This window comes from Phyllobates terribilis, unplaced genomic scaffold (genome assembly GCF_046119375.1).
Source record: "Phyllobates terribilis strain yellow unplaced genomic scaffold, ASM4611937v1 Scaffold_5__5_contigs__length_657084704, whole genome shotgun sequence".
NCBI classification, from domain to species: domain Eukaryota; kingdom Metazoa; phylum Chordata; class Amphibia; order Anura; family Dendrobatidae; genus Phyllobates; species Phyllobates terribilis.
Window position 1 is genome coordinate 517,864,793 of NW_027362765.1, and position 72,089 is coordinate 517,936,881.

At 44.6% G+C, this 72,089-nt stretch overlaps 1 protein-coding gene across 3 annotated transcripts; it reads right to left on the reverse strand.

Annotated features, from left to right (window-relative positions):
• Positions 1–28,852: 28,852 nt before the first annotated feature.
• Positions 28,853–59,348, reverse strand: LOC141273615 (uncharacterized). Of its 3 annotated transcripts, XM_073685696.1 has the most exons (7): positions 59,104–59,348; positions 57,090–57,217; positions 51,758–51,870; positions 44,617–44,825; positions 30,717–30,752; positions 29,636–30,609; positions 28,853–29,593 (listed from the first exon to the last, which is right to left on the reverse strand). In XM_073685696.1, exons 1-7 carry the CDS (start codon positions 59,226–59,228, stop codon positions 29,316–29,318), a joined length of 1,863 nt encoding a protein of 620 aa, XP_073541797.1. In that variant the 5' UTR covers positions 59,229–59,348; the 3' UTR covers positions 28,853–29,315. The 3 variants fall into 3 exon arrangements, with proteins under 3 accessions (XP_073541797.1, XP_073541796.1, XP_073541799.1); XM_073685695.1 differs by having other exon boundaries at positions 28,853–30,609; XM_073685698.1 differs by lacking the exons at positions 57,090–57,217; positions 59,104–59,348 and adding an exon at positions 52,170–52,285 and having other exon boundaries at positions 28,853–30,609.
• Positions 59,349–72,089: the final 12,741 nt, after the last annotated feature.

The window sequence follows — 72,089 nt, forward strand, 5'->3', positions numbered from 1 at the left end:
ATGGACAGGGATTATCCCGACCACACCAAAAAGAAAACCGATCCCATATTTTTTGATAAATGGTCAGAGTCCCTTCATTATAGCTGGACTGCAAAATAGAGATTAATTTCATTGGAAGCCCTTCACCTTTAGGATAGACTCCTTAGTAATCAGGCAGCTAGATGAAGATTTTGTGGTTTCAGGTAGAATAGGGGACCTTGATGGAGAAGATCCTCTCTGAGGGTAAGAAAAATGTGATTTTTGATCAATAACCCTTTCAATAGGCAGCACCACCCTCTTTTGGGCCAGTGAGGGGCAATAAAGATTATAGTGCAGCTTCCCCTTAGAAACTTCTGGAGAGTGTTTGAGATCAGAGAAAAGGCATGTCAGATTGAACAGCAACCTGGGTTTAGAGAAAAGAAATCTGACTTTCTTGTTGTTTTTCATGTCGATCAAGTCTATTTCTGGTTGACCCCACATTTTTAACCAAGAATGAGAAAGCATCCTGATTCAAAGCGCACCTGTCAGCAGGATTGTGCTCAGTAAACTACATACACTGTCAGGTGGGCGATATTACACTGATTAAAATGATACCTTGGCTCTTGTTTAATCTTTACTTTCAGTTTGGAGATAATAACATGCTCATGCTTCGCAAAGGAACTGTGGGGGGCGCTCTATCTGGTGCTTACATATTCATCTGTATGCTCTTATGACAGCTCACTGTGCCTTTACTGACCTGCCTCCTATTTTACATAATGCATCTAGTAGTGCGGGGCAAGGTAAAATAGGAGGTAGGTCAGTGAAGGCACAGTGAGCTGTCATAAGAGCATACAGATGAATATGTAATCAGAGCACCAGATAGAGCCCACCCCACAGTCCCGCCACGGAGCACGAGCATATTATTATCTCCAAACTGAAAGTAAAGATTGATAAACAAGAATCATAGGACGGATTTCAATCAAGGTATCATTTTAATCAGTGTAACGACGCCCACCTGACAATGTATGTAGTTTACTGAGCACAATCCTGCTGACAGCTGTGCGTTAAAGACCATTCCCCTGAATCCAGTCGTTTGTGGCTTAATAGGTTTGTAACAGTATTCTCTTTTCCTTTTCAGTGAAAAGGGATGTTATTTAGTTCGACCCAGCTGAAGATACTGGCTACTACACACTGGAGTCTTATGACTCCAAGAAATTGCATCTGTAGTCACTGAAACACACTGATCTGGGTTCCACTGTATGCCTTGCTTCAGGTTTGCTGTATTTACCCACCAGTCTAGAGACTTCCTTGCCCCAGGAGACAGCCTCATCTTAGTATCTAGCATTCTCTCTGAGCCCCTTTCCAGACCTTAAAAATTTGAGATTGGAGGGGACAGGAATGAAATTGAAACCAGGCTACTGCTGGGATAGAAGTCGTAATTACCCCAATAAAATCCCTAATAGAACAGACCTTTTTTCTTCAGAAGGAGAGTATTTTTTCCTGAAAGGAAACCTTTTTTTTTTTTTTGGCTGGGAGATGTCTAGTGTCTTAAATACAGAAGAATTCACAGGAATAGTTTTCTGTGGGATGGGTTTAGGTCAGACTAAGTTCAGGATCCACCCCAAATCTTCCAGAGCTTTCATGGATGTCTCGATATTTACTTGGACGATAAGACGAAATTCTGCTATGATGAGTCAGTCATCGAGGTAGGACACTGTTTACGCCCTGTACTCAGGTAGGATACTGCTTCCTCCATCACCAAGAGTCTTGGACCCGAGGCTGTTCCATATGGTAGGGCCACAAATAGAAAATGTCAGATCTTTTTCCCCATTACAATTGCGAACCTTATATACCTCTAATATTGCAGATGACTCAGAAGGTGGAAGCAGGCGTCTTAAATCCAAGGAGGCCATGACCGCATTTTTTTTTAACTAAGGGTAATATAGTCTTTATTGTCTCCATTTTGGAACACTTGTACAAAATGGACTAGGTTAGAGTTCTTAGATTTATGGCCATACAAAACATTCTGTTTGGTTTTGGTAACTAAAAAAACAACAACAAAAAAACATGAATAGCGGCCTTCTCCTTGTTCCGAAGAGGATACTGGAACTACAACCCCAAACCAAAGTAAGTTCTGGACACCTTGCTACTTTGGAGGAAATATGAGCTTAGACGCGTTATTATTAGGGATGATCGAATGTGCTCGGTGATAATCGGATATCACTCGAGTATCTGGATGCTCGGATGTGATCGTTATTCAGCAAACATTGGGCAGTGCTCGTATTCAAACTCAAATCCTGTGAGTCACTAATGCCATAGCCATCTTGGTAGTGGCATTACTGTGATTGGCTGGCCGTCTGACATCATCAGAGATTATAAAGGGATAGGTGCCGCCCGGCTCGGCACACGAACGCCATTGCACAGCTCTGTGACAGTTCGTATTGGAGGGAGAGAGTGCTTGTCCAGGCGTGTGTGTGCACAGTATAATGAATCAGAGTCCTGTACTGTTGATACTGGTGCTGAAGCAGAACCATCATACTAACCGCCCTTGTCAGGGCTAATCCTTTGCTTTGCTGTTTGTATCACATACATTCTGCATTTAGTGTAGGGAGGAAGAGGGAGTTGCAAGAGTAGGGAGAGTGACAAAATACAGTCTGTAGACATGGATTAGGGCTGTGCAGTCCGTTGGCAAATATATAGCTGCAGCTTTTTTGATGGGGGCTGAAAAAATGTAATATATTTTGATCCATCCATTATTACGTGCTTTGACGTCCTTTTTTGTTTTATATAATACTCACAAAAATCGTTTAAACATTTTCTTGAGTTAAATTTCTCACCCATACACTATTCCACAGTGTGGAGTACATTTCTGTGATATATAAAAGTGAGAAAAAGCGTTTAAAAATTTTGTAGGGTTACATTTCTCAGCCATACAGTATTGCGTGGTCTGGGAACATTTCTGTGATCTCTGAAACTGAGAAAAAGCGTTTAAAAATTTTGTAGGGTTACATTTGTCAGCCATTCAGTATTACGTGGTCTGGGTACATTTTTGTGATTTAGAACACAACAAAAAAGTGTTAATTTTTTACTGTATTCAATTAGTCATCCATACAGTAACGTGCTTAGTGGGTGACAAAGATGGCAGAAGCATGCGAGACTCCCGAGGGAATGACCGGAGGAATATCGGAGCCAGAAAAAGCTGGCGCAACAACAGAGGTGGCAGTAGCCTGTGGTCCTGATCTGGCCCACCAAGGCCTGAACCCAGGCCCGCATCCCTTACCGCTGGGGTTCTTGCAAACTGCAGAAGGGAGAGCCAGGATCCAGGAACTGGTGAGCGGACTGCGGGGGCTAGGCTGGTCGAAGAGACAAGTTGGCGAGCCAGGACCAGGTCTGGACGAATGTTGTCAGGCCCACTAGCCGTAAGGTACCGAGAGTTGGCATTCTGGGGGGTGGAAGTTACTTACAACAGTCAGCAGAGGAGGGAGTCCATTGAAGAGTTTGGGACCCGTCATCACATCTCGTTCAACCATCAGGCAGTAGAGACGGAACACTTGCCTCGAAGGCTGCTAAAGCTGAAGGCTGGAACTAGGGTCACGTTCCTCAAAATGGAGGGGCAATATAGCTGGTATGCACAGGGTGCGATTCCAGAAGGAAGGGAGCAGGATGAACCTTCTTGAGGAATGAATAGGCCTGGGAGAGGCTCCTTGAGACAGCTCAAGACAGAGCTACTGCCACTTCCGAGAGATCAAACTGTCCTTGGGGTTCCTCGCCTATGAGGGAGCAGCCGATGGTGCAGGTGGCATGGGGCTGTTACCCATGTCTGTATGTCAGGGTTCTGGCACTACCTGAAGCCGGGTCACTTACAGCCCAGGCACCTGGGAATCAAGCTTCATGAAGCAGATGGAGGCAGTCCCCCCAGCCTCACGAGGAAGAAGAAGAAGAAACAGACACCTGAAGAGGATTATTGTATTACCCTGCTTATTTTTTTACTGACTTTGTACTTTGTGCAAAGCCTTTGAGTGTAGGAGTCCATAAAGTACACTTTCAAAATATTTATGTTCAAAAATTTTTTATGGATTCAATTAGTCATCCATACAGCTTAATGCGATTATTGTTACATTACGCTGTGTGGTAATGCAACTCACTAAGCTGCTCTCAGAAGTACGTGGCTGGTTTATTATTTCATAAACCCGAAAACAAAATGGTAACACAAAACGGCCCTTTTTGACATAAGTGAAAAATCAACAGCACCTAGAAAGTCCTTTCCACTGCGGCTCCGGCCTTATGGAAAACAACACACTTCAGCTCACACTTGAGCACCCGACTGGAGACTTCCTTGTCTCCAAACACACAACAGAGAAAAAAAAACCTCAGTATCTGAACATTTAACTTCCCCAAACACACCCTTGAGGTAGAGATATGGTGAGTGGCCATCCGGCCCATCTCTTACAACCACTCAAAAAAAAACCCAACCCTATCATGGCTGATTAACCCCTCAGCACAAAACATGCTGGAGAGAAACTTCTGGGTTTCACATCATGGAAGATGGCAATCTTCGTTATACATATCTCCCCTCAAATACCTTTCTAGTGACCCTGTCACATAACCCCCCCCCCCCTTTTCCCAAAGCCGGGGGTGCTGCCACTTTTGGAAAAGAGCAGAAACGGAAGCAGATAGTCTCCAGTCTCGACCGTCCTTCTCAATGACCTTCTTGAGCATGGCCTTTAATACACTGCTCAAAAAAATAAAGGGAACACAGACAACAGAATACAACTCAAAGTAAATCAAACTTCTGTGAAATCAAACTGTCCACTTAGGAAGCAACACTGATTGACAATCAATTTCACATGCTGTTGTGCAAATGGAATAGACAATAGATGGAAATTATTGGCAATTATCAAGACACACTCAATAAAGGAGTGGTTCTACAGGTGGGGACCACAGACCACATCTCAGTACCAATGCTTTCTGGCTGCTGTTTTGGTCACTTTTGAATGTTGGTTGTGCTTTCACACTCGTGGTAGCATGAGACGGACTCTACAACCCACAGAAGTTGCTCAGGTAGTGCAGCTCATCCAGGATGGCACATCAATGCGAGCTGTGGCAAGAAGGTTTGCTGTGTCTGTCAGTGTAGTGTCCAGAGGCTGGAGGCGCTACCAGGAGACAGACAGTACACCAGGAGATGTGGAGGGGGCCGTAGGAGGGCAACAACCCAGCAGCAGGACCGCTACATACGCCTTTGTGCAAGGAGGAACAGGAGGAGCAGTGCCAGAGCCCTGCAAAATGACCTCCAGCAGGCCACAAATGTGCATGTGTCTGCACAAACGGTTAGAAACCAACTCCATGAGTGTGGTATGAGGGCCCAACGTCCACAGATGGGGGTTGTGCTCACAGTCCAACAATGTGCATTTGCCACAGAACACCAGGATTGGCAAAGTCGCCACTGGCACCCTATGCTCTTCACAGATGAAAGCAGGTTCACACTGAGCACATGTGACAGACGTGACAGAGTCTGGAGACGCCGTGGAGAGCGATCTGCTGCCTGCAACATCCTTCAGCATGACCGGTTTGGCAGTGGGTCAGTAATGGTGTGGGGTGACATGTCTTTGGAGGGCCGCACAGCCCTCCATGTGCTCGCCAGAGACAGCCTGACTGCTATCAGGCACCAAGATGAGATCCTCAGACCCCTTGTGAGACCATATGCTGGTGCGGTTGGCCCTGGGTTCCTCCTAATGCAGGACAATGCCAGACCTCATGTGGCTGGAGTGTGTCAGCAGTTCCTGCAAGATGAAGGCATTGAAGTTATGGACTGGCCCGCCCGTTCCCCAGACCTGTATCCGATTGAGCACATCTGGGACATCATGTCTCGCTCTATCCACCAAGATGGACCACAGACTGTCCAGGTTGGCGGATACTTTAGTCCAGGTCTGGGAGGAGATCCCACAGGAGACCATCTGCAACCTCATCAGGAGCATGCCCAGGCGTTGTAGGGAGGTCATACAGGCACGTGGAGGCCACAAATAATACTGAGCCTCATTTTGACTTGTTTTAAGGACATTACATCAAAGTTGGATCAGCCTGTAGTGTTTTTCCACTTTAATTTTGGGGGTGACTCCAAATCCAAGCCTACATTGGTTAATAAATTTGATTTCCATTGATGATTTTTGTGTGATTTTGTTGTCAGCACATTCAACTTTGTACAGAACAAAATATTCAATGAGAATATTTCATTCATTCAGATCTAGGATGTGTTATTTGAGTGTTCCCTTTATTTTTTTGAGCAGTGTATATTATTGAAACGCTCCACTAGGCCGTCTGTCTGTGGATAGTAGACTGAATTTCGCAGCTGGTCAATCTGGAGGACCTTACACAGCTCCTTCGGCACCTTGATCATGAAGGGGATTCCCTGGTCCATCAAGATCTCCTTTGGCAGGGCCGTCCAGGCAAAAATATGAACAAGTTAGCGGGCGAAACTTTTGGATGAAGAGTTCGTTTGTGGTACCGCTTCTGCGTACCGGATCTCATAGTCCATGTCCACTAGGATGTATTGATGCCCCTGTGCCAATTTCACTAAGGGACCTACTAGGTGCACAGCAATTCTCTTAAATGGGACCTCCATCACAAGTAACAGGACTAGGGGACTGCAGAAGTGAGAAGAGGGAACGGTTATCTGGCAGGTGGGGCAAGACCTACAATAATTTAGGATCTCCCTGTAACATCCGGGCCAATAGAACCTTTGCATTATCCTCTCTGGAGTTTTTTTTACACCCAAATGTCGCCCTAAAGCATGTGAAAGGGCCACGTCAAAAACTCTCCACCGGTAGGGTTCTGGAACCAACAGATGCTCCACTATCTCACCTCCCCTCAGTTTGGTTACCCGATACAATAACTCCCTATTAACGGCAAAGTGTGGGTATCTGGTGTCTGCCCTGGCTCTTGAGGAAGCCCTTGACAGACGGTAACATTGCTAAACGCCCCCATTTAAGGTACCTAACTTGAGCAGTCCCAAAGTTCTCTCAGGACAATTCCAATTGAGGGAGGATGGGCTCCTCAGTCACCGTGTCTTCCTCCTGACAGACAAGGACACACAGGGGAAAATCCTCCATCTTTGTTTTCGATAGAGTTTCTGCTCAAGGGATGTGGCTTTTGTCCGAGACACTCTATACGACCCTTTTTTGCCACAAATCCCAAAACAAGGAAAAGTATCACCCCAGTATGACCAGATGTATCAAGTCCTTGACTACCCCGACCTCATGGGACTGGGCACCGTGATCTGTTCTCTCGGTTACTCTGGCCACAGGGTAGTCCTTGGCGTCTCTGTGTATACAGCAATCGTCCACGGATTTGTCAGGGATCAACTGGTGAGGAAGTGTAACACTAATCAGGATTTTTTTTACAACAAAGATATTTTGTCACAGTTTGCTTTAGGAACAATCTTTTCAGTATAGAAGTTTAATTTCTTGCAAACTGTGTATTCTTGAACCCATATCTGTGGGAGTAATGTGCCTTTAAGCCGCTGTGCATACTTGGCAACCCTGCCTGTGGGGGTACTGTGGGCCATTGTCTGGGTGTGCAATTTATCAGCTTCTGTGGGATAAATGTGGAAACATGCTCTGTGTGTGAAATTTTTTATTACCTTCTGTGGGGGTACTGTACCCAAATGTCTCTGTGTACTCTGTAGCCGTGTCTGTAAGAGTAGTGTGGCGAAATAATAAATTTTGCTCTAGCTTTGTGGCTGGGCCTAAAGCCCACTAAAAGATTTAACTACTCATTCCAATTACAGAGCCTCTAAATTGTCATGTATGGCTATTTTGTCTTGCAAGATCAGCTGCTGACTTTCTTTTAAGAAGTGGTTAATTTGCTTGACTGAAGCCTTTCTTGGATGTTAAAACCTGATTCTCAGTTACACGTGTGCACTCTGCAACCCTGCCTGTGGGTGGTTTGAGATTGGATTTGCTGAGTGTGCGTCCAGTTCCTTCACTTTGTGATCCACCAGGTCCCCTCTTAATCATGGCCCCAGTTAGAATAGACAAGAAAATATAAACAGAGTATAATTCCATGTACTATCTGAAGTATTCGCATGTGGTTGCCTCCTTTGAACACTAATTTTTTCAAGGGAAATACTTTGGGTCCCCAAGACCCTAAGGCAAGAGCATTGGAAGACTTCCCAGGACAAAGGGGCTGGGAGTGGCAGTAGCAAGCTTCATGGCAGACCGCCAGCTGTATCCAGAATCAAACTACAGGCTTTTTTTTTTTTTTATCTGCGGCTGCTTGGACGCTACGGAAGGTGAAATTTTGGAGCTATGGGGGAAATGTGTCAACAACATGCTATGTGGTTGAAATTTTTAACTTGACTGCCGAAAGCAAGCTTCGCTGCGGACTGCCAGCTCGACCCAAGATCATACTTACAGCTTTTCATTGGCAGCATTTGTAACATGCGCTACTGGAGCAGACATTTTTGAGCTGTGGGGGTACTGTGCCCCATTGTCTAGATGTGACATTTTTAATCAGCTTTCTCAGGGAAAGTTAAACATGCTGTGTGGGTGAAATTTATTATCAGCTTCTGCGAGTGAAATGTGTCAACAACATACTACAGGTGCATCTCACTAAATTAGAATATCATCAAAAAGTTTATTTATTTCAGTTCTTCAATACAAAAAGTGAAACTGATATATTATATAGAGTCATTACAAACAGAGTGATCTATTTCAAGTGTTTATTTCTGTTAATATTGAGGATTATGGCTTACAGCCAATGAAAACACAAAAGTCATTATCTCAGTAAATTAAAATAATTAACAAAAAACACCTGCAAAGGCTTTCTAAGTGTTTAAAAAGGTCCCTTAGTCTGTTTCAGTAGGCTCCACAATCATGGGGAAGACTGCTGACTTGACAGATGTCCAGAAGGCAGTCATTGACACATTCCACAAGGTCCCAGAGTTCCAATTTTCATTTGGAAATCAAGGTCCCACAGTCTGTTAGAAGGGTGGAGAGGCCACAATCCAAGCTGCTTGAGGTCTAGTGTGAAGTTTCCACAATCAGTGATGGTTTGGGGAGCCATGTCATCTGCTGGTGTAGGTCCACTGTGTTTTATCAAGACCAAAGTCACAGCAGCCGTCTACCAGGAAATTTTAGAGCACTTCATGCTTCCCTCTGCCGACAAGCTTTTTGGAGATGGAAATTTCATTCTCCAGCAGGACTTGGCACCTGTCCACACTGCCAAAAGTACCAATACCTAGTTTAAAAACAACAGTATCACTGTGCTTGATTGGCCAGCAAACTCGCCTGACCTTAACCCCATAGAGAATCTATGGGGTATTGTCAAGAGGAAGATGAGAGACACCAGACCCAACAATGCAGACGAGCTGAAGGCTCCTATCAAAGCAACCTGGGCTTCCATAACACCTCAGCAGTGCCACAGGCTGATCACCTCCATACCACGCCGCATTAATGCAGTAATTGATGCAAAAGGAGCCCCGACCAAGTATTGAGTGCATTTACTGAACATACATTTCAGTAGGCCAGCATTTCGGATTTTCAAAACATTTTTCAAGCTGTTGTTATAAAGAATTCTAATTTACTGAGATAATGACTTTTGTGTTTTCATTGGCTGTAAGCCATAATCATCAACATTAACAGAAATAAACAGTTGAAATAGATCACTCTGTTTGTAATGACTCTATATACTATACGAGTTTCACTTTTTGTACTGAAGAACTGAAATAAATTAACTTCTTGATGATATTCTAATTTAGTGAGATGCACCTGTATGTGGGTGAAATTTGCAAGCTGCTAATTAGGGGTATTATGGCCCATGCTCAGTGGGTGAAATTTTTAACTGGATTGGAAGTAGCAAGCCTCAGTCTCTGTTAAAAATTTTATTATTCATTTACTTCCTATTTCACCATGATTGCTATGGTGAAAAAAAACAATTTAAGTAATTTTTCCTATCCACATTTGTTTGCAGGACAATTGTCCTGCTCGTACCCCCATTTAGCTTCCTTTTTCAGCCCCCACAGCCCTGACTATGACCATTTTACAGCACCAAAGTTTCTGTCTTCATTGATTTGTATTGGGTTAGGTTCCGAGTAGTGTTGAGCGAACATGCTCGACACTGCTCGGTATTCGCCCGAGCATCACGCTACTCGGGATGTTCGGCGAGCACCGAGCATTTCCGGGTTACTCGGGCGGGAGCTCGGGTCTCCGCCCTGCATGTTTGGCGCTCTTTACAGAGCCAATGAACATGCAGGGATTGCCAGCCAGTCACTGTAATACCGCAGCCATGTTGGTTGTGGGCATTACATTGATTGGCTGGCCGCACAGCGTCACCTCGAGTATTTAAAACCGGGCGCCGCCATCTTGGACACAGACGGCTGGGATCAGACAGTGTAGGGACAGCGCTGCTGATTTAGGGAGAGATATATACTGCAAAATAGTTAGTGTAGGGTCTGTAAAGGCTGCCAGATCAAACAAACAGTCCTTCTCAGGACTAATATCCATCCCAGATATCAGGCAGGCAGGCTGTATAGGAGACGCAGTGGTTATACCAGCAAACGCTGCATTACAGTCCTGTGTGCTCCTGTTGCTGAAATTGCTGGACTTAGCTCCAGGTCTCGGGGGCCAGGAAAAATCCTTTTCTTTTTTTCATCTAAATCCTCTTTTTCTTTTTCCTCCTTCACACTGTACAAATACTTGTCTTATTAACCTTTTGGTGTCCCCCCCCCCCCCCCCCCAAAAAAAAAAAAAAAAAAAAAGTGTGTCTGTGACAGTTCAGACACAAATATATCTGTTGAAAATAGTCTGGCGTAGGCCAGAGAAACAGAAGTGTGGTTTTGCAGTTCCACGGTTCAAACCTCTGTATTATCCACTTTTGGGCCATTTGTATAAAAAAAAAAACAGTTTGAGTGTGTCGCTCACTGTTCAGCCGCAAATAGATATATTTAAAAAAGTCTGGTATACACCAGTAAATTATAACTGTGGTTTTGCCGTTCCACGGTAAAAAATCTCTATTAGCCAGCTTTTGGTATTTTTTCCGTAAAGAAAAACAGTAATAGTTTCTCCCTGATTGTTCAGATTGTTTAAAAGAGTCGGGTGTAGGCCAGAGAAATAGAACTGTGGTTGTCCTCTTCCACGGTTCTAATCTACTTTTTATTACCCTTTTTCCATTGATAGTGCGAGTGTAAGCTATTTTACTTCCTTTACAATGGGCAAGGCGCGTGGCAAGGGACGTGGAACTGGAAGTTCTGGTGATGGTACGTGCAGAGGACGGGGCCGTGGCCAAGGTGAAAATGTGCCACAACCAACAGCCACATCTTCTCGCTCCCACTTCTTGACCGAATTACTAGGGAAGCACAGAACAACACCAGTATTGCGAACTGATCAGTGTGAACAGGTTATTAATTGGATAGCAGATAATACTTCCAGTTACCTGGGCACCACCACCTCCGGTCTGTCTTCCACACGGTCAAATCTTAGTAGCCGTGAGTCTCGACTGCATACTCCTCCTCACCCTGATGCTCCTTCCTCCCACCATGCCGAGTGTCATCAGACAGCAACTGATCCCACACTTGGACACTCTGAAGAGCTGTTCACTGGTCCATTTCCAGATTTGTGCCCCTCGCCTGCTCCACTTGAAGTGGTGGAAGAGGAGATCCCATGTAGCGATGCCCAAATATTTGAACAACCACGGCCACAGGAAGTCGACGCTGGCAATTTGTCACAAGAGGTGGACGATGACGAGACACAATTGCCAGGAAGTGAGGAGGAGGATCATGGTGCGCAAGTGGAAGAGGAGGAGGTGGTGGATGATCTAGTAACTGACCCAACGTGGCAGGAGGACACGCAGAGCGAGGCCAGCAGCACACAGGGTGAGGGAGGCAGAGTACCCCAACAGGCAGGAAGAAGCAGTGTGGTGGCCGCACACAGAAGGCAGGCAACAGTTCCCCGTAACACCAACACGAGGGACGTTGGCAGTACAACCTGTAGGTCTTCCAGAGTCTGGAATTTTTTTAAAGACTCTGCTGATAACCCCAAAAAGACCATTTGTACCACCTGCCATGCCAGCATCAGCAGGGGTGACAAAACTACCAGCCTGACCACCACCAGCATGATCAGGCACATGGCAGCAAAGCACCCGACTTTGTGGGGCGAACCCCAGGGTCCACGACCAGTGTCAGCGGGTGTCACCACTGCTTCTTCCGCTGTTGTGCGTGCAATAGAACCCCCTGTTGTGTGTGCAAGGCAATCCCCTGTCCATACTGCATGCAAAGATGCCCCCTCCTCTCAGTCTTCATTTCTTATGGCAGTTTCTCAAGAAACAGCATAAACGTCTACGTCCCACCGCAGCGTTCAATTGTCCATATCCCAGACCTTTGAACGAAAGCGGAAATTCGCAGCTAATGCCCCACAGGCCACAGTCCTAAATTCGCTCATTTCACGACTGCTTGCGTTGGAAATGCTGCCTTTTAGGCTGGTGGAGACGGAATCCTTCCGCAACCTTATGGCGGTGGCCATCCCTCAGTACTCGGTCCCCAGCTGACACAATTTTGCCCGGTGTGCCATCCCCGCACTACACAAGCACGTGTCCCAAAACATCGGCCGTGCTCTCAACAACGCAGTTACTGGGAGAGTCCACCTGACAACGGACACGTGGACAAGTGCTTGTGGCCAGGGACGGTACATCTCCCTGACGGCACACTGGGTAAACATAGAGGAAGCCGGGACCCAGTCGGACATTGGGACGGAACACATCCTCCCCACACCGAGGATTGCAGGCCCTATGTCAGTCAGAGTTGCCCCCACAGTGTACAGCTCCTGCGCATCCTCCTCCTCCTCATGTTCAGCCTCCATCTCAGATATCACCACATCAGTTACAAGCTGGAAGCACTGCAGTACTGCCTCCGCCAAGTGGCAACAGGCTGTGCTGAAACTCATAAGCTTAGGTGAGAAACCTCACACTGCTTGTGAGTTGTGGACAGCGGTGAAAGAGCAGGCAGATCTGTGGCTGAGACCGCTGAACCTACATCCAGGCATGGTCGTGTGTGACAATGGCCGTAACCTGGTGGCGGCTCTGAGGTGAGATCACACACGTACCATGCCTGGCTCATGTGCTTAACCTCGTGGTTCAACGGTTTCTTAAATCGTACCCCGAGTTGCCAGATCTGCTCGTCAAAGTACGCCGCCTGTCAGCTCATTTTCGCAAGTCGGCTACAGCCTCCGCCGCCCTTGCTGTGCAGCAGCAGCGTTTGCAGCTTCCGTCACACCGACTGGTGTGTGATGTCCCCACACGTTGGAACTCTACCCTCCACATGTTGCAAAGGATTTGTGAGCAGAAGAGAGCAGTTGTGGAGTACCAGCTGCAACAAGGCCGTCGATATTCAGGTCAGACTCCACACATAAGACCTCAGGAGTGGACCTGGATGTCTGACATATGTACCAACTTGACAAACTTTGAGAAGTCCACCAAGATGGTGAGTGGCGATGACACCATCATTAGCGTCAGCATTCCACTTGTCTGTCTTTTGCAACGCTCTCTGCAGAGAATTAAAGAGGAGGCATTGCAGCCAGAGTATGATGACATGGATCAAGAAGCCGAAGCGGTCGATTACACACAGCCCAGCCTCATCTCATCCCAACGTGCATTGGGGGACAATGAGGGAGAGGAGGAGGAGGAGGAAGAACAGGAGCTTGTATCATGCGCTGTAGACGGTAGTACCTGTACAATTGTCATACCGTCGGTTCAGCGTGGGTGGCCTGAGGATAGGGGGGAGGGGGAGGAGGAGGAGGAGGAGAGCATGGTCAGTCGTCATCTTGGTGAGGACACGGAAGTCTTGCCCGTTACCAGTCTGGCACCCATGGCTGACTTTGTTACGCTGCCTTAACCGTGACCCTCGCGTTGTCAAAATGTTGGGTGACAGTCATTACTGGTTGGTGACACTTTTAGACCCCCGCTACAAGGAGAACTTTCACTTTTATTCCTGAGGTGGAGAGGTCTACAAAAATGGGGCAGTACAAGAAGGCCCTTGCTGCAGAACTGTTAAAAAAAAATTCCCATCTGAACACGCTAGCGGCAGAGGTCACAGTTCGCTGCCTAACCAAGGCGTACATGCGAGAGACGCAACTCCAATCCAGCAGGGGAACACTGTCAACGTTCTGGGACAGTTTTCTCAGACCCTCCCTTCGGACAGACCCTGAGGAGCGGGGTACTCTCACAAGGAGTGGAAAGCTTCAAAAGATGGTGAGGGAGTACCTTGCCGACCGTACCAGCGTCCTCCGTGATTCCTCTGTGCCTTTTAATTATTGGGTATCCAAGCTGGACACTTGGAATGAACTCGCTCTGTACGCCTTGGAGGTCCTGGCCTGCCATGCCGCTAGCGTGTTGTCGGAGCGTGTTTTTAGTGCCGCTGGGGGAATTATAACTGATAAGCGCACTCGCCTGTCAACTGACAATGCTGACAAGCTGACCCTTATCAAAAGGAACTAGGGCTGGATTGGGCCAGACTTCTCATCACCACCAAATGACAGCAGAGTAACATAAAGTCAAATCCACCGTGTTATTTCGGGAGGTGTATTCACATGCACCGCTTCACACCCACACATGGGTATACGCTTCCTCATTTCGGCTGTTTTATGTTCTTATCCTCAGCCTCCACCACCACTATACCACCAGGGTGACCGTGGTCCGGGTAAACATTATTGAAAGTTCCTCCGTCCTTATTTTTGTCAGCTTTTGCTTGGAAGGCATAAGCAAGGACTGTGGGAGACCCACTCCCCAATAATGGGAATAAAACCGTCTTGTTAAGCTACTGCGACCTCCACCACTTTTCCAAGGGGCATTAAAACAGTCTTGTTAAGCTACTGTGACCTCCACGTCTCTTCCGAGGGGCATTAAAACCATCTTGATAAGCTACTGGGACCATCACGTCTCTTCCGAGGGGCATTAAAACAGTCTTGTTAAGCTACTGGGACCTCCACCACTTTTCCGAGGGGCATTAAAACCGTCTTGTTAAGCTACTGTGACCTCCACGTCTCTTCCGAGGGGCATTAAAACCATCTTGTTAAGCTACTGTGACCTCCACCACTTTTCCAAGGGGCATTAAAACCGTCTTGTTAAGTTACTGTGACCTCCACGTCTCTTCAAAGGGGCATTAAAAGCGTCTTCTTAAACCACTCTGAACTCCACAGCTCGTCCAAGGGGCATTGAAATGTTGTTTTTAATTACCTCTAACCTCCACGACTCTTCCAGCGGGCATTGCATTTCCTCCTAATTTTAGTCAGCTTTTGCTTTTCAATGCAAAGGCGAAAACTAAGGGAGACCCACTCCCCAATAATGGGTAGAGGGTTTTTAGTACGCTGTAATCCACGTCTGTTTCAAGGGGCAGTGCAGTTCCTCATAATTTTTGGAAAGCCTTCCATTCACTGCTTAGGCCAACAGTGTACAGGAGACACAGTTGCTATAAACGGAAAAAACGGTTTAGTTAAGGCCCTCTGACCTCCATGTCATTTCCAAGGGGCATTGGAGTGCCTCGAAATTTTTGGTAGGCAATGAACTCACTGTATGCCCTATAACTGTGTAGCCGAACCGCTCCTTTTGTTACAGAAACATATCCTACAAGATATATGTGGCTGACTGGCCTGATATTGATGTGAATGGTCCCTGTTCCTCCTGCTCTTTCTCCTTTGCCACCACCTCATCCATCATTTATCACCTGAAGCTTTGTTTGACGGGAGTCATAGAACTGGGATAGTAGCAGGAAAACATCCAGCAATCCTCGGAGGAGGTAGGATATGCGCCAAAACGCTGACCACCTCAGGCCTAGCCGCTACTACATACATGCGCTTGCATTACAACAAAACAAAGCAGATGCTAACTTCTATCATCATCATCATGCTCCTCACCTTGGCACTCTCAACTCCACTGATGGAGAAGCCAGGGCCCACCGGGGGAGTCTGCTTCTCTGGTGGGCTCGTCCAATTATGCCCTAAAGCAGGCCAGGCTAAGAAAAGTGTGTGGGAAGGTGACAGGAGAAATAGGGGCGGCTGGGGACCGTTTATGGACACCCGGCCGCCCCCTGGTGGCTGGGGACCGAGTATGGACACCCGGCCGCCCCCTGGTGGCTGGGAACAGAGTGTGGACACCCGGCCGCTGGGGACTGAGTATGGATACCAAGCCGCCAACGCAGCCATGACGTGGTGGCCAGATTCCGCCTCCACATGCCTAAAAGGCCCAATTTAAAGTGCAAGCAAGCAGTATGGTATTGCAGCCTGGGGGTGGGTGGGTGGCAGGCTGCATACTTGCGCTTGCATTGCAAGGAATGGGAGAGGTACAATTGAACACTGCCCTGAGACAAGGACTTGAACGGGGATAGTTGCAAGTCTGCAACGACAGGTGCAGGGTGGGAGGCATCTTCGCATGTACCATGAACCGGGGTTTGGCATGCACACACTACAGCGGAATAGGCTGTCCTTCCCACTAAATGCACTGGGCAGGGCACAGGTAATGTTTTAGTATGCGCGCTTAATCTTATGTATAAGGCGCACCGGGATAAATAGGGGCGGCTGGGGACCAAGTAAGGATACCTCGCTGCCTAAGCACCCATGAGGTAGTGGCCAGCTTCGGCCTCCTCCAAACTAAAAGGCCCCATTTCAAGTGCAAGCTAGCAGTATGGTATTGCAGCCTGGGGGTGGGTGGCAGGCTGCACACTTACGCTTGCATTCCAAGAAAACAAAGCAGATGCTAACTTCTATCATCATCATCATGCTCCTCACCTTGGCACTCAATTCCTCTGATGGAGAAGCCAGGGCCCACCGGAGGAGTCTCTGGTTGTCTGGTGGGCTCGTCCAATGCTGCCCTAAAGCAAGCCAGGCTAAGAAAAGTGTGGGGAAGGTTCCCGGGACAAATAGTGGCAGCTGGGTACTGAGTATGGAGACCTCGCCGTCGACGCAGCCATGAGGTAGTGGCCAGCTTCGGCCTCCTCCAAACTGAAAGGCCCCATTTCAAGTGCAAGCTAGCAGTATGGTATTGCAGCCTGGGGGTGGGTGGGTGGCAGGCTGCACACTTACGCTTGCATTCCAAGAAAACAAAGCAGATGCTAACTTCTATCATCATCATCATGCTCCTCACCTTGGCACTCTCAACTCCCCTGATGGAGAAGCCAGGGCCCACCGGAGGAGTCTGGTTCTCTGGTGGGCTCGTCCAATGCTGCCCTAAAGCAGGCCAGGCTAAGAAAAGTGTGTGGGAAGGTGACAGGAGAAATAGGGGCGGCTGGGGACCGTTTATGGACACCCGGCCGCCCCTAGGCGGCTGGTGACCGTGTGTGGACACCCGGCCGCGGGGCGGCTGGGGACCGAGTATGAACACCCGGCCGCCCCCTGGCGGCTGGGGACCGAGCGTGGACACCCGGCCGCCCCCTGGCAGCTGGGGACCGAGCGTGGACACCCGGCCGCCCCCTGGCGGCTGGGGACCAAGCGTGGACACCCGGCCGCCGGGCGACTGGGGACTGAGTATGGATACCTCGCTGCCGAAGCAGCCATGAGGTAGTGGCCAGCTTCGGCCTCCTCCAAACTAAAAGGCCCCATTTCAAGTGCAAGCTAGCAGTATAGTATTGCAGCCTGCGGGTGGGTGGGTGGTTGGCTGTATATTTGCGCTTGCATTGCAAGGAATGGGGGAGGTACAATTGAACACTGCCCTGGGACAAGGACTTGCACGGGGATAGTTGCAAGTCTGCATCTTCTGATGCGGCAAGGATCACTTCTGATGGGCACACTTTTAGGCAGTGACCTGGGTGTCAGAGATGCTTCCAGGGGTCTTTCCCATGCTGTTCCCATGTCTTTTCAGCACTGTATGCATGTGTCACACAGCACATGGCCAGATAAGGTTGTAAAATGTTAAAATGACATTTCCCGGTGAATGCATTTGTCACAGTTGAAAGCAATACAAAAGTGCAAAAACGCATAAAAAATGCTACTTGTGAACATAGCCCAAGGTGTGGAGGAGTATTTTTTTGGGGGGTTATTTATTTTACATTATACACAAGTCTTTACCCTGGAAAGGAACTTCCTTAACATATTTCACAGGAAAGCAGTTTGTTTTGTTTTTGAACGTTTTATTGTGAGCCCTTAATAGTGGCTTAATACCTCTGACCACGTTGTTGACAGCAGTGACCTGGGGGTCAGAAATGCTTCCTGGGGCGATCCCCATGTCATTTGAGCACTGTCACTATCGTTTTGGGCACTTGTTAGGCATTTAAAAGACTGCCGGGGGTGCCGCCGCAAAAATGCTCGGGTCTCCCATAGACTAACATTGGACTCGTTGCTCGGGTCGAGCACCCGAGTATCACAGCGAGCTCGGCCTGAGCTTCAAGCACCCGAGCATTTTAGTGCTCGCTCAACACTAGTTCCGAGGTCAAGTTCGGACCTGAACCCAACTTTTTACTGTATTTTTGGCCAACCCCAACATCCACGTGTTCGCTCATCTCTACTTGTGATATATATTGTCGAACTTGGTTCGTGTGAAATTTTGTTGGTTTGAAATAAAAAAAAAAAACTAAATTGGCCTGGAACAAGTGTAGAAATTTGGTTGTTAAAAAAGTGACTATTGTCACATATTCTTCAAAAATTTGGTTTGTGTCATATTTCGTTGCTTTTTAAAGAAAATAATAAAAATCGGCCGCCAGTTTCTCTTGTTGTGGTGTTCCCGTCTTCTACCAGCACGTCCAGTAACCTCAACCATGCCTTTACCAAACGCACTTACTGGCATGGTCTACTTAATGACCAACACGTGGACAAGAGCTTGTGGCCAGGGACACATTTCCCAGACTGCACACTGGGTGAACATTGTGGAGGCTGGGGCCGAGTCACGACACGTGCTCCCGAAGTCAAGGATTGCTGGTCCTACTTCTTTCAGGGTTTCCTACACCAGTTCCTGCACCCCTCCTTCTCCGATGTGCTATCTCAGTGCATGTCATCCTTATCAGCCGGAAGCTCTGCAGCACTGCTTCAGCAAAGCGGCAACAGGCTCTGCTGAAGTGCGGTTTGGCTCCTAGACAAATTATCATCGCGGCAGTTACTTAAAGGAACAACAGGAGAGAGCTGTGTTTTTTGCCGCTGAACCTCCAATCAGGCATGGAATGTGTGATAATGGGCGTAACCTGGTGGCAGCTGTAAAGCTTGGCAACTTCACACGTACTATACTTGGCACATGTGCGCAACTTGGTTGTTCAGCATTTTTTTGAAAACCTACCCAGTAGTGTTCAGCGAATGTGCTCGGATCACGTGTTATCTAAGCATGCTCTGTCTTATCTGAGTATTTTCAGCGTTCACGGCTAATATGCCTGCCTCCCTGTGGCAGCATGTTTTCCGGCGGTAGACAGATGCCACACGTGGGGATTGAATTTGTGTTAGCCAATCCCCGCATGTGTGGGGTCTGTCTACTGTCGTAAAACATGCAGCCCCTGGGAGGCAAACATATTAGCCGAGTACGCTGAAAATACTCAGATAAGACCGAGCATGCTCAGATAACATGTTATCTGAGCACGTTCGTTCAACACTACTACCCAGTTTTGCCAGAGCTTATGGTCAAGGTACACAGCACCAGTGCCTGTTTACGCAAGTCAGCTACAGCTGCCTCTGCTCTGGCAGTGCTGCAGCAGCGCATGCAAGTGCCAGCTCACCAACTGGTGTGTGACATAACTAGGAGCTGGAACTCCACACTGCCCTTGCTGGCAAGGCTTTGTGAGCAGCTGAGGCCAGTGGTGGAATACCAGCTCCAACACGCCCCTCGGTATTCTGGTCAGCCTGCACACAACTGAAGAGTGGGCATGGATGTCTGACATTTGTGTGGTTCTCCAAGACTTTGAGGACTCCACAACGATGGTGAGCGGCGATGACACAAACCTCAGTGCAACAATCTCGCTTTTGTGCTTATTTAAACAGTCGCTGGTGACAAACATGAAGCTTTGCATGCGGACCAGGTGGAGCTGGGGAAAGACTCTAGCCAGGGAGATAATGCCCAGCCTCATCTTATCTGCTCAGCGCAGATTATTAACCAATGAGGAGGTGGAAGCTGAGGAGAAACAGGACATGGCTGATACCATCTTTTGCGCTAGTACCCACACCAGCTTCGTCCTGTCTCCCCAAAGTGTACAGGCTGAGGATGTGAATGAGGAGGAAGAGAGGGAGGAGATGGAGAGTCATCGTCATGGTGGAGACAGGGAATTGTGGGCTGTAGGGAGCTTGCCACATATGGCCAACTTTATGTACCGCTGCCTTTTCCTCAGGTTACATTCATTTTGGACAAAAAAAAAGGTACTGGTTGTTCACCCTGCTTGACCCAAGCTACAAAAACTTTGCATCTCTTCTTCCTGAGGCATATAGATAGGTCTTCTAAAATGGTTCTATACCAGAAGGCCATTGTGGAAAATATGTTGAAAAAATTTCCATCAGACGCTAGTGGCAGAGGGCAAGCTTTCTTGCCCAACCACAGAGGAGAGGTGAGAGAGACACACACCAGGTACAGCAGAGGCAGGGGTATACTGTCAAAGGCCTGGGCCAATCTAATAAACCCTCCCAGCGCCCATGCCCTCATGACCGGGTATTTTTGACAAGGAAGGAAAAGTTGTAAAAGTAGGTCTAAAAATACCTGGCCGACCAATCCAGCGTACTCCCTAACTCCTTTTCGACCTTCAGCTATTGGGTCTCAAAGCTGGACAATTGCCATGAGCTGTCCTTTTGTTCCTTGGAGTTGTTGTGCTGCCCTGCCGCTAGCGTCTTGTCTGAACGGATTTTTGGTGCCATAACAGACAGGTGCTTTTGCCCGTTATCAGAGTGATCCTGTCAGCACTTTCTGTTAACAATGAACAAAGCATGGCTTAGACTCGACTTTTACACACCACTAGATGACAGCAGCACATTAATAACACTTTGTTATATTTGAATGAGGCTCGCCAGTTGTTGCCTTCCAGGGTCTCTGGAGGACCCTACATATATATTTTTCCCCTGGCTTTGCACCTTGTGCAAAGCCTTTGAGTGTAGAATTACCACAACTACACTGTTTACAATATCTGAATGAGGCACAACAGTTGGCACCTTCAAGTGTGTATGGATGACCCTCCTAATTTTTGGCAGGATTTGCACTTAGTGCATAGCCTTTAAGTCTAGGAGTACCACTACATGACAAGTTGAGCAGAACGTGTATGAGGCCCTCTTTTACATCTAATACAGGGTGTATTGGAGTCCCTCTGAATCCCTAATTTTTGGCAGTACTTGCTTCCTTCATGAATTACACTGAAATGTCCTATTTTTCCATAAAAATTCAATTTTAGTTTAATTAAATATTTTTTAAAATCCTTTTTAAATTTTGCCTTTTATATGTTATTATACGGGAAATTATTAATTAACTTTTTTCCTGTCAACTGCAAATTCTTGATTTGGAATGTTTCGTCAGTCCTTAAAGTGGAGTATTGTTCTCAGCAGAGGTCTGTGAATCAGATGCTTCCAAGAGTCTTCGCCATGCTGTTCTCCTTCCATTCAACACTTTTCCCATACATTTGAGCATTTTCACTGCCCCCAGACCTCCTTGTAGGGTCTGCCAGAAAAATGCTATAATTTCCCCTTGACTCCCATTATTACAAGTATGTATGCGGATGTTATGCGATTCAATGCGCAGATGTTACCCGGGTCTGGAGAAGAGGAGACTCTCCTCCAGACCCGGGTACCATAGTACCTGTAGTTAAAAAAAAAGAATTAAAATAAATAAAAACAAACAAAAAAAAACATACTTTCCTTCTGATGGCTGCCTGTCTGCTCCCGGCAGCGCTGCTGGCTCTTCGGCTGCTCGCGGTGGTGTAAAAGTATTGCATTTGCAGCATCGTAACTTGGTCACACAACATAAATCCATGCCGGTTGCATGGCTTTATATAGTGTGACCAAGTTGTCAAGCACTTTCCAAGTGATGCTAAAATCGCTTGCAAAGCACTTGACAACCCGCATGCGAAATCGCATGTTCAAAACGCTTCACAAACGCTTCTACCTGGCAGAAAAAACACATGTAAAATCCGCATGGATTTTTTCTGCCAGGGAGATGCAAAAACGCTCCGTTTCCCCCCTCCCTCTTTACAATAGTTACCAATCAGGTTAAGACTGGATTTATACACAAACTTTGTATTACAACATCTGTAAAAGTCCAATCTTAACCTGATTGGTAACCATTGTAAAAAAAAAAAAAAAAAGGGGGGAGAGTGGTGGGGGAATAGAATTACACTTACAGGTAATTTGGTTTTTAAGACCCTCCAGCACAGCACCACAGGAGGTTGTGTTTCCTGTCCCTAATTAGGATGGGTAGGCAAAGAGGTTATATAGCCCCTCCTACCTTCTAGCTTCTGTTTTTCTAAAGGACCAAACAGGTATGAATGCTTCACATATTTAACACCAAGGAATAATCATAACGATCAAAAAGGACAGGAAACTAGAGAGTCTTAGAATTACACTTACCGGTTATTCGGTTTCTATTTTCTCCAATCCCCTCCATGACAGCACCACAGGAGAAATACCAAGGAATAACGCTATGGAGGGACGATTGCCTGAAGGACTTTCCTTCCAAAGGCTAAATCCCCATTTGAGATCAAATCTAGCCTATAATGCTTTGAGAAAGTATGCCCCAAGAACCATGTGGCAGCTCTGCAGATCAGCACGATGGAGGCACTAGCACTCTCGACCCAGGAGACAGACATGGCTCTGATAGAATGAGCTTTCAGCGACTCTGGAGGATAGATTCTGGCTCTTGATTCACATATTGCTTTCTTAATCCAGTTTGCTAAAGCATTTTTCAAGATCTTCTTCCCTTTATTGGGTCTACAGTATTGCACAAAAGATTTTGAGCTTTTCTCCAGGCCTGTTTGTTGTAAGTAGTAGAGAATAGTTCTCCAGCCTCCAAATCATGAAATTCTTCTCCTCTATTTGTCAGATTTTGACAAAAGCAAGGGATGATTATCTGTTGAGACATATGAAAGCCTGTTGTCACTCTAAGAATGATGGGTCTACGTGGAGCACCACCCTATCTTCTAGGATCTTTAGATAGAGAGGGCCTGGATCTCACTAAAGCCCAAGTCTCACATAGCGATATCGCTAGCGAGATCGTGTCACAGTTTTGGTGACTCACCAGCGATGTCGCTATGTGTGACACTTTGCAGCGATCAGGCCCCTGCTGTGAGGTCGCTGATCGCTGCAAAGTGTCCTGGACCATTTTTTGGTCGTTGGCCTCCCGCTGGCCAGCACATATCGCTGTGTGTGACCAGCGGGACCAACGATCAGGCTGGTATCCATGGTAAACATCGGGTTACTAGGGGCACACGCGCACTTAGTAACCCGCTGTTTACCATGGATACCACTCTGCTACGGTGCGCGGAGGCTACCGGTTACCTTAGCAGAGTCGTATCCATGATAAACATCGGGTTACTAAGTGCGAAATGCCCCTAGAAACCCGATGTTCATCATGGATACGACTCTGCTAAGGTGAACGGTAGCCTCCCGCGCACCGTAGCAGAGTGGTATCCATGGTAAACATCGGGTTACTAGGGGCACGCGCCCACTTAGTAACCCGCTGTTTACCATGGTTACGAGCCTGCTCCTGCTTCAGCAGCTGGCTGGTAACCGGAGCAGGACATCGTGGAAAGATTCTTTCCACGATATCGCTGCTCCCCTGATCGTTGGTGAGCCTGCCTGTTTGACAGCTCACCAGCGATGTTATTAGCGATGCAGCAACGATCCCTGACAGGTCGTAACGTTGTTGGGATCGCTGCTGCATCGCTTAGTGTGACGGGGCCTTTACTCTCCTAGCTCTTATGGCAAATAGGAATGCAGCTTTCCATGATAGGTTATCTATATGTACCAAGGACAATGGTTTGAAGGGAAGCATGGTTAAACCCCTTGAGCACAATATTCAAAGATTCCATTGGATCTTCTTGGGTGTATTCAAGAGGCTGCTCTCAAATTTCCTTAGCCAGCGATGATTGTTTGTCAAAAGGTTTAAAACCTAGTACCCTCAAAGTCCAGGTGTAAGCCTTAGAGGGGTATTCCCACCTCCAAAATCATATCCCAATATGTAGTAGGTACAATAATAATATTAGCAAATAACTATACTACATTTCTAACTGGAGGTATTTTCTATTATTGCACCTACTACATATTGGGATAGGATCTTGGAGGTGGGAATACCCCTCTAAGGCTTACACCTGGACTTTGAGGGTACTAGGTTTTAAACCCTTTGACAAACCATCCTGCAAGAAATCCAATATTTTGGCAATGTCCGGATGAAATGGATCCAGAGGAAGAGACCCATACCATAAGCTGAAGGTTTTCCATATTTTAGCACAGATGGCATTTGTAATCTGCTTCCTGCTCTTCTGAAGGGTATGAATTACCCCTTCTTGGAGGGCTCTAGCTTTTAGGATTGAGGCTTCAGAAGCCAAGCAGCCAGACATAGGTTCTGGGGGGACGGTCGGATGATCGATCCACGACCTGCTGCATCAAGGTCCGATCTGACGAAGGACCAGTGGACCCTCTAGCTGCAGGCTGTTTAGCGTCCCAAACATCCCCTTTTTGGCCATACTTGTGCTATGAGGATATAGTCTTGAGCCTTTCTGCTCTGAGTTTTTGCAATGTTCTTGGCAAGGGGATTGGAGGAAATGCATAAGCTAGGCTCGATCTCCCAATGATGCAAACGCATCTACTCTCGCTGAAGCGTCTTTTGGATCCAGGGAAAAGTATGGATTTACTTTTGCGTTTGTGATTTGCAAACAGATCTTTGGGTAGCCCCATCTTCTTGCAATCTGAAAAATATCTGTATTCAGACTCCATTCGCCAGGATCTACTGTACATCTGCTCGTGTGTTGTTGGAGCCTCTTAAGTGAATGCTGACAAGGACAGGAGGTGATGTTCTACCCAGGAAAATATTCACACGGAGGTTTTCTGCATATTCTTGTATCTTGTGCTCCCTTGATGTCTCTGGTGGGCCATTGTAGTCCTGTTGTCCAAATAAACTCTTGAGGCAACTCCTTTGAAGCAGAGGTTGCAGTCTTGAGGACCTCCTCTACCACTTTCAACTATCTGACGTTTGAGGACTGACTGGATCTCTCTTGTGGCCAGATTCACTGGAAAGCCACTTGGGAGATTACAGCTCCCCAACCTCTCTTGCTGGTGTCAGTCCTCACCACTGTCAGAGGATGCTGAATACTTAAGTGTTCCTTTTGCCAAATCTCATAAATCTCCAATAAGTTGGATGTATGGGAACATTTAGTACATATTCTGTAGATAGAATATCACCATGACAAAATCTTTGTCAGTGGGACCGTGGATCTTCTAGATTCCATTTAGAATTTTCTGTATAACATGGTGGTTCAGAAGTTTTAAGTTTAAGATAATCCTGTAAGCAAAAAAGGAGCATGGACCGCACCTCCAAAAATCATACATTTGATCTACTGCCTCTCGGCAAAAATAAATATAACTGAACATGAGGTTCTTAGTTTAACATTCTAATCAGACTGTATGAAGCCCACTGCCACGTCACGTCACACCTCGTAGTGGGTCCTAACATTTCCTACCCCAATGCTCCTTTCTTGTGGTGTTGGTGCAGTGTGTCGGCCATTGTTGCTGTGGTTTTGTGCTTGTGGGGCGGCGTGGCCTGGAGTCATGGGGACTCCGTCTTGCAGCATGGGTGCTGTGAGGCACCAGGCTGCCCGCCCTGCTGGTGCATTGTCGCTGTGGCAGTGGTTGGCGCACGGCTCCACTCCCGTTTATGGAGGAAATGTCAGGACCCACTACGAGGTTTGCCCTGACGTCGCAGTGGGCTTCATACAGTCTGATCAGAATGTTAAACTAAGAACCTCATTTTCAGTTATATACATTTTTGCCGAAGAGGCATTAGATCAAATGTATGATTTTTGGAGGTACAGTCCATGCTCCCCCTTTTTTTTTTTTTGCATAATCCTGTAAGCCCCTGTTGGTTTTCTTTTAGAAATAAATGCGAATAGTGGCCCAAGCCCCATTCCATTACTGGAACTAACGAGATCACTCCTGACTCTTCAAGGTCTTGAAGCCCCGATATCAGGATCTCTTGGCTTTGGGATGATTTTTAGCCTCTGGGGAGCATAGGTTGAAAACTCGATTTTTGCCCCTACTCCAATGGAATCCATAATACTTTGGTCTGATGAGTTTTTTTTTGCTACATAGAGAAAATTCAAGATTCTGCCTCCAACACGCCTGGCGTCATTGCCTTTGTCGCTGGTTCTGGAAAATATTCTTTCCTCTTTCTCCTTTAGGATAACTCCAGCATCTTGATTTATCCTACCCTACTAAGCAGTTTCTCTGTATGTGGTCATGAATAGGGAATACCAACTGACTTTTTGATTTTAACCCTCCAAACATCTCATCTTGAACGGTTCGCGTGGCCTTCTCTTCCGCTACCTCCATTCTATTCCTCACAGCCCATAATGGTTCCTCCATATCATCTGAGGAAAGCCATCTCCCTACGCTAAATTTTAATTCGAGCTTAAAGAAGTTGTGCACTACTTTAGATTAATCCCCCAATATATCCCCCCTAAGCCTTTTTGTAAATACCTTCCATTGCAGATGCCTGTGAGCTGCGCCATCGGTGGCCGCTCACAGGCATCACGTGACCTCGCGCTGACGTCACGACAAGCGAGGCGTGACTCAGCGCTGGGGTCCCTGCAGTGGCTGCTGGGTTGTGGGCGGGGTTACCCTTGTCACACCCAGCATCCACTGCACACTTTCCCAACAAATGGGGAGAGGCAGAGCGCACGGTGGATGCTGGGTGTCACGCGGGGGGGGGGGGGGGGTAACCCTGCCCACAGTCTGGCATCCACCTGGAACCAGGAAGAAACCCCCCCCTCCCCCCCGGCTGCTGCCAGCACTTGTCGTGACATCAGCGGATGTCAGTCGGCTGCAGCTGGGAGTCATGTGATGCCTGTGAGCGGCCAGTGATAATGCCTGTGAGCTGCGATATCTGCAACGGAAGGTATTTACAAAAAGGCTTAGGGGTCCCGAGGGGTGGGGTGGGGGTAATTAAAGTAGTAGACAACCCCTTTAACTCTTCTTCCAGCCACTCGTCAGAGATGGAAATGTCTGCCTCAGTCAGAATTAACCCCTTAATTACCACCAATACGACTTAAAACTGACCTGTGATATAAGACTAGCATCATCTGACGGGTCACAATCCTGCAGCTATCAGCTGTACACTATCGCTGACAACTTGCTGCATCAGCCACAATCAGTGTTGGCACAGACCATGGCTGTTTAACCCCTTAAATACTGCTGTCAATAGTGACTACAGCAATAATCCAAAAGAAATTGTGGGTAGCAGCATTCTACAGATTGGACGCACGTCTCCAGTTACCAAGGAACCCACTTGGAGATCAAAGGAGGAGAGCAAAAATAGACAGCGTCCACTCCAGGGTGATAGTCAAATCAGGCTGTCTTTTATTCCGCCATAGATAACACAACGTTTCGACTCAAAGTCTTTATCAAGTGTACAGAATATCCAACATGGTGGCCTTATATAGTGTGATTTACAAAAAGGAACCAATCACCATACAGGGCCTAACTAGCAATCAAACTAACCTACTGTATATATAATATTAAACAGTATTGCATATCAAATAATTCCATATTATAGTGCATTGATACATAGTGATAAAAATACTATACAAAACAGATTGATATGTTCATAACAAATCAAACCACCAATCCCTGAAATGCATCATATCTATGGTTACCATCCACCAACCACCTGAATGCAGATCATGAATATTTAACCTGTCAGAATAAAAATATACTTCACCTGACAAAGTCAGACCAGGTTAAGCAATCCATGTCTGGTATCCCATCACCCTCATTATCTAACATCCTATAGCGTACTTGTTATGAACATATCAATATGTAGGGTGTTTTTATCTCTTATGTATCAATGCACTATAATATGGAATTATTTGATATGCAATACTCTAATGTTTAATATTTTTTTATATATGTTTATTGATTGTGAGTTAGGCCCTGTAAGGTGATTGGTTCCTTTTTGGAAACCACACTATATAAGGTCACCATGTTGGATATTTTGTACACTTGATAAAGACTGAGTCGAAACGTTGTGTTATCTATGGCGGAATAAGAGACAACCTGGGAGCTTTCGGTACTTCCTGCATGCACGTCACACGTAGGGAAGAAGGAAGAATAAGGCTGAGGAGGACCCCAGCCTGACACCACTCAGCATTGCCCTGGATCGTAGGAGAGTGGCGAGGTCCCGCTCCAGAAGTATGCGGAAGCCGTCCGAGGAGAAAGACAACGCAATCGACCTCTGCAGCCCAGCTTAGCAATAGGTAAATTCCAAGGTGACTGCCTGCCGGCTACGGCACCTACAGGAAACCTCTTCATGCCCTTAGGGACAGGAAAAACACAGAGGATGGAATGTGGGGAGGGGCTATTTAACCTCTGTTTCCTGTCCCTAATTAGGATGGGGAGGCAACCTACTGTGGTGCTGTCATGGAGGGGATTGGAGAAAAAAAACTGTATATTTGGCACCACTAATCATGTTGACCCAGAAAATAATTTTGGCGGGTCATTTTTACGCAGCAATTAACATTGTTAAAATAACAGTGAAGGAGGGAAAAAAAGGCAATTCCACCATTTCACCGCATTTAGAATGTAAATTTTCTTTATATGGAAAAATGAATGGTATCAAATACTACAACTTGTCCAGCAAAAAACAAGCCCTCATACATCTGTCAAAAATGTAAACTTAAAAATGAAAATTAGCTGCGACTTTAGAGGGTTTAGGGATTCATTTTTGGAAAGATGTATTTCTAACTACTCAATAAAGGCACTGGTACTTTCTGAAGCAAAAATATTCTTTATTCAATTTGAAAGAAAACCAGGTAGGAATTCACCAATATGAAGATAGAAACCAGAGGAGAATAATTGGCAAAGAAACAAACAAACAAAAAAATTGAAATAAAAAAAGCAACATGTTATTTAATAAAAAAAATAAAAATAATTATAAGATTACGCAACACCGCAAGATTTTAGGGTGCTATCCTCCGATATCTATAACCTGGTTTCCAGACATCTCACCAAGTATCTAACTCATGAAGCATACAAAATATTTCACCAAATAAGATCATGCATCAAATCTGCATTTTGTTCTGAAGATGAAATATAGGAGAGATGCTTACAGCTCAGGAGATATATTAAAAATGTTTTACTATCCAAAATAAATTAAAAAAAACAAAAAAAAAAAACCAAACACATTAGGAACAGAGTGCAACTCTTAAAACAAAAAAAATGTAAAAAATTTCATGGCTCTGCGGGGGAGGCAGGGGAAGGTGGTCTAGACTGTTTGGGAGGAGAGGTTGCTGATGGAGCTTCTTCTTGAATCTCCCCTGTGGGAGCATTTTCAACAGGAGGGGATGCAGTTTCAACGGCAGAGGGAGAATTTTCAACAGGAGGGGATGCAGTTTCAACAGCAGGGGGGGAATTTTCAATAGGAGTGGCAGCAGTTTCAACAGCAGGGGGAGAATTTTCAATAGGAGTGGCAGCAGTTTCATTAGTATGGGGAGAATTTTCAACAGCAGGCTGTGCAGTTTCAACAGCAGGCTGTGCAGTTTCAACAGCAGGCTGTGCAGTTTCAACAGCAGGCTGTGCAGTTTCAACAGCAGGCTGTGCAGTTTCAACAGCAGGCTGTGCAGTTTCAACAGCAGGTTGAGATGGTGGAGCCAGATTTCCAGAGATTCCATGTCTAGCGCCTTCTTCATTACAAACGATCTCACCTTCCTCAATTTCCTGATCAGACTCTGTAGTAAATGCTACAGTGTCCTCTTTTTTGCTTTTGTTAGGAGAGTCTGCACTTCTGCTCCGGTCTCCACGGCTACGTTTAGGATTTTCCTCCTGGCTTTGACTACGGCTCTTTCTACCATTTCTTCTTTCTTTACTGCGACTCCTGTTTCTGCTATTATCTCTTTTTCTTTTCCTTTCTTCTCTGCTACGACTTCTGCTTCTCTCTTTGCTGCCACTTCTCACTCTTTCATTACTCCGACTCTTGCTTCTGCTCCGACTTCTGTCCCTTTTCTTTCTATCTCTGGACCTACTTCGCTCTCTCCTTCCCTTACTTCGGCTTCTGTGCCTATCCTTTCTTCGCTTACTATCCCTTCTTTCCCTGCTATGGCTTCTCTCTCTTTCCTTGCTCAGACTTCTTCCCTTTTCCGCAGGCTCCTTTACTGGACTTCTTTCCTGACTCCCATCCTTTTCTCTCCCCTTACTAGGGCTTCTTTCATTACTTCTGCTGTCCCTCACCTTGCTACGGCTCCTGCTTGCTCTCTCCCTGCTTCGGCTCTTTTGTTCTGCACTTCGGCTTCTGCTCTCTCTATTTTTCCGTGATTTACTAAGACTCCTGCTTCTTCCTTTACTATAGCTGCGGCTTCTCCTTCCTCTCCTATTCTTGCTTACACTTCTGCTACGACTTTTGCTCCTGCTTCTGTCTTTACTGCGACTTCTGCTGTCCCTCCTTCCCCTGCTAACACTTCTGCTCTCTCTCCTGTCTCTGCTGCGACTTCTGCTCCTTCGATCCCGTCGTTTACTTCTGCTTCGAGATCTGTACGTTTTGGAAGATAAAAAAAAAAAAAAAAATGCAGGATAAACACAGATCTACTTTTTTTCTTTTAAAGATAAGGAAAAAAGTAAATTGTAACCGTCATGTACCTTGATCTAGAACGGCTGCTCCTCAATGATCGAGACCTGAAATTTTAAATTTGAAACATTTAAATTCCAATATTACAGATCTCGTGATGAGCATTACCCTATATTGAATGAGGTAACGCACCACATTAATTTCAAATTTATACATAGGTTAAATGTAGAAAATACATTTTTCATTTTGTGCTTGTCACAGTCTCACATCTGCAAAAATTGAGTAATCAGAAGAACTTATGAGCCCAATGAACCAGTGCCAACATATGCTTGCTTAAAGAGAACCTGTCACCTTGAGAAACACTATTTGCGTGCAGATATATTGTTAATCTGCAGGTGAACAGATATTAAACCCGGTGTAGGCGACTCACTGGAGCAGCGGTTAAAAAGAGTTAAAATGAAGCTTTATTCTCCCTGCAGCTGCTGCTTCCAGTCATCAGGGTGGTAGAGGGAGCTGTTAGGCTGTGTGCACACGCTGCAGATTTGGTGTGTTTTTTTTCTGAGCGGATGTGTGACAAAACCTGATGCCAGCAAAGTGAATGAGATTGAAGAGTCATGCACACGTTGAGTATTTTTGACTTACAGATTTGGTGCAGAAAATAACCTGCAGCATGTCAATTCTCTGCGTTTTTCACCCACTGAATGCACTGAAAAAAAAGCAGGAAAAAAACCGTGGCAAAAATGCAAAGTTTTTTTAAGGCTGCGTATTCCTGCCAAGAGATGCAGAAATTTCTGCAAATACTCAACATGTGCGCATAGCCTTACAGTCACTGCTCACTACAGTGTGTGCTATAATCGCTCTCCAGCACTAACAGCCCGCTCTGCAGTGTGTGGATAACCCAGGGCTGTGGAGTCTGTGTCCATTTTGGTGGAGTCAGTATCAAATAGACGACTTCTAAAATATATAATAAATTGGGTACAGTAGTACAATGCAGGATGTGCTGTTAACTTTCCCAAATTTTTATGAAAAAGTTATGAAATGTCCTATAAATGTCTTCTATTCCTGATCTAATGATCTCAGCTTTTAGTCGAGAGGAATCTGTGCTGCACTTTATGTACACGCTCAGTAGTGAGGCAGTGCTGTGGAGTCCGGAGTCACGGAAAATGAGGAGTTGGAGGTTTGGCTAACAGGACTCCACAGCCCTGAAGACAACTTTAAAAAAAAAAAAACCCAGACCCTACACTTTTAGACCACAGGTTAAACAGAGCTGAATTCAAGATTCTTTAATTGACACTGTTCATACAAGTTATGTTTTGAAGTATGATCCCTTTGAGATTCCAACTTGCATTTTGGTAGAGATGTGGCTTGGAGCATAGGAGGCACATGTAAATTTTTTGAAAAGGTTATATCATATTGATTGTTTGGAAATGCTTTTCAAAATCTTGCCTTTGAGTCCGCATGGGTAAAATATTAACAAAGATACTCTTGTGACATATTGGGTGAAATGGTGCTCGTCCTGTTTATTTTGGTTCTGGCCTGAGTTATGAGGAGAAACGTAAAGGCATGCAACACAGAAGTGCATATTTTTTCAAAACTTAAGAATAATTTTAAGAAAACTAAAAGGATATAGAAAATTTTCTGCACATTTTGCATTATCACTATTACCCAGGGCTGTGGAGTCTGAGTTGTGAAGTCTGTGTCCATTTTGGTGGAGTCTGTATAAAATGGACCGACTTTGAAAATATATAATAAATTGGGTACAGTAGTTTAATGCAGTTTATGGGGAATATTTTTCATAAAGAATTTGGGAAAGTTACGAAATGTCCTATAAATGTCTGTTCTATTCCTGATCTAAGGGTCTAGACCAGTGTTTCCCAAACTCCAGTCCTCACGGACCCCACAGGTCATGTTTTCAGGATTTCCATAGAATTGCACAGGTGAGAGAATTCCTGATGCAATACTAAGGAGATCCTGAGAACATGACATGTGGGGTCTGTGAGGACTTGAGTTTGGGAAACACTGGTCTAGACTTTTAGCTGAGATGAATCTGTGCTGCAGTTTATGTACATGATGAGTAGTGAAGCTCCTCCTCTACAGATAAGGGGAAAAAAAAAACTCCACACAGGGAAGGAATGCCTGCACTCATCTCAGAACTGCTAAAGTGAACAGGAAAGCAGGATTAATAAAAAAGAATAGGTTCTTGCTATTATAACTGATATCTTCAAACATAAGTACAATTAAACTGATGAATGAGAATAATGAAGGTGAAGAACATTTCAGATTCAATATGTTGGAGATGGAAGGCCACAGTCCTGTTCCCATAACGGAGGAACCAACAGATTACTACAGAAGAACATCAAAATGATTCTTTACAATTAGATGATCTTGTTGAAGCTGCTTCACACCTCTCTCCTATTCATCACATGCGCTGTGTTGTGCACATGCTGCAGCTTTCAATTAGAGATAGTCTGCAAGAGGGACATGCTGCAATTCTGATTACCAAAGTGAGGAAATTGGCTATTGCTGCCAGAGCCCCTAAAATTGATTCCATCTTGAAGAGACGTGCTGGAAAAGGGGAAATTGTGGAATTACAAAATTTACTTGTTCTCAAAGAAGAGTTCAATCATTCATTAAAACTGTCTGTGCATGTGGCAATTCCTTTATACCCTGAAATTGTTAGAGATGTTGCCCATGTGGTTACTTTTGCCACCAACCCAAGTTAGTGTAGAGAGGTTGTTCTCAAGCCTTAAAATAATTAGGTCAGATTTGAGGTCATCTATGAAGGAGGATCTGATGAAGGCGATACTATTTCTCAGAACAAATGCATAGACTGCACAAATGTTATTCAGTACGTTTTTGTTGGAAAACGTTTCCCCCCCACTTACTGCATAATAAATTGTAAATATGCAAAAGTTTTTGTTCTAAAGTTGTATTCCTATAAATATATTGTTTTATCTAAACAGCTTGAATATTGGATCATAATAAATTAAAAGCCTTATGTTACCATTTTACTACAGTAAATTTATCACTTAAACATGAGCCATGTATGAGGGAGTCTGTGTCATGGAAATTGAGGGTTCGGAGGTTTGGCTTACCGACTCCACAGCCCTGCTATCAAAGAACAACATCTCAAAAGAATTAAAAACAGAGGAAAATTGCATTGGTTCACTTGAAATGGAATGACCCAGAGAATCCTTTGCAAGCAATGGCTGCCTGAAGTCTGGAAGCCATGGATGTTTGTGATGCTTTGTCAGGCCTGCACTGTAGCTGACTGGTTGTTGTTTGTGGGGCTTTCTGCTTTAAGTTTTGTCTTAAGCATGTAAAATGCTGCTCAATGGGGGTTGACATCTGTGATTGACTCGGCCATTGCAGAATATTCTCCTGCTTTGCTTTAAACTCCTGGGCTGCTTTTGCAGTATGTTTTGGCTCATTGGACGGGCATTTCACGGTACAGGTGGAAAATGAACCTTGCTGCATTTGGTTGAATCCGAACAGAAAGTATAGCCCAGTGCACTTCAGAATTCATCCAGCTGGTCGGTTCAGGCAGCAGTATGCGCCCTGCCTCGGCCAATGTGGGGTCACTGGAAGCGCCACAATGGGTCAAGTGGGACTTTCACATTTGTTTGCGGGTACAGGTGAGCAGCATCCAAGGCGGAGATGGCCTGCTCTGGTGTGGCTCATCGGGTGCTGGCACGTTCTGGTCCAGGGGCCTGCCTCTGATGCGCAGAAGGCAGGACAGATGAGGAGGCGTGTTGGATGATGCAGCCATGGCGTGCCTAGATGACATGCGAGCCAGGGGGCGTGACGGGAAGCGCACGGGAGCCTTACGACCAGGAACTTCTGGGGGCACCGGAGAGGCGGGCAATAGCGCAGTGTCTGCATTTAAGTGACGGCAGGAGCATAGATAGGCGCTTCCTTGCTCTTTGTCCCCTCCAGGATAATGGATGTCACTGAGCAGCAGCCTGATGGGAAGCCCCAGAAGCAGGCGGTACAGCGCCAACCCTGTAGTAGTACTAGCAGCGGCCGTGTGTCGATGAGAGACGGAGTTATAATAATCTTTTATTTTTATAAATTCTGCAGGCAGCAGATTCAGTCAGAGGAGCTCCAGCAAAGTGGATGAGTCTTCAGCTTCCCGAGATGGTCTTTTGGCTAAGATGTGTCTCCCTCTAAATCCAGTACCATTTGATTGCCTCACACTGGTAAGTGATCATCGTGAAAGTTCACTTGGTGATGTAGCCCTTTTTTTCTTGTTATTTATTGCCAGGGAAAGAAGTGCACAGCAAAGTCCAAGCACAAGGAGTGTGCACACTTGGGAAATCTACTGACTGACTCCTACCAAAAAATGTTGGTAGGAGTCAGACTTTGCCAGTCTTTTATAAAGCAGACAGTAGCTGAGGAGACTCCTCACTTTGCCACCGATTTAACCCCTTTACAACCAAAGGTGGTTTGCACGTTAATGACCGGGCCCATTTTTACAATTCTGGCAACTGTCACTTTATGAAGTAATTACTCTGGAACACTTCAACGGATCCCCCTGATTCTGAGAATGTTTTTTCGTGACATATTGTACTTCATGATTGTGGTAAAATTTCTTCGATATCACTTGCGTTTATTTGTGGGGAAAAAAAAACAGAAATTTGGCGAAAATTTTGCAATTTTCAAAATTTGAATTTTTATGCCTTTAAATCAGAGAGATATGTCACACAAAATATTTAATAAATAAAATTTCCCACATGTCTACTTTACATCAGCACAATTTTGGAACCCAATTTTTTTTTTATTATTGGGGAGCTACAAGGGTTAAAAGTTGACCAGCGATTTCTCATTTTTCCAACAAAATTTACAAAACCATTTTTTTTTTTTTTTTTTTTTTTTTTTTTTTTTAGGGACCACATCATATTTGAAGTCACTTTGAGGGGTCTTTATGACAGAAAATATCCAAAAAGTGACACCATTCTAAAAACTGCACCCCTCAAGGTGCTCAAAACCACATTCAAGAACTTTATTAACCCTTCAGGTGCTTCACAGGAATTTTTGGAATGTGGAAGAAAAAAAAATAACAATTAACTTTAACAAAAATGTTACTTTAGACACAATTTTTTATTTTCGCAGGGGTAACAGGAACAAATGGACCCCAAAATTTATTGTACAATTTCCCATGAGCACGCAGATACAGGGGAAAAACCACTGTTTGGGCGCAAGGCAGGGTTCGGAAGGGAAGGAGCGCCATTTGACTTTTTGAATGTAAAATTTGTTTGAATAATTAGCGGACGCCATGTTGCATTTGGGGAGCCCCTGATGTGCCCACAAGTGACACCATTTTGGAAACTAGACCCCTCAGGGAACTTATCTAGATGTGTGGTGAGCACTTTGAACCCCCAGGTGCTTCACAGAAGCCGTAAAAATAAAATTTTCACATTTTTCCCACAAAAATGTTTTTCAGCCCCCACTTTTGCATTTTCATAAGGGTAATAGGAGAAATTGCACCATGCAGATTGTTGTGCAATTTCTCCTGAGTAAGCAGATACCCCATATGTGGGGAAAAACCACTGTTTGGGCGCACGGAAGGGAAGGAGCGCCATTTGACTTTTTGATTGTAAAATTTACTTGAATAATTAGCAGATGTGCCCCTGATGTGGGGGGTTTCCACTGTTTAGGCACAAGTGACAATTTTGGAAACTAGACCCCTCAGGGAGCTTATCTAGATGTGTGGTGAGCACTTTGAACCCCCAAGTCCTTTACAGAAGTTTATAACATGGAGCCGTGAAAAAAAAAAAAAAAAAAAAAAAAATCAAACTTTTTCCACAAAAATGATGTTTTAGCCCCAATTTTTTTTATTTTTACAAGGGTAAGGAGAAAATGGACCCCAAAAACTGTTGTACAATTTCTCCTGAGTACACCAATACCCCATATGTGGGGAAAATACAGTGTTTGGGCGCACGGCAGAGTTCAGAAGGGAAGGAGCACTGACTTTTTGAACGCAAAATCGGCTGGAATCGAGAGCGGACGCCATGTCGCGTTTGGAAAACCCCTGATGTGCCTAAATAGTGGAAACCCCCCACAAGTGACCCCATTTTGGAAACTACACCCTCAAGGATTTTATCAAGGGGTATAGTGGAACATTTTGAACCCAGAGGTATGACACAGAATTTGATAACATTAGGTCATCATATTGAATAAGTTGTCATTAGTCTTGAGCGCAAGTGCTCGCTACTTAAGTACCCAATGCACCACGTGTCAAGGGTGCTCAAGTGACATGCTCGAGTCCCCACCCCGCATGTTTCACGGTTATTAGACACCCAAAAAAAAAAAAACATGCGGGGATCGCTCGTGCATGGCAGGCAATCCCCGCAAGGTTTTATTGGCAACGAAGCATATGGGGCGGATACTCGAGCATGTCACTCGAGCACCCACGATACTCAATGCATACCCAAGCACCCGATGCAAACTCAAATAACGAGCACTTGGGCTCAACACTAGTTGCCATATCAATTTTTTTTATTTTTTTACTTTTGAAAAAACAAAACACAACCCTAACCCCAGCGTTTATTTTTTACGCCGTTACTAGTGCGACTACAGAGATAAGAGAATCATATCGGGTTTTTATGATTGACAGCTGTCACACACTAAAAGACGCATTTTTTTTTTGTAAAATCTAGTTTTTGCATCGCCATATTTTGAGAGCTATAATTTGGCCGACAGTCATGTGACGGCTTGTTTTTTGGCGGGATGAGCTGACGCTTTTATTGGTGCCATTTTCAGGCATGTGACATTTTTTTTGATCGCTTTCTATTCCGATTTTTGGGAGGCAGAATAAACAAAAACCAACAATTCAGGAATTGTGTTTTTTTTTTTACATTTTTTTTATTCTTCGGGTCAGCACGTTTACAGCTGTACCACATTTATATCGTTTTTCTATGTTTTGGCGCTTTTACACTATAAAAGCCATTTTATAGAAAAAATTATTTTTTGCATCGCTTTATTCTGAGAGCTATAACTTTTTGATTTTTCGGATGATGGAGCTGTATGGTGGCTTGCTTTTTGCGGGACAAGATGACGTTTTCAGCGGTACCATTTTTATTTATATTCGTCTTTTTGATCGCGTGTTATTCCATTTTTTGTTTGGCAGTAAGATGATACAGCATTGTTTTTTTGCTTCGCTTTTTATTTTTACCGTGTTCACTGAAGGGGTTAACTAGTGGGACAATTTTATAGGTCAGGTCGTTCCGGAAGCAGCGATACCAAATGTGTACTTTTGTTTGTTTTTTTCTTCATAATATTTATTGATGGGTACATTATATTTTTATTTTTGGTGGATTTTATTTAATTTTTCTTTTTTTTTCACTCTGACAGTTTTTTTATTTTTATACTTTGTCCCACTATGGAACTTTCACTTTTTTTATTCTGATTGCCTGCATAGCACAGGAATGCAGCACCATTCCTGTGCCATGCAGGCTGTCAGCGCTGCACAGGGAGAAGATAGTTTGGTCATGCACTGCGCATAACTTCTTCCTGCTGTCTGGTGACCCGGATGTTATGACGACATCGGGTCGTCATGGCAACATCTGGGAAGCCACGGCAGACAGCGCTGGAGGCCGGAAGAGGAGGTGAGTATTACGATCACCTCCCCTTAGCCACTGCAATGCTGCGATCGACTTCGATCGCAGCATTGCGGGGGTTAATGTACCGGGAGCGGTGCGGGACCGGTCCCTGCACATAGCACCGGGTGTCAGCTATGACAATCAGCTGACACCCGGCGGCGATTGCGCCCGCACAGCCTGTGTGCGCGCGCGATCGCCATGACGTATTAATACGGGTCAGGCTCTTAAAGCCCAGGGCACAGACACGTATTAATACGTCATGGGCTTTAAAGGGGTTAAGATCAATCAAGGTGGAAGTTAAGAGTCCCTAAAATCCCTTTCCCAGGAAGAGCTTCAGAGGGGAAGAAAGGTAAAAAGGGCTAGCCAGCAGTCCCCAGGGTCAGCAGTGTCTAGCATTTCAAATAATCACAACTCCTCCGATTCCTCCTCCTCAGATGGTAACGCTGGCCGTCTGTTTCCCTATAGAGGAGATAGACAAACTTATAAGGACGAGTAGGACCACAATGGGGATTGTCGACGCCAAACCAGAGAAATTGGTTTAGGACATTGTTTGGAGGCTTGGACCAAAAAAGGCATAGGTCATTTCCTTTGAATGAAAAAATCTGCGCCATAATTCAGAGGGAATGGTAAAGGCCCGAAAAGAGAGGCTCCCTTCCCCCATCATTTAAGGGGAGATATCCCTTTGATGAGCCTTCCTCGTTAACCTGGGACAAAGCCCCAAAACTTGATGCAGCCATGGCAAAAGCTTCTAGACTAACCTCACTCCCTTTGAGGATAAGGGAAATTCGAAGGACCACCTCGATAAAAAAAAGCAGACACTTTCCTTAGAGATACCTCGGAGACGTCGGCTGGAGCCCTGAAGCCGACAGGGGCTGCTACATGTACAACCAGATGCTTAATGATCTGGTTGGATTGTCTGGAAACCCACTTGAAAGGCATAACGTCAAGAGAATATCTTGGCCACTGTCCAGCTTATGCAAGGACCTTTATCTCACGCTTCAGCTGCTTCAGTTCGTTTAGCGGCAAGATTGGCAGCCCTTTCGAACGTGGCCCATAGGTCTTTATGGTTAAAATGCTGGCCACGAGATATTAAGGTTAGAACAAAGCGTGTGCCATTACGTGTGAGGAGGAATACATGTTTGTCCCAGCTTTGGATGAACTTTTGGAGAAGGCTGGCGACGCTAAAAAGGTATTTCCTAACTTGTCCATCCCAGCCTACAAGTGATCCTTCCGTAAAAAAGGTTCGCCCGAAGGAAGCCCTCCAGAGAACAAGACATGGAAAGACTGGAGAAGAAAAGGTGGAAGGTTTGTGTTCCGAATCTCCTCCCAGGATTCCAAAAAGCCAGGCCAAGATGGGGGGAGCTTTCATCCTTCTTCCCTGCCTGGGAAAAAATATAAATCGGGAAGCAGATTCTCGGCCTGATCATATCCGGTCTAAAAATGGAGTTCCACTCAATTCCTCAAGGAAGGTTCGTGGTAATGCTCTCTCGGTCTTAGAGCAATGGGCCCTAGAGGCCGAAGTCTAAGAGCTGGTACAAAAGGCTCGGGTGGTTCTTTTAGGACAATACATTTGAAGGGACTTTAATTAAATTCCTGAGAATCCTTCCATTCAAAATGGAAACTAAAGTCAGCAATAAAGTTACACTTCCCAGATTGCATCACGGCAGTTTTAGATTTGAAGGATGCGCACTACCATGTCCCCATACATATAGAACACCAACAGTACCTCAGAGTTGCGGTAGCCATTGGGGGGGGGGGGGGTGTGTAGTCAAATATTTCCAATTTAGAGCCCTCCCATTTGGCCTCGCTATTGCTCCTTGGGTCTTCAAAGTGATTGCAGAAGTGATGGCCCATCTCAGGGAGAAGAATGTATTGGATTATCCCATATTTGGATGACTTTCTGGTGGTAGGCAATTCCGCCCAGTATTGCACTAGTCAGCTAGAGGGGATTATGGCCATCTCAGAACGCTAAGGCTGGCTACTGAACCTTAAGTCAAAAATGCAGGAAGTTTTGGGGCTTCTGCTGGACTCAGGTGCAGGAGTGTCATCTCCCAGGCGATAAAATAGAAAAGATCTGAGTCCAGGTGTTAAGGGCCCTGAAATTCCCCACCATGTCCCTTCTAGGTTCTCTAAATGTGTGCATTCTGGCAGTCCTGTGGGCTCAGTTCCATTCTAGAGCCTTGCAGTGGGATGTGTTAAGAAATTACATTTCCCTTAAAGGACACCTGGAAGGGAAGAGGACGCTATCCCCGATGTCAATGCAATCCCTTTGGTGGCTGAATGTCGCTAATCTGTCCAGGGGGGTTTTCTGGGTGAATATAGTCAAAGGGGTGGTCACCACGGATACGTAATTCAGGGAGTTGAAGGAAAACCTATCTTGTCTCCTGTCTAAACTTGAACAAATTGCTTGCAGTTGAGTTGGCAGCAAGAAGACTCCTTGTATCCCTACAGGGTCATCATGTCAGCATCCTCTCTGACAATCAGGTGACAGTGGCCTACATAAGCACCAGGGGGGAGCCTGATCCAGACCCTAAATGGAGGGGACAGATCGCTTATTCCAACCAGAAGGTCATCTCCTGTCTGAAGACTCTTCACATAAGAGGAACAGAGAACAGAGTGGACTTTCTAAGCCGCAATCAACTAAGGCAAGGAGAGTGGGAGCTATATCCGTTCATCTTCAACCAAATGGTCAGATGTGGGGCCGTCCGGTAGAAAGTTTCTGTTCTTTGAATCCCAGAGAAGGTCTTCCCCAGGGGGTAGATGCCTTTTTCGTTCCATGGAAATTCAACCTGGCATACGTTTTTTCTCAAACAGCCCTGATCCTGTTGGTAGTAAGGAAGATCTGGGAAGACAAAGTGAGGGTTATCTTAATCACTCCCTTTTGGACCAGAAGTCCATGGTTCTTCTGGATGAGTACAATGTGTCACCGACCCGTGGGTCATCCCAGAGGTTCCAAATCTCCTCTCTCAGGGGCCAATCCACCATCCACAAGTAGCCAACCTCTATTTGATAGAGTGGAATTTGAGAGGGTGTTGATAAAAGAAAGGTTTCTCTTCCAAACTTGTCTCCACCTTACTTCAAAGTAGGAAGGTATCCACAACAAGGATTTATGTTAGAACACGTAGAAAAATTCTAACCTCTTTGGGATCAAAGATAGAGGATGGGGGTTCCAGTGAGTCGTATTCTAGAGTTTCTGCAGGAAGGACTCAAACTATGCCTATCCACCATCACCCTCAAAGTCCAGGTCTCCGCTCTGCGGGCCCTGTGTAACTGATCTAGCACGAAAGTATTGGGTGTCTAGATTTTTGTTAGGGCTTTATCTAGATCCAGACCCATCTTAAGAGAAATAGTGCCATTGGATTTAAATCTAGTCTTAACAGCCATGACAGGGTTACAATTTGAGCCCATTGAATCAGCATCTGTTAAAGTTCTGTCTCGTAAAACAGCCCTTCTGGTAGCCTTAACATCTGCCTGAAGGGCCAGTGACACTCAGGCAGTTTCCAGAGTTCCACCATTTACGCAGGATTCTGGACGACAGGGTAATTTGGAAGCCTCATCCATCCTACCTACAGTAGTGTCCCGGTTTCATAGGTTACTGGAAATAGTTTGTTCTTTCTTTTTGCTGTAGCCCAAAAAATCAGAAGGAAGAGAAACTTCATACGCTAGAAGTAGTCTTAAGTACCTGTCTGTTACCGACTCCTGGAGGAAAGATAGTTCTTTGTTTCCTTCCAGGGTCCCAGGAATGTGCTTTAGGCCACGGCCCCACTATCACTATTTGGTCAGTATTTTTTCCTCAGGAGTGTGAGCTAAAACCAGGTGAGAAACAGAGAAAATGTATAATAGAAACAAGTGCACCAATTCTGCATTTATCACCCACTCCTGAGAAAAAATACTGACCAAATACTGATAGTGGGGCCGTGGCCTATGGCTTCAAAATTATTGTACAAATGGCAAAGCGGTTACAGAGGGTCTGAATGCTCACTCCACAAGGGCCGTGGCTGCCTCATGTGCGAAGAGATCAGACGTCTCAATTAAACAGATTTCTAAGGCGGCAACCTGGTCTTTTCATTCCCCTTTCTATAAGCATTATATATTGGATATGGGTTCCTCTTCCAACCTCACCTTTGGGAAAAGGGTGCTCAAGGCTGTGGTCCCTCCCTGAATTCTTATTTTTCCCTGCAATTCTCTCGTGGTGCTGTCATGGGTGATCGATAAAGTCTTCGTTACTTACTGGTAACAGGGTTTTTCAGAACCTATGACAGCACTCTTATATTCCCTCCCATAACGTGTGGGTAAGCACTTCTATTGCTATAGTTATAAGTTCACATTTTAAAAGTTGTGATATGTGGTGCTGGTAAAATTTTGTATTATTGCAATAACCATTGGAAGTCCTCTCATGCACTGTAATCCAACTGATGCGTGGGAGAGGTGCCGCCTTTTTAGCCTGTAGGGTTTCCTGCCCCTGAAGGGCGGATCCCCTCTCTCGTGGTGCCGTCATGGGTCCTGAAAAATCCTTTTACCGGTAAGGAAGACTTTTTTTTGGCAAAGTCAAATGTAGCCTATTTTTCAGGCTGATTAATGGTTTGCATTTGGTGTTGGATCCTCTTTGCTCTCATTAAGTCTTCTCTTTATGGTGGCTTTAGATACTCCAACACCTACTTTCTGGAGTGTTTTTCACTTGGGTGGATGTTGTGAACGGGTTTTTCTTCACCATGGAAAGGATTCTGCGATCATTCACCACTGTTGTCTTCCGTAGACGTCCAGGCCTTTTTGAGTTCCCAAACTCACCAGTTTTTTTTTTGTAGAATGTACCAAACTGTTGATTTGGCCACTAACATTTCTGCCATCTTTCTGATGGATTATTTCTTTTTTTCAGCCTAATGGTGGTTTCTTTCTCTTCCATTAAGATCTCATTTGACCGCATGTTGTGGGTTCACAGCAACAGCTTCCAAATGCTACATCTAGAATCAGCTCCAGACCTTTTACCTGCTTAATTGATAAACAAGGGAATAGCCCATTACAGATTTTGATATAATTGTCCAATTACTTTTGGTCCCTTAAAATAGAGGCAACTACATATTAAGAGCTGTAATTCCTAAATCCATACTCCAATTAGGATGGGCATACCCTCAAATTATGAGTTTGCAATTTAAGCCCATATTGATCATATAACTGTAACTTGAATATGTTTTGATAAAAAGACAAAACGCCAAAAACTCAGGCCCAGAAATATTTGGACAGTGACCTAACACAAGAAGTTTTTTCTTGACATATTCACCAGCTCCCAGTCTCTTTTCCAATGTCTTTTGTATGACAGATCTTGCATCATTTTTGTTTGAAAAATTCCAGCAAACGCAAACCCAGCAGTTTCAAACACACAGTCCACCGGAATGCCCGAGGGCATAACAATCATAGTCACAGGGAGTGCAACAGATCTGGTAGGAAGGGGGACCGCCTAGGCTTTTTTTGGCTGAATATTCAGTTGGAGTATATAGATATGCAAGCAACCGGCCAATCAGAGGCTGGCAGCTGACATTGGTGTGTCCATTGTAGACAGCGCAAAACATCACTAATGCGCAGCACAGTTCCCCTGCGCTGGCTATGGAGGATGAAAATGAGGACGTTAATAATCACATTTTTAAATGAGTAGAGCAGCAGGATGGGGGACATAATTTAAGGATGGGGGCAGAATGGTAGACATTACAGGATGGTGCCCAGGATTGAGGACATTATTACAGGATGGGGGCTTGAATGCGGAATACACATTAGATTATGGGGGCCACAATTACTGTAGGGGGCCAATAGTGTTGCATAGGGCAAATTAGGAGACAAAAAAATGCAAAATTATTGAAAGTCAATTTAAAAAATTACTTTCAGCAAGGTGGACAATTTCTTTAACCTGTCGTGATACATACAACCACCCACAAGAGGAATCAATTGAAGCAGTTTTGCATTGCAACTTATTGACCAGTTTTTATAGGTGAAACATGTGACCAATAACTGTATATCAAACAGTTTTCACTCTGTGGTATTGTTTCGGGGGGAGGTGGGACATCATGTGACACCAAGGCCTTGATTCATTAAGACTGGTGTTTTGCATATCAGTCTTAATAAAGAGGCCACACCACTTAAGTGCACCTGACCATGGTTGTGCACTTTCGCCAGGAATATTACGGTACTGCAGTCAGGTATGAGGTACATGGTGTAAAATTACAAAAAAAGGGTACAGTATTGTTGTGCAGAAATTAGACAACATTTCAAGGTTTTTAACATCAGAAATGTGGCACAAGCACTTTGCTGAAACCAGTGCATGTGGGCACCCAGTCTCATTTATCTTAGGACCCATTAGTACTTGAACAAAATGGTTTACCTTGAGCGGCTGCGAGAAGACGATCGCTTGGTCCAAGAGTCGGCCCTATCCTCCACAAGACGGATCTTTCGGCCATTCACCTCTTTGCCATCCAGTCTTTCTAATGCTTTCTTCATGTCCGAGTAGGAGCGGAACTCTATGACTCCTTCATTAGGTCGTCTGTGATGAGCATCAGCAAAAGTGACTTCACCCGCCTGCCGCATGAAGTCCTTAAAATAAAACAGTCAGTTGTATTCAATGTAAAACTAAAGGGAATAAAGATGCTGCAGACATATGTAACTGTATGGCTTGTAAGGGTGAAGATATCCGTTATAACTGTCTGAACAGATTTTTGGTCTATGCTGTTATGCTTGAAAGCAAGTGGGACTGTTTTTTTTCATTACAGTGAATAAAACCTATACAGGTCTATGCAACTGATAAAAAGTGTTGTCCCAACTTGGCATGCTACCACTTATTTAGAATTGATAATTTGATGGCCTTTGGGGGCCCAGCAACGGGGAAGTCCACTTGTCCCAAAAACAGTATCCAGTTTGAACAAAAGGATTTCCACACAAGAACAGCACCGCTCCAATCATAGTAGCAATTGTAAGAATTTTAAAGAAGTTGTACAATACTAAACAACCTTCAGTAACAGCTGCACGGTGCAAAATATTTTTAAAAAATGGTATACTTTCATTCTGGATCAGCGCCGTTCATTCTAATGTTAAGTGCTGCGTTTCCTGGCAGTCACAAGATAGATTCAGACGAGACAGTGCTGTGATCAGAGGAACGGCGCCAGTCCAGAAGGTAAATATATGTTTTTACTATTCTTACGATGCACAGCGGAGCTGTTAAAGGGGATATCCGGGACCATCACTGCCTGTCATTTTGACTGACAGATGGTTCAGTCTAACACAGTAGGGAGACGGCTGTTAATCAACATGACGGCATTAAAGATCAGTTGACAGAGCGGAAAAGAAGGAGTCTCTGTAGATGTTAAGTCAAAGAAAGCAAGGGAATAGTCATCCGTGACAACTGAGCCGGGAGAGACGGTCAGCACAGGCAGGTAAGTAAGCAACTAGCTGCTGATAGGTACCATATATATATATATATATATATATATATATATATATATATATATATATATATATATATATATATATATATATATATATATATATATATATATATATATATATATATATATATATATATATATATATATATATATATATATATATATATAAAAAAAGCACCTGTCAAATGAAAAACGCTATGCAGATATGGGGTTAATCTGCAGGTTAATAGAGTACCTGCCAGCGCCCACACAGAGCCCAGCTGTCGAGAGGAAATTAATTTTATTCCTCCAGGCAGTGTTCAGGTTTCAGTCACCACTAGGTTTATAGAGAGTGGTGGCTGTAACCGCACCCCATTCACTAACTGACAGCCGACCCTAATGCAGCGCCGCTGTCAGTCAGTGAAGGGGGTGCGGTTACAGACGCTACTCTATATACAGAGCGGTGACTGAACCCACGACGGCACCACTTCCGTGAGTGAAACCAGAATGCTGCTGGGAGGAAAAGACGTAGTTACTTACCGGTAACGGAATTTCTCAGAGCCCATAACGGCACCACAGAGAGAGGGGATCCGCCCTTCAAGGACAGAAAACCTACAAATAAAAAAGGGCGGTACCTCTCTCCCGCACCAGTTGTTTACAGAGCACGAGAGGATCCCCAGATTAGTAACACAAAATGTAACATTTTTAAAGGAGCTCAGCAGAAACACCATGTGACTACATATAAGTATCAAATAAGTGTGCACACGCACACGTGAAGGGAGGGAATGTACGGGTGCCGTCATGGGCTCTGAGAAATCCCGTTACCGGTAAGTAACTACGTGTCTCTCTCCTTCCCCCATGACGGCACCAAAGAGAGAATTGCAGAGAAGTATCATTAGGGAGGGACCACCGCTTCCAGAACCCTTCTACCAAAAGTCAGGTCTGATGAAGAGGTTAGTTCCAGCTTGTGGTGTTTAAAGAATGTAGAAGGAGAAGACCAGGTTGCAGCTCTACATATCTGTTTTATCGAGGCACCGGCTTTTTCCACCCAGGAGGCAGCTACTGCCCTTGTCAAGTGAGCTTTTAGATTTTCCGGGGTGGTTTCCCCACTTGACGAATATGCCAGGGAGGTGGCGTCTCTTATCCATCTTGCCAGTGTGCCCTTGGAAGCTCTTTGTCCCTTCCGAGGTCCCTGGAAACACACAAAGAGCCCTATCCTTTCTACACTCTCGTGTGGCCTCTAAATATTGGATAATGCACCTTCTGACATCTAAAGTGTGTAGGTCTCCCTCCTTAGGATTAGGGCAAAAGAAAGGAAAGGTGACCTCCTGAGATCTATGAAAATGTGACCCCATTTTAGGTAGGTAGGCTGGGTCAGTCCTGAGGGTAACCATATCTTCCAGGATTCGCGTGAAGTGGGGCCCTGCCGATAAAGCTTGTATGTCGCTAACTTTTCGTGCCGACGTGAGAGATACTAAGAGCGCCGTCTTAAAGGATAAGGTTTTTAGAGACAAATCCGTCAAAGGTTCGAAGGGAGGTTTGGTTAGGGCTGTAAGGACTAAAATTTAAGTCCCAAGGAGGAGTATTTCGAGAGGGGATGGGCCTAGATCTGGCTGATGCTTTGATGAATCTAGATATCCACCTATTTCTGGCTAGGTTGCAATTGTATACGGCTCCTAATGCCGCCACTTGAACTTTCAGTGTGCTCGTGGCCAGACCCGTTCCAACCCCCTTTGTAAAAACTCTAAAATGTAAGTAACTTATAACCCTTGTAACTTAGAACCTGAATATGAAAGGAATTTCCTCCAGTTTTTCCCATAAAGTCTGGTAGTTACAGGTTTTCTACTTTGTAGTAGCGTGGAGATCAAATTCAGAGAAAGCCCTTTATGCCTTAAGAGCGACCTTTCAAAATCCAGGCTGTCATGTGTAAGTTTGCTACCTGGGGATAGAGGACCAGTACCTGGGAAAGGAGATCCGGAAGAACCCAGGGGTAGGAGGTGGACATTATCCTCAGACAGGAAAACCAGGGCCTCTTTGGCCAGAAGGGGGCTATCAAGATTTACATTAGCCCTGTTTTCCCTCAGAACTGCTGGAATCTGGGCAATCGGGGGAAAGGCATAAGCTAGATGGTGGTTCCATGGGATTGTAAAGGCATCTAGTGCAGCTGGGTTCCCCTTGGGGTTTATTGAGCAGAATGTGTCTACTTTTTTGTTCTGACAGTTGGCAAATAGGTCTATGGAAGGATGTCCCCACATTTCCATGATTTGGTTGAACACTAACTGATTCAGCTCCCACTCGCCTTGTCTCAACTGGGTCCGACTCAGGAAGTCCACTGTGAGATTTTCTGTTCCTTTTATGGAGTGGAGACAGAGACCCCAAATTGTTCTCGGCAAACAGGAAGATGGATTTTGTTACTTGCAATAGAGAATGGGACCAGGTCCCCGGTGGTGATTTAAATACACCACTACAACCCGGTTGCCCAAGAACACTCTTACATGGTGGCCCTGCAGAGTGTTTAGAAATTCTGAAAAGGCGAATTTTACCACCAGAAGCTCCTTCATGTTGGAGGATAAGGCTTTTAAGTTTTCTGTCCAGACCCCCTCAGCTACTTGGTCGTTTAAGTGAGCCCCCCCCCCACCCCCTGGGGCTTGCATCTGTGGTCAGAACCCGAGAGCCTGAGACCATCCACGGAACGCCTTGGGTTAGATTGTCTACCTTCACCCACCATTCTAGGGAAAGCAAGGTTTTCGACGACAAATATAGCTGACCATGTAAGTGCCCTTTTAGAGATTTTTCTGCCCCCAGGACTTCCCATTGTAAGTGCCTGGTATGCATTTGGGCCCATTGGATGCCTGGGATACAGGCAGTCATGGAGCCTAGGAGGGACATTGCTTTCCGCAGAGTCAGAGGGGTGGTCCCTTACTTGAGATATCCGAGCTATCATTTTCTGAATTTTTTCTACCGGGAGACAGCACTCCCGATTTCTCGAATCTATTAAAATGCCTAGATATTCTTGTACCTCGTCCGTCTCCGTCTTGGACTTTTTTAGGTTCAAAAGCCAGCCTTGTCAAGGAATCCATGACCCTTGCAATGATGGAAAGAACTGCCTATTATCAGAAAATCATCCAGGTACGGGGTAATCAGAATGTTTTGCTCCCTCAGGTGAGCCATTACCCAGGCCACTGTCTTGGTGAAAACTCGTGGGGCTATGGCTGGACCAAATGGGAGGGTCGTGTACTGGTAGTGTTCGACTATCCCCTCTATAGTTATTCCTACCCTTAGGAATTTGATAATAGGCATCCTTTAGATCCAGGACAGCCAAAAAACTGTCTTGAAACTGATGACTATTGATTCCATCTTAAAGGTTTGAACCTTCACAAATTGGTTCAATTTTTTCAGGTTTATGATTGTCCTGAAACTCCCATCTGGCTATTTCTTCAGGAACAGAGGGGAGTAGAATCCTTTTACCTTTCTCCTGGGCAGGGACTTCTTGAAGGACTGCTCTCCTTGTTAGGCCTAGAATTTCTTGTTCCAGCGCTAACTGTTCTACATCTGATGACCTCTTGGGGGTTATGACAACGTTCGGTCAGGGAATGGAACTAAAATTTTATTAGGGCTAAAATCCAAGAGCTGTTGGATATCTTTTCCCAGGCTGGGAAGAAATGTAAAAGTCTCCCCCCCACCTGGGGACAACCCTCATTGGGTGGGTTTTCTATTGTCACTGGGGGGTCTGTTAAACATAAGCCCTTTAGTTTTTTTCTTTCTATCCTCGTACCTATCCTGGTCTTTGGGGGGGGGGGGGGGGGGGAGGTGGTTCTGCAGATGAATTTCCTGCTCTGAAAGGGCTTCCTGTAAGAAGTACTAGAGAGGACAGGGAAACGTTTTTTTTTGTTATGCCCGGCCTTGTCGAGGAGATAGAGTGTGGGTCCAAATAGGAATTCACCCTCACAGGGAATGGAACACAGCTTCAATTTTGTTTGGGGGTCTCCCGGCCAGCATTTAAGCCAGAGGGCCCATCTGGCTGCGTTAGAGAAGCGTGCCGCACTGGCTGCCAGTCTAACAGAGTCAGCTGAAGCATCAGCCAGGAAAGCTGCTGCGCCTTTCAATACAGGGATGGAGCTTAATATATTGTCCCTGGATGTTTTGCTTTTTAGCTGTGTCTCCATTTGGTCTAGCCAGACCATTAATAATCTGGCCGTACAAGTGGGTTTCAACCCTCCCCTCTGCGGTCTTGAAGCCCCTTTTAGGAAGGAATCTGCTTTTTTGTGCATTGGATCCTTCAGTACCCACATGTCCTCAAACAGCAGGGAAAATTTCCTAGAGGCTTTAGCGATTGCCACATCTAATTTTGGAGCTTTTTACCAAAATAAACATACTGGGTCCTCAAAGGGGTACTTCCTCTTAGGGGACAAGAGGCCCTTTCTTTCCGTTTTTTTTTTCCACTTTTTTAATCAGGGAGTGGACTTTGTCTTTGAGAGGGAAAGATCTTCTTTTCGTTTCTTCCAGGCCACTGAACATCATGTCCTGGACAGATTTCTTGGGATCAGGATCTACCAACCCCATAGTGGACCTGACTGCTTTAATTAAATTATCCTTTCCTTCTATGGGGAAACAGCTGCATCCACCTCCATCTCCAGAGGAAGATGAGAAGGACGAATCTGAATCTACCCCCTCCTCGTCTGGACTGCTAGACCCCGATACCGGGGACAGGTTCCTGGCTTTTCCCTCTCCTCTGAATGGATTTAAAGGTATTTTCTACCTGGGATTTAATCAAAGTTCTAAGCTCTGACGCGAACATAGGGGTCTCCTCGCAGATTGCCTGTTCAATACAAGAGCTGAAGTCTTTTCTCCAATGTGGTGGGTAACTTCTGCGCAAAGTGCACAGGTCCTGTGTTTGGACTTGCACGTACTCTTCCTTCCCTGATGAGATAAGAAAAAGAGGGGGGACCCTAATTACAACGTGAACTTTCACGAAGATCACTTACCACCTTGGTGGAAGAGGGAGTACTGGATTAGGAGGGGAAACCACTCCTGTAGATGGGCTTTTCCTCGGGATTGACGCCACACTAGAGTCCTTGCTGCGCTGGGATGACCTGACAGAACGCCCGCTTCCGCTGTTACCGTGTTAGTCATGAAGGGAAGTTGGTAATGAAGGGAAGGGTCTTCCTGTCGTCCTGCCTCTTTCCCACGCTTCTTTCCTTGCACCTGCTGCAGCGAGTGGGGGTGCAGGGACTGGGACTGCACCTACTGTAGCTCCTGCTCGCTCATAACTAGTGCCAGAGTGCATTACGAAGCACTTTCCCAATGCTCCCTCCTGGTATTTAAACCCCTGGGGGACCCCTCCCCCCTCCGGCTGTGTCGGTCCTTGATTGTTTAAATCAGCATGCCGTACCTTTGTGTGTCACGCACCCCCATAGGGATCGTGTGCGCACACCTCTCCCATCGTACAGGCGTGTCTTATCATATGGAGACGCTCCCCTCGATGCTGTGAGGGGGACACTGTACGGAGCGCAGGAGCACGCTGTGACTATGTCTACCATAGTGCAGACGGACCCAGAAGCCCCATGCCTACTCACCACCCTGGGCACGCCATCACCACGGCGGGTTTGCAGCTGATGCTGCCTCCTTCAATCTTTGTGCCGCATCTCCCCGCCACCCTTGGGGCCCACTGACCTCAGCAGTGGCGCTTTAGGCAACCGCGCTAGCCGGGGCAGGGAACCCCCGCTGCCTGAGCCAGTCTGGCCGGACCTGGTATCTCATCATGATCGCTCATTTGGAATTCTTCAGGTATGTCTCTTCTTGGATCACTGTAGGTCCCGTCAAGGACAGGAAACCAACTGATGTGGTAGAGTGGTTTCCTGTCCTTGAAGGGCGGATCACCTCTCTCCATGGTGCCATCATGGGGAAGGAGAAAAAGTCAATTTCCTCCTGGCAGCGGGGCTCTAAGTGTGGGCACCGGGAAGGTTCAGAACGTCATTAACCTGCAGATTAACCCCATATCTGCAGGTGAAGTGTTTGTTCATGCAACAGGTTCCTTTAAGTCATTGCTCCTCATTAAACAAGCTTGCAGCTTAAAGTCTAGTATTCTGTCACAAATAAGCCTACCTTTAAGTCTTGCCAGCTGCACCTTGTAGAAAGGTTCTCCACTCTCAGACGATACATTGTACGAACTGGCGGTCCAAACTTGTCACTACCACTTTTACGGTAGCCATAGCCACCTGGGACACAGGGACAGAAGAGAGATCAGAAGTGCAGCAATGATTGAGTCTAGCAGAAATGCACACTCCTGTCCCATCTATACACTAAGAAAAACAAGCAGGTATGCAATAACCGATAGCTGGCCACACTAACTTACAATTTTCTCTCCCTCAGTTTTGATGCATCTCATCCTTTAAAGACAGTATCACCATAGTACCCTGCCCAATTACTTGCTTTGCCTAGCACCTGTTTATACAAACTACCCTCCCCTATACAAGATTTCATAAAAAAAAGCACATGCACCCCAAAATTCACTTACCTTACAAGTAAAGGGCTCCCCTTTGCCGCCCTCGCTCATCAGCCTCGGCCCCCCGCCGACTGGTAAACCCAACGCGCTCACCCACGTACGCGCCCCCCCGTGGCACCTCCTCGGATCTCACGAGAAGAAGAGAGAGGCGGGGGAAGGAAGCGGCTGCATAGTCAATATTACTTGGAGACAGACCCAAAGTCAGCCCCATGCTAGCCTCTGCATAATCTCCCAATGGCAGTCCTTACAATGGTCACTGATTCATTCGCCACACAGCCGAGACCATGTTAAAATGCATTCGGCAATAGTTAGGTAGAACAGCAATGTGTCAGACAAAAAGGAAGGGGGGTTGTGAGGAACCAAAAGTTATAAATAAAATCCAAAAAAGGGGAAGAGGACTACCTGAAAGCCACTTTCCCAATGCACAAATTGTTTTGGTGTAACAAATTTAAGAGTGCTATACTAAATTTACTTTTTGTGTGTGTTATTTCTTAAAGTTAGAAAAAAATGCAAATACTCACCTCGGCCTGTACGTGCCATAAACGTATAGAAATCTACCAGGTTAAAGCCAACCTGCAAGGCTGCGAATGGAGTACACAAGCTAGGCATTACTTATCTGTGGTACCACTGAAGCTATAGCAGGAGGCTTTGGATTCAGAAGGCTGCTCCCGTTAGAAAGGTCAGTAACTTTTTAGCAAAATTTCCCTATAAACATGCAAGTTCAGAAAGAACAAGTGTGCATGTTTTCTGCAATAGGAGAAAGACAAATAGAACACTGGCAGATCCAATCACATCCACAGATATAGCAGATACCAGAGATGCCAAAGTCTACCATGCCGTAACTTTGATTCCTGTGATGGCAGACACAGGGGAATCATTATGTGGCCACGATAAATTTTACTTAAAGAAGTTGTCCACTACTAAGACAACTCCTTGTCACACCCCGCACTTTGCCCTGATAAAGAATAATAATAAAAAAAAGCCTATACTCCTCCCCTCTCGTATGCTGGTGCCGTTCCTGCAATGTCAGCACTCGGTCTACCATCCTGTTATGACACATGACCCCGGCACCCAATCAGCGCTGGCATCACTGTCTCCACCTCCTGTCGAACTGAACATAAAGCAGAAGTCAGATCAGCTGCAGCCCGGACTTCCTCTTCATGTTCGATTTGTCCAAAGGAGGAGACAGACGCCAGCGCTGATTGTGAGCGAGGGTCACAACAACTGTTTAAGAGCCCCGGGACCGCGACTGCTGACACCGATAGAACGGCACCGGCACAGGAGGGGAGTATAAGCTTTTTTAATTTTATCAGGGCCACATATTTTAGATCAATAAGGGGTTGTCCAAGTAGTAGTCAACCCCTATAAGTCCCACTGACAATCATCTGGTCCTTCAAGGGTCAGGTACACAGCGGATTTTCCAGACAGAAAACGTGCTGCTTATTAGAGTATGAGAACTGTGAATGAGATTTTCAGCACAGATGTCACCCTTCACAATGCAGATGATAAAGTATGGGGTAAATTCACAGCACCATTAAAGGGGTTGCCCACTACTGGGAAAACCCTTTCTTGAAGAATTGTTTGGCCCTGATAAAAAAAAAACAACAACCCTATACTCACCTCCAGTGCTGGCGCCATTCCAGCGGTGTCAGCACTCGCGGTCCTGGGGCTGTGATGCGGTGGAATGACACGTGACCCCGGTGCCCAATAAGCACTGGCGTCACTGTCCTTGCCTACGTAGAGATTGAACATGAAGAGGAAGTCAGGGATCAGCTTTAGCCCGGACTTCCTTTTCATGCTCAGTCTGTACGTAGACGGGGACAGTGACTCTGATTGGGCGCTAGTGTCACAACAACAGCACATGAGCCCTGAGACCACAGAAACAGTGCCGGCACGGGAGGAGAGTATAGGCTTTTTTTATTTTATTAGAGCCAAACAATTACAGGTGCATTTCACTAAATTAGAATATCAAAAAGTTAATTTATTTCAGTTCATTACAAAAAGTGAAACTCATTATATAGAGTCATTACAAACAGTGATCTATTTCAAGTGTCTATTTCTATTAATAATTATGGCTTACAGCCAATGAAAACACAAAAGTCATTATCAGTAACTTAGAATAATTAACAAAAAACACCTGCAAAGGCTTCCTAAGCGTTTAAAAATGTCCCTTTGTCTGTTTCAGTAGGCTCCACAATCATGGGGAAGCTTCTGACTTGACAGATGTCCAGAAGGCAGTCATTGACACACTCCACAAGGTCCCAGAGTTCCAATTTTCATTTGGAAATCAAGGTCCCAGAGTCTGGAGGAAGAATGGAGAGGCCACAATCCAAGCTGCTTGAGGTCTAGTGTGAAGTTTCCACAATCAGTGATGGTTTGGGGAGCCATGTCATCTGCTGGTGTAGGTCCACTGTGTTTTATCAAGACCATAGTCAGCGCAGCCATCTACCAGGAAATTTTAGAGCACTTCATGCTTCCTCTGCCGACAAGCTTTTTGGAGATGGAAATTTCATTCTCCAGCAGGACTTGGCACCTGTCCACACTGCCAAAAGTACCAATACCTGGTTTACAAACAACAGTATCACTGTGCTTGACTGGCCAACAAACTCGCCTGACCTTAACCCCATAGAGAATCTATGGGGTATTGGCAAGAGGAAGATGAGAGACACCAGACCCAACAATGCAGACGAGCTGAAGGCTGCTATCAAAGCAACCTGGGCTTCCATAACACCTCAGCAGTGCCACAGGCTGATCGCCTCCATGCCACGCCGCATTGATGCAGTAATTGATGCAAAAAGAGCCCCGACCAAGTATTGAGTGCATTTACTGAACATACATTTCAGGAGGCCAACATTTCGGATTTTCAAAACATTTTTCAAGCTGTTATAAAGTATTCTAATTTACTGAGATAATGACTTTTGTGTTTTCATTGGCTGTAAGTCATAATCATCAACATTAACAGAAATAAATCACTATGTTTGTAATGACTACATAATATATGAGTTTCACTTTTTGTATTGAAGAACTGAAATAAATTAAGTTTTTGATGATATTCTAATTTAGTGAGATGCACCTGTAGTTCAAGAAGGGGTTGTCCTAGTAGTGGACAACCCCATTTAATTGCACATTTTTGTGCTGTGAAAAATTCACGGCATCTCTGTCTGGCATGGAAGTACAGTAAAATCATAATATGGAGAAGTTTAAGGGGGAGCCTGTCACGTGAAAAAAAAATGCTATTAACCTGCAGATATGGGGTTAATCTGCAGGTTAATAGCATGCTGAACCTGCCTGGGGCCAGCACTTAGAGCCCTGCTGCTGGGAGGAAATTAAAGGGGTATTCCCATCAGTAGAATGTAAGCCCACAAGGTCAGAGTCCTCTTCCCTCTGTACCAGTCTATCATTGTTAGTTTTGTTTACTGTAAGTGATCTGTATTTGGTATGTAACCCCTCCTTATGTACCGCACCATGTAATCAATGGCGTTACATAAATAATAATCAAGACCCTATCCCAATATGTACTAGGTGTAATAATATTAGCAAAAAAGTCCAATTAGAAATGTAGTATAGTTCTTCTGATTCACTATGTTGCTTACCCCATGTGCAGAGCATTCCAGTAGCTTAGGTATCCATGGTTACGACCACTCATATAGTGACAGTTAGTTGTCATTAGGTATTCATGGTTATGACAACTGTCACTATATGAGTGGGCTACTGGAATGCCCTGCACATGGGGTAAGCGACATAGCGATTCAGAAGAACTATATTACATTTCTAATTGGAGGTATTGGTTATTATTACACCTACTACATATTGGGATAGGAATCTGGAAACGGGAATACCCCTTTAACTTTATTCCTCTTTATAGTGTTCGGGTTTCAGTCACAGGGGAGCAGCAGCACGGGTTCAGTCTCTGATCTGCGCATAGAGAGCGGTGGCAGTAACCGTGCCCCGACACTGACTGGCAGCAGCTCATCATTAGGGCCAGCTGTCAGTCAGTACGGGGACATTGTTACAGTAGCCGCTTTCTATATATAGTGGTGACTGAAGCTGCGCCGGCGCCACACCTGTGACTGAAACCTGAATGGTACCGGGATGAATAAAGGTCATATCCTCAAGGCAGCAGGGGCGAAAGTGCCAGCGCTGGGAAGGGTCAGAACGATAGTAATCGGCAGGTTAAAAGCATTTGTTCACCTAACCGGTTCTCTTTCATTTTTGTTAGGCAGTTCACTCTTCGGGTACTTACACATGTTGGAGGAAAAAAAACAAAAAACTGTTGTTGACAAATGGGAAATACTGCACCAAATCTGACGCATGTGAATTCAGCCCTAAATAATTACTAGAGATTCAAAGAGGAAGCTAGAGCACTTAGATAAGCAGCAGCTCTTTGTCAGAAAACTTGCTTATTCAGCTACATAATGAGAAGGATTTTTTTTTTTTAAATGCATTCCCCTATAAAGGAGCATCCTCCGCTGTGCCCCAGGGAGGAGAGAAGCAGATATATATAAGTAATGTCAAAATTTACAGTGGGTACAAATTAAAGAAGGGTATCGAAGGAGATTCACACCTACTGCAACTAAAATTGGAATTTACAAACTTAAGGTATTTGTCAGGGCACAAGTCCTCCTAAACTAAAGTATCCATTACATGCCTTATATAGTGCACATGGGTACTGTTGTATACACCACGGGGACCCCATGCATGCTGTATGCACATACCATTATGCGGATAACTTTTTAACTTATATTAGAAATGCATGGAGAGGGTCAGGCTAATTGGTGACTAGCCTCTATCCTTAAGAGTAGGTGCAGTAGTACCGACTATCACTAAGGAGAGCAGCTAACATTATAGGTCAAATAAAACCTGAAAATTCCTATTTAAGTTAATATATCAAAAGATCTCCCAAAACGAAGGTGGCATTATTGGTATACTTACTGCGCAGATCTCTCCTTGGTGCGCGAGCATGTTCCACAATGACGCGCTCACCACATAGGTCTCTTCCGTTCATTTCATACACAGCGTCATCAGCATCACGAAGGTCTTCAAATTCCACAAATCCATATCTAAAAGGGAAATAACACTGCACAGTTTACATTCAGCACACACCTCAAATGAAGTAGAGCAAACCTGCACAACAACCATCTTTAACAGGGAAGAGAACAACGTATCTACAAGATGGCCAGGGGTTAGTGGGTGAAACTGGGGGTGTATTCACAAAACAGTTTTTGCAGTGACAATGTGCAAGAAGACTTTTAGGAATAAACATTAAGTATGGTGCATCACATCTCCATGGCTGGATTCCACCGAAGTCTATGGGTTGTGTAGTCTTAAAGAGGATGTTGGGTCTTCTGCTACAAGTCTTTAGTCACTATACATGACTGCAGACGCCTGAATGGTTACAGTGCAGCCCACATGCTGTCAGGATTCTCCGGTGAGAGCAGGCAGTCACGTGGCAGAAGTATGAGATTTACATACAGTCATACCTTCTGTGTGTGCAGCCTCATTCAGTTCACTTGAATTGCATGAGGCCTACCATGTCTAGATAGTATGACCACACGTATGAAAAGCACATATTTGCAGTCAAGTGACCACCGGCCCTCACCTGCAACACTGGAGAATCCTGATATCCTGCGGTGTTTGTGCTGTAAGGATTCAGAAGTCAGCCCTCCAGTGACTGAGACTGAGGAGTGGAGCAAACTACTACTTCATTCGGAAGACAGACAATAGACATGATCTACAGGGATCAAGAGTCCTCTTAAAGGGATTGTATCATCATAAAATTACCTATTTAACCACTTCACGACATCCAATGTACACGAACGAGGCTGCAGGAGGGGTGTTCCCGCAAATCGCCGTACATGTATGGCTTCATTAGGCGGCTCACTCCCGAGCGCCAGTGCGATCAAAAGCAGATGTCAGCGTTATATAGGGCTGACGTGCAGCAAAACCCAGGATCAGTGCTAGCGTTTAACCCCTCTGATGTCACTGTCAATAGCGACCGGCATCGCAGAGGGAGAGAGCTCCCTCTCCGCTCCGTACAACGCGACTGCCTTGTGCCAACGGTCTCCATAGTGAACCCAAGCCGAAAGATGGCCACGGGGCCACCCAGGAACGGTGGCCTGAAGGTCCTGCCCAGAGCAGGAGCCGACATGTCTCCTCCCTGAGTGTGATGCAGTGATCTAATGCCCTGCAATGCAAAAGCACTGCAGAGTATTAGATGAGGGATCAGGGCAGGGAAAGTTGATGTCCCATCCTGTCACAAAGTCAAAGAAAACATTTTTTAAAAAATGTAAAAATAAATCACAAAACAAAGGCTGCGTGCCCACTATGCGATTTTCAAGCCTTTTTGCCGTGAAATTTCCGCAGCGAAAATGTTTAAAAAAACGCTTGGTAATACGTGCCCCATGGTCCACAATTATAACCCGCATGTGCTGTGCACATGCTGCAGAAACTTCCGCTGCGGATTATTGCTTAAAAACATGCAGCACATCCATTAATTTTGCGGACACGCACAGTAATTGCCGCCATTGACTTGCATGGAATCGCATAATATAAGCATGACTATATGTGCCCCGCACAGCTCGCCGCCGGCAGACTCCGCTCGCCTCCGGGGAGCAGTCCCCCACACAGCTCGCCGCCGGCAGACTCCGCTCGCCTCCGGGGAGCAGTCCCCCGCACAGCTCGCCGCCGGCAGACTCCGCTCATCTTCGGGAGCAGTCCCCCGCACAGCTCGCTGCCGGCAGACTCCGCTCATCTTCGGGAGCAGTCCCCCGCACAGCTCGCTGCCGGCAGACTCCGCTCATCTCCCGGCCATGGCCGCGCTCACTGATGCCGGAGGTCACTATCCGCTGCCCTCCTAAGCGCCGTGGGTTCCCCGTAGTGTACAGTGATCCGTGTCTGCACCACACACTGGAGCCAGCGCCGTGTACACCGCCCGCCAATCACTCACCCGTTCTTCAGATCCACCTCCACGATCTTCCCGAAGCCCTTGAAGAAGCGCTCCACATCCCTCTCCCGGGCGCGATGGCTGAGCCGTCCAATGTAGATTCGAGGCATCACCGAGGACCGTGACATGCTGCCTCGCAACACCCAGGGTCAGACACGCGCTCACTGCTCCCCCACCGAGGTAACGGCCAAAGCGCGGGATCCAAACCGGAAGTGAAAAGGAGGCCAGACGACGCAAATGCTACGCGATGACGTACGTCCGGGGGCGGGGCGTAAGAACGCGTGATTAGGAAGCTGAATAGGAAGCTTTGGGAGAGTGAGGCGTGTGTAGTGTAGGCCGTTATCTCCCAGCATGCTTTGTGGCACGGAATGGCCGCGGGCGTGTAATATGCCATGTTCTATAGTATTACCCGGCCACGTAGGGATGTATGTGAGGGAGCCATGTTGTACTGCACATGCTGTAACTATGGAGCTCTGGTCACATTACTGACTTATACTTGTAGCTATAGTCACCTTATTAATATGGCCTTCACTTGGAAAAATGTCCTGTTATGAGGGTACTGAGGGCACTGTGAGGCCCCCAGCCTACTGACCCTGCTGGCTATGATTGTACATTTAATGGAGCCTCTGACACCAGTGTGTACAGAGCATTAAAGGGAATGTGTCATCAGCTAAGGACTTGGCAATGGGCTTTTCCATATCACAATTTGTATTAAAAATCGAAATTTTGCAATTTTCACACCAGCCACTAGGGCTATTTTATACCCGTTGTTTCAGGAAACAACATATGTACAGAGCCAGAATGGTCATCACCTGTGGTAGTTTGTAGTGAAACATCTAATAAGCCTGTGTACAAGTCATTGTGAAGGAAGAGTAGATGCACTCCGTGTGGGTAGAAAGGTGCTCAAATAGGATACCACTCCTTACTCAGTAGAACAAAATCTGGCACTCGTGTGCAGAAAAAGTAGATTATTGAAAGAGAAAAGAGCAGTGGCGCTGGTAGGTAGTCTAATAGGCCTGCAGAAAATTGGGACAATAGCCACTACTTCTCCAAAGATACCAAGGGTTGATACCATTAAAGCATAAATATAAAAATCTAAATAATTTGCGCTGGGCTAAAAGACAGAGTTTTAATGGAGGGATTAGCTTGCGTTAGACTGATAAGTAAATAAGAGATTTGGAATAAAAGAATATAAATTTATTTAAGGTTTAAAAGTGCAATGATAAAACAACGGGGGGTGGGTGGTGGGTTGTTCTCAACGGCAGTCTGATAATGGAATCGAAGTCCTGCTTTAGGATCAGAGTCCTGTTTTGGAGTAGCTACCCCAAATCTAAAGCTTAACAGCCTTCTAATCGCCACCTAGGTGACTCAACTCCAAAACAGGACTCCGAACCTAAAGCAGGACTTCGATTCCATAACCAGACCGCCGTTGAGAACAAAACTTCCCCACCCCCACTTGTTTTATCATTGCACTTTTAAACCTTAAATAAATTTATATTGTTTTATTCCAAATCTCTCATTTACTTACTTGATCAGTCCAACTCAAGCTAATCCCTCCATTAAAACTCTGTCTTTTCACCCAGCACAAATTATTTAGATTTTTATATTTATAAATTATTTATTGGTTCAAGTAAAGCAATTCCATACGTAACGTTTAGGCCGTAAATATCGACCTTCATCAGACGGATTACTGGGAGGAAAAGTGACCAGGGAATGCGCATTCCACTAGGGATTTCTTAACCCATCTGCCACAGCACTGAGTCACTTGGTCCCTTTTCCTCCCAGCAATCCGTCTGATGAAGGTCAATCATTGTGAAGGAAAGGGGAAGAGGTGCGCTGTTACATGGCTGTGACTTGTGCTTCCCAGTCAGAGTAGCTAAAGATAGCTGCTGAGACCTGATTTTCAGTATTCGGCCACGTTCAGTGTTTGGTCAGTATTTTACATCAGTATTTGTAAGCCAAAACCAGGAGTGGAACAGTCAGAGGAAAATATAATAGATAATAGAAACACATCACCACTTCTGTATTTATCACCCACTCCTGATTTTGGCTTACAAATACTGATGTAAAATACTGACCAAGCACTGAATGTGTGGGTTTACTCTTAGTCAGCTTTCTGCTGTGTGCCTTGTGTAGGGCGGGCCACATCCTATTGAAACTCCCAGCTGCTATCAGCCACTTATAAGTTGTTACTTAGCCTGGTCTGCTGCTTTGTTTAGCCTGCTTCTTGTATCTACATTATGCTGCTCTCAGAGCTAATCTGAGAGCAGCACAATGTAGAGACAGAGACTCTGATTCCAGTGATGTGTCATTACTGGCTGCTTGCTATAGTTTTGAAAAAAAACATTGTTTTATTAGGAGATTATCGCTATATGACTAGTAAGTTAGCTGTCATGTAGTTCTCCATATTCATGAGCTCTGTATAACACCACCCAAACACTGATTGGCAACTTTCTGCCTATGCACAGTGTACACATAAAGCTGCCAATCAGTGGTGTGGGTTGGGTTTATATAAAGCTCACCATTAAAAAGATAAAAGAGGGATTTTATCAAAACTGCAGCAAGCAGCCCAATAAGTGATACATCGCTGGAATCAGGTCCATTGCCCCTACATCATGCTGCTCTCAGATTGGGCAATCTCTCTCTCTCTATAGCTCTCTATAATAACCTCTACGTGAACATATATTCCCTCTAAAACAATAGATTTTATTTAGTTGATTAAAAATCACACCAAAAAATCCCATGTATTAAAATAACTTGTCTTAAAGCAACAAGTTATTTTAATACTTGGGATTTTTTGGTGTGTTTTTTAATCAACTAAATAAAATCTATTGTTTTAGAGGGAATATATGTTCACGAATTATCAATCTCCTCATACATATTGAATACTTTTCTTTAGCTATAATAACCTCTAGCAGCTCTGGGATAAGCTGGCTGGGAACTGGAGCCGGACTAGTCTCTTCTCTAGCCATGATCCCCGGCCTGATCTCCTAGCGTGCAATCATGCAGCTTGAATCAGCTGGAAGGTTCACTTTAAGAATACAGGTTTTAAAGAATCACAGATATAAATATATATTTTTTATTCAACTTGCCCTCCTTCCACAAGTACAATGCCTTGCAAAAATATTCATACCCAATGAAATTTTCCACATTTTTTCACATTACACCCACAAAATTATATGTTTTTATTGGGATTTTTCTTTCAACATATTTTTATTTGTTTTTTCAAATATTATACAAGAAATGAAAATGACCATGAAGAAATAATGGAAAGACATCTCAGACATGTCAAGACATCTTAACATCAATGAAAACCAACAACCAGTTGAGATCCTTTTCTGTATTGATTTTGTTATCCTCAATAAATCAGTACCAAATTTGTAGATCCTCCAGGGCATAACATTCAGTGTGTTTGAAGGGAAGAACCAAGTGTTTTATTTCCATTGCATTGTAATTTGTTTGGATAAAGTTTCTCCACTTATCAAAAACTTTCTTTGTCAGTTTATCTTTGTTGTGTTCTCATTCTAACTGTTCTATATTGAGTAAAGACTTTAACTGAACGAAGATCAGATGTTTTGAAAGGCAATGATGGAGATAGCCAGTCTTTCAGAATACATTTTTGGATATCATGAGAATGGAGTGAACAAGTACTGGAAGACAAACTGTCTTATCTAATCCTTCCCCCTCGTAGTAATGGAAAAATGACAGCATATGATTCAGTTGCAATTTCATATGCCAAATATTCTCTATAATTGATTGTACAATCTTCCAAAAGTTTTTGAACTCTAGTACATTGCCACAATCCATGAGACATGTCTGTTTTATATGCCTTACATTTAGTGCAGTTTGAATGTTTGTTTAGGTGTAAATTGGCATTAAACGCCAGATTAAAGCCATATATAACTCTATGCATTATATATACAATGCTGTGTGTCTCTTAAGTTTTCATTGATTATCGTCTAACAATTTTCCACACTGCCAATATTCCCGCCCACTTCAGGATCTCCTAGTTGTTTAGTCCCAGACCCATACACCGAATCAGAACACAAAGGCACTAAAGTCCCTCTCATTTTTCCATATATTGTGGAAAACTTTATAGTATTTATGTCCAATGTAACTTTATCAGTAATTTTTGTGATACTGTGTCATATTTATAATTTTTTTATTACCTTTCATCATCAATTTATCCACAATGCACCTTTTTGTGGCTTTATAAAATTATTTAATCATATTTAACATTTTAGGAAGTTTTCTCACTGTGTAATTCATAGTATCTTATTATAATTTATATTCCACTTATTTTAGCGCAAAGCACTTTATTGACATTTATGTAATCATTATTCACATTAATATTTTTGATATTGTACCGTACTATCATGTATTGGTTTTTTTGAATTGTTATTTCCGTAATACAGTGGGGAAAAAAGTATTTAGTTAGCCATCAATTGTGCAAGTTCTCCCACTTAAAAAGATGACAGAGGCCTGTAATTGACATCATAGGTAGACCTCAACTATGAGAGACAAAATGAGAAAAAAAATCCTGAAAATCACATTGTTTGATTTGGAAAGAAATTTTTTTTAAATTTTGGTGCAAAATAAGTATTTGGTCACCTACATCAAGCAAGATTTCTGGCTCTCACAGACCTGTAACTTCTTCTTTAAGAGGCGCTTCTGTCCTCCACTCATTACCTGTGGTACTGGCACATGTTTGAACTTGTTATCAGTATAAAAGACACCTGTCCGCAACCTCAAACAGTCACACTACAAACTCCACTATGGTGAAGACCAAAGAGCTGTCGAAGGACACCAGAAACAAGCCCTGCACCAGGCTGGGAAAACTGAATCTGCAATAGGCAAGCAGCTTGGTGTGAAGAAATCAACTGTGGGAGCAAGAGTGTGCAAAGCAGTCATCAAAGCAAAAGGTGGCTACTTTGAAGAACCTAGAATATAAGACATATTTTCAGTTGTTTCAAACTTTTTTGCTAAGTATAATTCCACATGTGTTAATTCATAGTTTTGATGCTTTCAGTGTGAATGTACAATTTTCATAGTCAGGAAAATACAGAAAAATCTTTAAATGAGAAGGAGTGTCCAAACTTTTGGTCTGTACTGTATATACACAGTACTGTGGGGGTACAGTTTGCCCTTCCCTTTAAGAGCAAAGACGCCATCTCTGTTACCCACATGGTCTCAGCCAGGGACAGCTCCAGCATATGGAAATAAACTTCCCTCCTTTTAATCAAGTAGTCAGCTAGCTAATTGCAGAAACCCTTTTATTAAAGAAGATGGCTAAAAGAAAAAAAGATGAGGAGTATCGTACTTTTCAGCAGGGATGGACAGAATAATTTGCCTTTGTGGAGAAAGCAGGTTCTGCAGTGTGTCTAATATGCAATGATAAAATTGCATTGATGAAACGGTCAAATATAAAGCGGCACTTCGGCACATGCCATACTACATTTGCATCGAAATATCCTGCGGGGGACAGCAGGAAGAAAGCATGTCAAGAGCTACTGTGCAGAGTGCAAGCTAGTCAGCAGCAACTCCGTGTTTGAACCCAACAAGGTGACTGGAATTCGGCTAGCTTTGATGGTGCTTTAGCAATTGTGAGAAATGGAAAGCCATTCACAGATGGAGAGTATGCCAAAACATTCATGCTTGATGTTGCCAATGAACTTTTTGCCGACTTTTTGGATAAAGACAAGATAATCAAACGAATAAAAGACATGCCTCTGTCGGCAAGAACTGTTCATGATCGTACCATCATGATGGCAAATCAAATTGAGGCAATACAAGTGAAGGACATAAATGCAGCACCATTCTTTTCTCTCGCTTTGGATGAGTCAACAGACTTAAGCCATTTATCCCAGTTCAGTGTGATTGCAAGGTATGCTGTCTGTGACACACTATGTGAGGAAAGTCTTGCTGTTTTGCCTATGAAAGGGACAACAAGAGGGGAGGATTTATTCAAGTCTTTCACTGAGCTCGCTAAAGAAAAAAATTTACCAATGGATAAACTTATTTCGGTGTGTACTGATGGTGCTCCGTGCATGGTGGGGAAAAACAGAGGATTCGTAGCGCTTCTTCGTGAACATGAAAAGAGACCTATCCTAAGTTTTCACTGCATCCAACATCAGGAGGCGCTTTGTGCTCAGATGTGTGGCGAGCAGGTTGGTGAGGTGATGTCGCTGGTCATTCAGGTGGTTAACTTTATTGTTGCCCGAGCTTTAAATGATCGCCAGTTTAAAACACTGCTGGATGAAGTTGGGAATAATTATCCTGGTCTGCTTCTGCACAGCAATGTGCGTTCGTTGTCAAGAGGGAAGGTGCTCAGCCATTTTGCAGCTTGTCTGAGCGAAATCCAGACTTTTCTTGAAATGAAAAACGTTGAGCATCTTATTGTACTTTAAAAGTACTATTTTTATTGTACTTTAAAAGTGTTGGTCTTACATAAAATGCACACATTTACTTGTATTTAGTTTTAAAAATATTGTATGGCTCTCACGGAATTACATTTTAAAATATGTCTCTCTCAGCCAAAAAGGTTCCTGACCCCTGGTCTAAGAGAACACAGTATAATATAATATCAAAGAAAATACCAAAAAATTGGAATATAAAGGCTCAAGTTTTTATATTCATATACTCTTATTGAATCTGGCTCAATAAGATCATCAATTTTTCAAAAACCTACAGCGGACAATAGTTTATTGAGGTGGGGTTGTTATCACCCTACTCCACTAAAACAAGGAATCCCCAAAGGCCAATTTCTAAGATTAAGAAGGAACTGTTCCTCAATTTCTGATTTTCGTAACAAGGCTAGTGATCTTAGGGAGAGGTTCATCGATCACGATTATCCAGCCTACGTAGTCAATGGAGCATACAGGAAGGCACTAAGACAGGACAGGTCTAAATTACTTATCCCACGTGTCAAATCCGAACAGAACCCTATAACTAGGTTGATAAGAACTTTTGATGACCAGCATCCAAAGGTTATGAACATCTTGAGGAGATACTGGGGTATCTTAAAGACTGACTCTGATATCACCAAATGGATTACGGATTATCCATCAGTCATATTTAGGAGGGGGAGATGAGTCAAAGATTATTTGATACATAGTCACTTTATTCCCCCTAAAAAGAAGGTACCTGGCTTGACAGAAGATCTGTCGGTACTTTCAGGTGTGGCCACTGTAGTTTCTGTAAATACATCTCTCCCTCGGATACTTTTGTGAGTGCAGTGACAAAACGAACATACAAAAACAAACAATTTGCTAACTGTAAAACTGTAGGCGTTGTCTACAAGTGCACTTGCACTTGCCCGAAAGACTACATCGGGCAAGTGCAAGAGGCAATTCAAAGTTTCGCATTGGCGAACATATAGGTGATATCAGAAATAAAAGAGATACACCTTTGGTAAAACATATAAATACTTACCATGGTGGGGATTTAAATTCTGTCACATTTCGCTCCTTTGAAGTCATCAGACCCTCTGTCCGTCAGGGTGACTGGGATAAAAGAATCCTCCAGCGGGAATCCAGATGGATTTTCTGGCTTGAATCTTTAAACCCTGGGGGCATCAACGAACAATTGAATTTTTCTAGTTTCGTCTAACCAGCTTGTATATTATTTGCCCTAACTGAAGAAATTATTATCGGTATTTCTACCAAGTTATTGCAAACCGTATACATTGATGCCTACTCCCAGGACTGTCATCTTGCCCTGGTTGTTTGGGACATTTTTTTCATACTTTGACCAGTATTACAGATATTAGTCATTGACACTGTAGTCAATTCCTTTATATTCCAATTTTTTGGTATTTTCTTTGATATTATATTATACTGTGTTCTCTTACACTTAAATGGGCTTATTTTTCTAGGACAGTAATATATCAATAAATCCCCCTTATTTAAGAGCTTGGTCGTATTATTAATACTATAAGGCAGTTTATTTATTGCTTTCCCGTGATGGGGACACATTATATGCTCCTTGACCTAATTATAGGACCAGGCACGTTTGAGTTACTATCTGGTGGAACACATTATGCGTTCCACCGCTCCTGTGCGATCGGGTGTATGTTATTCTGGAAGTGACGATGCCAATGTTGGAACACGGTTTGCGCTCCACTGATCATTTTTGTTAACGGAAGTAGCCGGATATGAGACAGCTGGGATGGCGCGCATATCAAATAGGTAAGGGGGTATAAATTTAAGGTGGGTCACTCCACTCTGGGCACGGTTACCTTCCGGCTGGGATGTATTGACTTTCCTTGTCAGCCCTTTTGACCCATTGAGGCTTTCTCCGCCTACTGTCCCCTGATAAACCCTAATTGAGGAGGGGGTGAAACTTGTTGAGACTATTGCGCTGGGACTGAAGTATCTAGAGGGACCAAGTTTTATGGTGCTTACCGAATTGAAGTTTGGACGTTTCTGTCGAGTTCACAGTCAAGAGTCTTGCCTATTTTGGGATTACAGTACTGGTCTAATGCATTTACAGGAACTCCTGATCATAGCGCCTACTGGGACCTTCAATGGACTGAAGATCAGATAAGTCCAATGTTTACAGTTAACAAATTATGTATTTTTTGATCATTGATCTATATACATTTTTACCTCACTCAGTGTGATCAGTGTCGGACTGGGGTGTCTGGGGCCCACAGGAGGAATTGATCCTCGGGGCCACCCTACAGCTATATGCAAATACCTGTTAGCCGATATCCCCGTTATAGTGGAGCGTAGACTGTAAATCACAGGCGGCTCCTGCACATATACTGTGCGCCACCATAACTGGGATGTACAATTACGTTAGTTTGCATTAAAGGGGTTCTTTGGTTAAAACAAGTTATCACCGATCCATGGCGTCCACAAAATAGGTGATAACTTATTGATCGTTTGGGTTCGAACACTGGAAAATGCACTGAACGGAAGAATGGGGAAATTTTGTCCCTGACAGGACACTTAGTTATCCCCATTTTAAAATGCAGCAGCAGGTGGGACATCTGACCGCAGCCTCATTCATTCTCTTTGTGGCTTCCAGAAAAAAACAAGAACAGCCACTGAGGGAATGAATGGATCCGTGGTCAAGTCGCACATGAGCTCCAGTCTAATGGGATAAAAACTCCACATTCTACCAATCAGTGCGGGTTCCAGCAGTCAGACCCTCACTAATCACTAATTTATCACTTATCCTGTGGAAAGGTGATTACTTGTTTTCCCCTGAGAACCCCTATAAGTGCATCTTGTTCCAAGTATTTAATCACTAATGGAAATAAATAATCTTCTAATTAATATCAGAGAGAACAAATGACTGCCATACACAACACAATCCACTATAACAACACCATTAGTACCACATACAAGGGAGAAATACTGCCACACCATGACCAGACCACATTACCACCACATAGTGACCGAATAATACTACATACAAGGGAGAAATATAGTGACACCAGTGACCAGACCACATATTACCACCACATAGTGACCGAATAATACCACATACAAGGGAGAAATACCACCACACCATGACCAGACCACATATTAACAGCATATATCGTCCAAATAATTCCCCATTATTGCTGTCCCCCACCTGCTCTATCATTGCTCTCCCCCATCCCCATCATTCCTCTCCCCACCTCCTCCATCATTGCTCTCCCCACCTCCTCCATCATTGTTCTCCCCCACCTCCTCCATCATTTTCATATCTCCTCCACCTCCTTCATCATCATTGCCATATCTCGCCCATCATCATTGCCATATCTTCCCCACCTCTTCCATCATCATTGCCATATCTCCCCCCCACCCCCTCCATCATTGCCATATATTCCCCCACCTCCTCCATCATCATTGCCATATCTTCCCCTACCTCCTTCATCATTGCCATATCTCCCCCACCTCCTTCATCATCATTGCCATATCTCCCCCCACCTCCTTCATCATCATTGCCATATCTCTCCCACCTCCTCCATCATTGCCATATACCCCACATCCTCCATCATCGCCATATCCCCCCACTTCTTCCATCATTGCCATATCTCCCCCACCTCCTCCATCATTGCCGTATCTCCACCCACCTCCTCCATCATCATTGCCATATTTCCCCCCACCTCCTCCATCATCATTGCCATGCCATATCTCCCCCCACCTCCTCCATCATCGTTACCATATCTCCCCCACCTCCTCCATCATTGCCATATCTCCCCCTACCTCCTCCACCGTCATTGCCATATCTCCCCAACCTCCTCCATCATCATTGCCATATCTCCCCACCTCCTCTGATGTTAATATGTTGTCTGGTCATGGTGTGGTGGTATTTCTCCCTTGTATCTGGTATTATTCGGTCACTATGTGGTGGTAATATGTGGTCTGGTCACGGGTGTCACTGTATTTCTCCCTTGTATGTAGTATTATTCGGTCACTATGTGGTGGTAATATGTGGTCTGGTCATGGTGTGGCAGTATTTCTCCCTTGTATGTGGTACTATTGGTGTTGGTATAGTGGATTGTGTTGTGTATGGCGGTCATTTGTTCTCTCTGATATTAATTAGAAGATTCTTTATTTCCATTAGTGATTAAATACTTGGAACAAGATGCACTTATAGGGGTTCTCCGGGGAAAACAAGTAATCACCTCTCCACAGGATAAGTGATAAATTAGTGATTAGTGAGGGTCTGACTGCTGGAACCCGCACCGATTGGTAGAATGTGGAGTTTTTATCCCATTAGACTGGAGCTCATGTGCGACTTGACCACTGATCCATTCATTCCTTCAGTGGCTGTTCTTGTTTTTTTCTGGAAGCCTCAAAGAGAATGAATGAGGCTGTGGTCAGACGTCCCACCTGCTGCTGCATCTTAAAATGGGGATAACTAAGTGTCCTGTCAGGGACAAAATTTCCCCATTCTTCCGATCAGTGCGTTTTCCAATGTTCGAACCCAAACGATCAATACATTATCACCTATTTTGTGGAGCCCATGGATCGGTGATAACTTGTTTTAACCAAAGAACCCCTTTAAAAGCAAACTAACGTAATTGTACATCCCAGTTATGGTGGCGCACAGTATATGTGCAGGAGCCGCTTGTGATTTACAGTCGACGTTTCACTATAACGGGGATATCGGCTAACAGGTATTTGCATATTGCTGTACGGTGGGCCCCGAGGATCAATTCCTCCTGTGGGCCCCAGACACCCCAGTCCGACACTGCAAACAGATTGACATATCTATATTATCCCCCTGACTGACCAATTTTGCCATAACCTACAATATTGGGAACCCGATATATGAGATAACTATATTTGGAGTCATATGATATTTGAAATCTTCCCTTTTACCAACATAACTGGTGTGTGACTTCTTAAACTAATTTTATCAGCACATTAACTGTGACATGGCTGACTGTTTTTTTCACTAGTGTGACCATTTTTTTATGTGTGTATGTCTGCATAGGGGCGGATAGGGAAAGCCTCCGTGGAGCGGGGACACCACTCCGATCCACTAGGGTGAAAAAACTCCGCTGTCAGGCAGGGCATTCTTTTCTCCCATTAGGGCTCTATAGGGTAAGCCTGACTGTCAAATACATCCTACCCTGTCTCCCCTCCCACATATTCTTCTTTATGTGGATTTTTTGTCCTTTTTGGACTATTTAGGATACTTTTAAATATATTTATTTAAAGTTAAATTTTATAGGGTGTATATTATTTTCTTGGTCTAAATGCTAATTATTATATCCGCTTTTTCTATTTTTTGGCCTTTGTTTTTTTCTTTAATATTATGGCCGGATTTCTATCGGGGCCTTTGAATACAAGCAAATGGCTGGATGAAGCTAGAAAGGTTTTCTCTGGGGCTGATTGTGAGGGAAATACTGTGACAGAGCCTAGTTTAAAGAATATTTTTGTGGATCTTTTGGAAGCATATAGGAATAATATTAAGTCGTGGTGGGAAATCCAATCTTTGGAGAATTATATAAAACAAGGAATAGTACCATGCGGTCTTAGGATCAATTTACTACCTGCACCCAGAAGTAGATCAGTGTCCCTCTTGACAAGGTGGGAAAAAGAATCGATAGCCTCATCATTGAGGTTCATGCAAATTCTCTTGGAGGAATAAAAAATCACTTTTGATAAATCCTCTGCTCCCCTTAAAGAACATGTAGAGGGCCCCTTGAAATTTAAATCCTCTCCGGAATTCTCTACTAGAGAAGAAAATCTTAAGGTATCTGGAAAAATATCAACTCACATTAAAGGATAGGAAGCATAAACGCTTCATCAGGGACCTGACTGACTTTAAAGAAAAACGAGCATATCCCATTCTGATTAACAAATCAGGGGCTCAGACGGATATTTCATCTTTGGACTTAGAGTCCTCGGATACTGAATATACACCAAGGGAGACATTTAGATTACTCAATAGATCAAGGGGTCGAGGAAGAAGAGGCTCTAATAGAAGATGGCAAAGCAGGGAACAGTTGGGTCAAGGACCCTCTTACTCTTCATCTTCCTCTATGGCCTTCCCCTCTGCCCCAATCTCTTTTTTAAAGAACAGGGACACTCGCTATCATCTACAAGATCGGACAATAACTTACAACAGATAGTGGATATAAGAGCACAAAAAAAGAAAAGACGGTAACCAAGACAATAGTGTTATTAATCTATCCTCACATGTCTTCACAAATGTTGAACCAAGGGTTCTCAGGGCAGGTCTGTCCTTTGTGCCAACTACACCGTTTGATCCATTCATCTGGATAAAACAAATTAATCTCTTTTTGAGAAAATTGAGGGGAGAAAATTCTTTACCCTCAATGACAAAGCTAAATGTCAACAACTGGGGATCACTATGGATGATCTTCCAAATGTTGATTTGTTAACAGAACTTGCGGATTATGGTGCTCGTGCCTTAGGAGAAGGTCCTTTTTCAGATTTAAAACCAAAAAGTGTCAAAATGCCACCAGTAGGTGATATTAGCAGTATTGATATTTTTTCTTCATTGGTGACTGAAGAAAT

Excerpts from the sequence above, each read along its gene's own strand:
- LOC141273615 (XM_073685695.1), bottom strand. The coding sequence starts at position 59,228 with ATGTCACGGTCCTCGGTGATGCCTCGAATCTACATTGGACGGCTCAGC. Across the intron at positions 51,871-57,089 it reads ACCAAGGAGAGATCTGCGCA|GTGGCTATGGCTACCGTAAA; the intron begins GTAAGTATACCA and ends CCTGTGTCCCAG. Across the intron at positions 44,826-51,757 it reads GCAGCTGGCAAGACTTAAAG|GACTTCATGCGGCAGGCGGG; the intron begins GTAGGCTTATTT and ends TTTTATTTTAAG.